The 62,275-nt window shown below is 35.0% G+C and overlaps 1 protein-coding gene across 6 annotated transcripts; it reads right to left on the bottom strand.

Annotated features, from left to right (window-relative positions):
- Positions 1-2,153: 2,153 nt before the first annotated feature.
- LOC123551258 (70 kDa neurofilament protein-like) lies at positions 2,154-46,910 on the bottom strand. 6 transcript variants are annotated; one of them, XM_053525025.1, is made up of 14 exons: positions 46,842-46,910; positions 45,912-46,504; positions 31,761-31,947; positions 27,331-27,426; positions 22,644-22,805; positions 21,702-21,827; positions 20,413-20,633; positions 13,934-14,031; positions 13,622-13,654; positions 11,314-11,465; positions 10,789-10,818; positions 9,199-9,303; positions 5,902-6,018; positions 2,154-5,449 (listed from the first exon to the last, which is right to left on the bottom strand). In XM_053525025.1, exons 2-14 carry the CDS (start codon positions 46,463-46,465, stop codon positions 5,411-5,413), a joined length of 1,920 nt encoding a protein of 639 aa, XP_053381000.1. In that variant the 5' UTR covers positions 46,466-46,504; positions 46,842-46,910; the 3' UTR covers positions 2,154-5,410. The 6 variants fall into 6 exon arrangements, with proteins under 6 accessions (XP_053381000.1, XP_053380999.1, XP_053381001.1 ...); XM_053525024.1 differs by lacking the exon at positions 46,842-46,910 and adding an exon at positions 46,668-46,811; XM_053525026.1 differs by lacking the exons at positions 13,622-13,654; positions 46,842-46,910 and having other exon boundaries at positions 45,912-46,600.
- Between the last annotated feature and the right edge of the window lie 15,365 nt (positions 46,911-62,275).

Genomic DNA, 62,275 nt, shown 5'->3' with positions numbered 1-62,275 from the left:
CAGCCTGCACATCTGTGCAGTCTGATCATGGTCTGCACTGTTCGCTTTTCAGTCAGTAAATTTTCAGTGAACACCCCTTTAAATAGTGGTACTGCCAAAATTTCTATGCAGTTTCTCACTAGCAGTAGCAAAAACATGAAATGGGCAGTAGCAGTATGGATATTTTGTTGGGAAACCTTACAGCCATATTAGAGTTTTTATTTCCTTCTAAAATAGAAATGAATCACAATGCACCAGTTATATCAGTAGACCTAGACTGTCTTCCGTCGTGAACGTAAAATATATCGTTGACTAATATTTCTTAACCTTTACCTTGCTGAATTTCTAAAATGGACTCATCCATCATACAGTATGGGCAGTACCACTTATTATTCGAAAGGGTGTTCCCTGAAAATTTACTGACTGAATAGCGAACAGAGCAGACCATGATCAGACTGCACGGATGTGCAGGCTGATCTTGGTCTGCACTGGTCGCAAAGGCAGAATAACTTGCCGCCAGCAGGCTAAAGATTAAGGAAAAAGCAGTATACTTTACTCCTGTCAAGATGAATATCTGAACAACATTAAACTTATTTTGTCCGAGAGAAAAACGTGCATTAACACCTGAATTAAAGCTTAAATATTTAGTGGCATGATTTTGAAATTGCCTTTCATATCTGGTATTAAACGATCGGATTTATAAAAAAAACGACATAAAACGCTATAATTATAACCAAAGAAGCTTTTAGGATGATGGGTTTTGTTCGACATGATTTGAGTAAAATTTTAAGATATAAACCACACAAGGGTATTATAATTGGGAGGGGCTTTTCAGATATGGTATTAATTGAAGTGTCATGTTTCAAAAAACATAAAGTTCTATATTTGTAATCCCAGAAGAATTGAACATCGTGAGCTTCATTTAACATGGTTTTGTTTCAGAAATAATATATCTCGAACAGTATTCTGTCGTTGACTAAAATCATTGTTTGGTGTTCTGATGTGAAGGAATTATATTACCAGGGCCCAGTTGTTCGAAACTTTAACTGGCCGTTAAACTAACAGCCTGCTAAATTTTGATTCAAAATATTAGGCATGACGGGAACCACTTGTATGATGTTTTAATTTTACTGTAAAGATGTTTAAGTATTTATATTTGTTAAATTATAATATGTTTTACTAAGTCTTCTAAAATGTCAAAATGTAACTATAAAAGTTAATCGACTGTTAGCTTAATCAACTGTTAAAGTTTCGAACAACTGGGCCCAGGGCACTAGCAGTGTAAATCTCTTGTTTATGCCGTATAATACTTGTATTACAAAAGTTGTTGACAAAATGAATATATAATTATAATGTCCCAAAATTGCAGAGGTCGGAAACTTCATACAAAAAATTGTCCCAAAAAACATTGGAGCCAGTGTTTTCAAGGATGCAGACTCCAAATAATTTAGTGTTAATCTATGGTAAAAACGTATATTTGGATGTTGCCGTATTCGTCAACGTAGTGTGAAACTATATATCAGTCCCTATGTTTTAAACTGGAACAACTTTACTAGACCTTCCTGTTTAAACGAAGAAAAAACATTCGCATGCTATTTTAGGGACGATTTGTTATTTTTTGTTTGTACCTGTGCGTAATACTGTTATTCCTTTAGCTATTTTGTTGGGTTTATGACACGTCACACCGTCACAATTATAGGACACATGCTATTTTCCAATTTTTGACGGTAGAGGAAGCCCATGTGCCCCCGTGCAGTATTAGAGACACGGGCTCGTAAGCCAGCTAGAAGGCTTTCTCACATGATAGAATCCTAACCCAAATAGAGGTTTCGCACCCATGGCGCACTATATTAAGAACTTGAATTTTCATGACGACGATCCTGACTAAAAGATGCAAGGTTTACCGTACTGACCACATCCACTGGTCAAATCAAGGATTAATGAAAGGTCATTTTAAAAAGATATGTTTACTGACCGTTCTATTTTGAAATGTCTCGTCGACATTTTATGGTGCGCCTTAAAAATTGTACGGCGTGAGAAAAAGAAAGAACACCATTTGACTGGCCATTTCGTGTTGCCCTGTCAAGTTAAGTACATACTAGGGCTTCTAGGATTCTAGTAATAGGGCCTGATATTGTGATAATATAATAATATATCCGAAAAACAACACATGATAACATTTAAAGCATTTATTACCGTAAGAATTAGGGAAAAAAAGTTATAAGAAAGTGTCAAATTAGTCCAAGTTATCAGCAAACAGCAGTCAAAGATACAGGCAGATAAAACGTTTTAGAATGTGAAACATAAAAAGTCTTAAGTACTTGTAGTTAAAATGACATACTTCTATCACTTTGACAAAGTTATTATAAAAACAAACTGTTATAGTTACAAATAAAACATGTCGACATTTTTTTTAAAAACATGTTTATTTCCCTTTGTTGATATAGCAGTGTCTGAAATTCTAGCATACTTTACTTCTTCGGAATCTGCGTTGTTGAAGTCGTCTTTGAATTGCTTTTAAATCAGTTGGCGGTTTTGATATCCACATATATATATATATGTATATATATATATATACTGTTGCTCAAAATTCTATACTACTAGTATACTGTTTCAATTTCAAAGGCCAAATTTACTCCTGTTTTGTTGCAAGAAACATTTTTTTGTATATATTGAAATAGATAGATAGATGTGCTTGTAGAAAATCGCAGTGCAAACTACTACTACTACGAGTAAGAGGCGTGATCTACACCACGTAGGAAATATTCAAAATGTTCATTTTGGGCATCTGCGTTTCAAGCTTTATAAGCCGAACAACCCGAAAACCCTTTTAAAACAACCCAAATATATCCTTTATGGTCAAGTCTACAATTTAACAACGTAATATCAATACATCTACTACACAACGTTGGCGAATAGACACTTATAAATGTCAACAGCAACATTAAAACAAGTTTGAACAGTACATTAAGCATGTTTAAATTGTAAGCGAATTTTGCATAAGTATACACAACATCACTATTGGTTTATCACATGAAAAATCCGTGCTCTAAATCTGTTATCACACAGTTAGATGTTTATATAAATAACCGTCTTTTTGTGTTCCAACGACGTGCTGTTCTCTATCCACTGTAAAACAATACTAGGCAAAACTCTGAATATTAAAACGTTATTTTCACTTCTATAAAAATGTCAGCATTTGAGGTAAAATAAAGTCTATTGTGGTCAATTTCTAACATGAATATCATTAAAATTATGTATGAAATACATCTGTAATTTGAATATCCTAAATTTGTCAAGTGAAATACTAAAGAGTATGTACACGATCTAAACAACATGTACATAATATGGCAAGAAGTGAGTATTATATTATAAAATATTTCATATACTTAATTTGAGTTTATTATATGTGATATGTAAAACTAGAAAGATGATTGGTCATTATTTAAAGTTTATAATATGATGACGTGTATAATAACATGGTGACGTTCGCATCATCTCTGAAATACTGCTGTTTACCCCGAAAGCGAAAGAGATCGAAATACAACATGCACGAGATAAATGAGTAGCATAAACGTTACCATGACAACAGTACATTAGTTTACGGGTAGTGAAATGTAACCGTACACTGAGCATCTGAAATTAAACAGAATTTTGATTTTTAATTTATAGACATACAATCAATCCTGCTACTGCCTTCTTGAAATCGGAGTCGTAATTTTGGAACTACCGTAATTTTGAGTCGGTCGTACGTTTGGACAGCATTTTCTTTTGCATTTACTTTTCACGGATTATGGAAAGCTTGAAAGAAACAAACATGAAACTCACTTTTATTGATCGTCTCGATACCATTTCTTCTAACTGAAATATATTATCACTAGATAAAACACGTTTTGAATGTAAATACTTAAAATAGAATCTACTTTTCTACGATCACCAAAGCCTTTCCATTTTTTGGAATGGTATTATGGTCAGTGCACGGTTAGAGACAATCAAGATAATGTTTATGGTATATTTCAATTATCTCGTGTATATCTATACAATGTCAAAGGTCATAAGCTATTTTTAGAACGGTGCTAGACGACAGGAAGCGACGAGATTTTAAAAAATAAAATTAAACATAAATATTAATAAGCAAAGCCAACAATAAATAAACTATAAAATACGAAAAAATGATATAGATGTATGTGAAAATGAATAAAAATAAAGCATATGTCTGTCCAAAATATACTCTTGTGCAAAGCCAATCACAACCAGTGTTAATGTCTAACAAATACTGGGATATCAGCATAGATTTATAATGCACGGATACTCTTCCATAACATTTTCATACCTGTACTATGGATCACCGATTTCAATACATTTTCTCTTTTAGCATATTATCTCCCTTTACACAGGGCCTACTTCATATTTACTTAAAATACTGCTTCATATACCTTTTGGTATATTTTTCTACAGTTTTGTTTGGTGAAGGGATTGACTCAAATGGAGTTCTTTCTGAGCGTTTAAAATAGTCTTTGTGTTTGTGTGACCAAGTGAAAATCTATTTATCTTCTTAACTTACGTTACACTTGGACAAATGTATGAAACTTACGTAACGTAATATCCGTGCATTACTATTCTACTACCGTCCAGTTTCGTTGCCATACTCTCAATGAATAACATGAACATATGGATAAATGCGTAAACTGTTGTATATTTCCACCCCATATTTTCATAACTATAACAAATAACAAACAAATATTTTCTTCTACTCTACTCTAGTTTTAACGTGTGGGTATTACCGGTTAAATACACTGTTAGCAAATATTATATTTAAAGTTTATGAATGAAAATAATCCACCCATCAACTATTTTCCTTTCTAAAATACGTTTAACAAATGACTCTAATCTGTACATCTACAACTTGTGTATTTTATGATAAATACCTTTGCAATATCACATATCTATATCAAGCATATAATACCCAAGTTATCAAGCCACGTGTTATAATTAACTTATCACAATCAAAACTTGTGTAATAGTTAATTTATCACATACATAAACTAGCATGATAATCTCACACGGTGTAGTAAATATGTATATACAATGCGTGCACCTTTTGATAAATAAATTGTTTGATTAATACATGTATAGTAGAGTAAAAACACATGATGTCCTCATTTTTGTAGAGTGACTATTTTTTCTCCTTCCCTAAATTTTAGTTTAATTTTACTGACATCATTGTCTTCCTTTCCGTTTTCCGTCAAGTTTTGGCTTTAAATTTCCAGTTTTCATGTACTTTCTCTTATACGTTGGATGTTTTTATCAATATAGATGAGTTATATTCTTTGGTAACGTAAATGTAACGTATGTTACATTATTTTCATAAATGCTGTACACGATGAAGAATAGTTACTATGGCAACTGTCAAAAATTTGGTTGGACGTGTTTAGTTGTACAATGTCTTCTGGACATGGCTAGCTTTATCCTGAAAGAAAGAAAAGAAAACGATGTAAATTAAAGAAGTATTAAAAGAAACACTGACGAAAATGCTAAGGCTTTAGAACAGCAAAGTTTATAAAACAGAAACAAAAATGATAATGATCTTTTTGCAATTGCTTTATAATCAAATTTATTCTTAAATACTGTGAAAACATGAAACATGTAAGAATGAACATGTGGAATGAAACTGTCGAAATATATTTTCATGTTCTGAATTGTTACATGCGGGTTGCGGGTAACGTAAATAACATCTAACTTACACTCTGTAATAACATATATTTTACAAGTAAATTTTAGAAATATAAATACATATCAAAGAAAGTTACAGGATATTTAAATGTTTTAGCTATTTAATTCTTTGTTCTTTATTTCACTGACTGCGCAAGAATACGGGATTTTTTTTTTTTGTAGTTTGATATCATTGGAAAAGTGAAGCACCTCGTCCTTGTCATTGATCAAGCATGTTGTTACTTGTGAACCCACGCCCCAGTTGTCCTCCTCTCTGAACACAAGGTCATTAAGTCCAGCCTCGGATGCCGATCCGCGTGCCAAAATCTGAAAAATTCAACCGAGAATAAAATTCATTGTGTGGTACACATTCGAATATATATAATATTTGTTTAGAAACTGACATGATCACAAACCTGCCATACGGGATTAGTAATTGCTTTTCAAGAGATATTGGTTCATTATTGTTAGTTATGTTACAACTGCCCTTGAGATTAACGTGCGTTTCAAATATTTTTGTATCATCTTGGGGCATCATTAAATGTCATTTATGTAACACCAACTAATATATAGAAGATGTCTTTATGATAATATTCTGACAGGAAACAGAGATTTCGGGCTTCGGACTCATATTGTGAGGTGTGGGCTTCGGACTCATATTTGTGAGGTGTAGGCTTCGGATTCATATTGTGAGGTGTGGACCTCGGACTCATATTGTGAGGTGTGGGCCTCGGACACATATTGTGAGGTGTGGGCCTCAGACTCATAGTGTGAGGTGTGGGCTTCGGACTTGTTTTCTGGTTGTAAAGCTTGAGCATTTCACCCTATCGGATGGCGGATGATAAAGTTGTAGTCTCCGCACCAGTAATTCAAACTGGGACAACAACAAAATAACAACAAGAGGGCCATGATGGCCCTATATCGCTCACCTGTTATCACTGCACTTGAGGACAAGAAGGTCCTCAGAAAAAATATCTAAGTTCAAAGGACAGGAACAACAAAGGAGAGAAATCTAACCAAAAAGAAAAAACAATCTTACAGGGTACAGATATGTCAAAATACACCTAAAACTTGGAGGTACCATCCATGTTGTACCATAGAAAAGTGGTCTCGATTTTTCCCTACGGCCAATAGTAAAAAAGTTACTAAAATAAGCTATTTATATTAACGTAAAAGGGAAGTAATTAAAAGAAAATTATTGTAAGTGATCAAAAGAAGAAACTGCCAAATAAATCTGTTGACATAAATGAAATTTCAGATCAGTATCTCCATTAGTTACGGAGATATACCCATTTTAATTTGAAATTAAGGGAGGTAATTTGACATAAAATCAGTCCATAGCTATCTACTTTGATTGGCTCAGTCCAACTAATGACAACAATAAAATTTCAAATAAGTCCTATAAGTACTTACTGATATAAATCCATTTTGACTACAATCAGGGGAGGTAATCAGATATAAAATAACTCTGGAACCTACGATTGGATCTAATTTGTCATGGAATCCAAGATTTATTGTTGTTGAAGATGTTTTAGAAGTTTGTATCAAATAAAACCATAAATGAAGACTCTATATGGCTGCAAAAGCCAAAATAGCCAATTTTGGACCTTTAAGGGGCCATAACTCTGGAACCCATGACGGAATCTGGCCAGTTCAAGAAAGGAATCAAGATCTTGTGGTGATACAAGTTGTGTGCAAGTTTGGTTAAAATCAAATCATAAATGAAATTGCTATTGTACAAACAAGGTCAAAATAGCTAATTTTGGCCCTTTCAGGGGACATAACTCTGGAACCCATTATGGGATCTGGCCAGTTCAAGAAAGGAACCAAGATCTTATGGTGATACAAGTTGTGTGCCAGTTTGGTAAAATTCAAATCATAAATAAAGCTGCTATTGTGCAGACAAGGTCAAAATAGCTGATTCTGGCCCTTTCAGGAGCCATAACTCTGGAACCCATAATGGGACCTGACCAGTTCAACAAAGGAACCGGGATCTTATGGTGATACAAGTTGTGTGTCAGTTCGGTAAAAATCAAATCATAAATAAAGCTGCTATTGTGCAGACAAGGACAAAATAGCTGATTTTGGCCCTTTTAGGGGCCATAACTCTGGAACCCATTATGGGATCTGGGCAGTTCAAGAAAGGAACCAAGATCTTATGGTGATACAAGTTGTGTGCAATTTTGGTTAAAATATAATCATAAATGAAGCTGCTATTGTGCAGACAAGTTCAAAATAGCTAATTCTGGCCCTTTCAGGGGCCATAACTCTGGAACCCATAACGGGATCTGGCCAGTTCAAAAAAGGAACCAAGATCTTATGGTGATACAAGATGTGTGCCAGTTTGGTAAAAATCAAATCATAAATAAAGCTGCTATTGTGCAGACAAGGTCAAAATAGCTGATTTTGGCCCTTTTAGGGGCCATAACTCTGGAACCCATAATGGGATCTGGCCAGTTCAATAGAGGAACCGGGATCTTATGGTGATACAAGTTGTGTGCAAGTTTGGTTAAAATAAAATCATAAATGAAACCACTATCGTGCAGACAAGAAATTGTTGACGGACGGACGCACGGACGGACGGACGACGGACGAAGGGTGATCACAAAAGCTCACCTTGTCACTATGTGACAGGTCAGCTAAAAGGCCTATTATAAGGTTGTGTACCTTTAGATATGAACGCGATCTCCTTGGGTTTGTTTTTAAATGTCACAATATGAACCAACAACATTTACATGTATTTTTATTTTTTAGGGATGGATGGAAAAGTGACCAAGATTTACAACCGGCATTTCATAGTTTAAAAATACCCTGTCTCTATTTTTTTGCATATCAACGAAAATGTTGTTTTATCTAATTAAATTGATTCTACGCGAATATTTGACCCTTTGATGTGGAGGAATGAAAGACTCCCAGAATAAAGGAAACCCACAAACTCAGAGCATGTGGGCGAAACTTCTAAATGTCACAGAAAATAAATATCCGAGTGCAAATGATCTCGGTAAATCACCCGACGGTTAAGCGTGCATCTGGCGCCTAAAATGTACAGACAAACAAAGAGGCCTGCCATGTCATAGATACCGAGACTCGCAAAAAAGTAAGAGATACAGTAACTATTATGTGAAAGCCATATGTAAGCTGAAAGTGCCAGAACGGTGTTTTGTTCGGAAACGGTCTAAAAAGTTTAATTACGTCAACATAATGTGGTTTGATATAAATTTTATATCATTTAACTTTGAGTTTATATACTATTAATTAGCAAAAGTGGACAATTTTGGAAAATACAAAACAGATAGCTTTTTAGACGTTACTTTGTTCAAATAGCATGCCAAGGATTCTTATTTAAATTGTTCTTCTAAAGTTCAAATTAAGTTTCCGTTGCCTGGCTATTTGATGATTTGACACATTTTTATTCGCTTTGATATCGGGTTCAGAAACGCCAATCTCGGCAGTTTTCTTTTTGTTTGTTTGTTGTTGTTTTGTTTTTTTGTTTTTTTTCATACATACCTTTACTTTCTTGCCAGCCTTCAGTGTGAAGTTACGGAAGTTGTATGTGTAATCACGCTTGCCATCAACCGTACGTCTTAACTTCCAGCCATCCAAGTTAACGTCCTGAAAAAATAAACAACAATATTTTTTTATTAACCGCGTTTTGTTCACAGATCAATACATTTTGTTTGATTCACTGTCGAGGAATTGATGCATTCCTCAAGCGTGATAGAGGCTGGACACAAATAATGATATGATTTGATTCGTTCAAAAGTGGAGGACTGAAGCCTTGGCCGACAATGTGAAAATATACATCAGCGTTATAGGTATTTTAATACTACTAGAGTTTAGAATTTTAAATTAGACTTTCCTATTCTGATGTCAGAAAATCTATCTCTTATTTCACGCAACTGTGCTTCGAGTTCATATATACTTAATGTATTTAATAAAAAGCCATACGGCAAACGCAGGAAACACCATTCATCCCGGGTTCAATTTAAAAAGAAAAATACATTTCATTTCAAAAGGCACGAAAACATGTCGTAATTGGGAATTATTTGTGTGTCCCAAGGCACCTGTATATCTGGTAAATGAATATTTTAGGCGAAGTTTTGCTATCTCGTCGAAAATGAAATAGATCACTAATTTTATTTTCTCTCCGACGTTTAATCAATATTAATACAACAGAAAACTGCCATTCCATAGGTTAGTTCAAATAAGCCGATAAAACATTGTAAAAGTCAGTCAAGTATACTTAATGTATTTAATAAAAAGCCATACGGCAAACGCAGGAAACACCTTTCATCCAGGGTTCAATTTAAAAATAAAAATACGTTTCATTTCAAAAGGCACGAAAACATGTCGTAATTGGGAATTATTTGTGTGTCCCAAGACACCTGTATATCTGGTACATGAATATTTTAAGCGAAGTTTTGCTATCATGTCGAAAATGAAATAGATCACTAATTTTGTTTTCTCTCCGACGTTTAATCAATATTAATACAACAGAAAACTGCCATTCCATAGGTTAGTTCAAATAAGCCGATAAAACATTGTAAAAGTCAGTCAAGTATTGATGAGGTGGAAATGCTGATTTAGCATATTTTATCAAAGGCGTAGGAGGAACTGAAAGTTCTCTTTCTCCAAAAAAGAGCATATATCAAGAGTGGCACAGGCTATGAGGGGGCGCTCATGATGTGTGCCCAATAAAGCTGGCAAAATTAGTTCCTCGCAATGTAAAGAAGTATTCAAACGTACAAAGTCCCTGAGACACACTCCTAAACAGAAGTTCTACCACTGCAGTAATGAATACAATTTTTCTCTATTTTCTGGTTCGAATCCTGGAAAATAAACTTATGACCAAGACAAACCCAGCCATTTAAATGCACTCTTTATTGTAAAAAGCGATTCTGCTATTGTTTCAGTAACATATTGAATGGAACGTCTGTCCGTATTCACTCTACGCCCATGATGTCATAGTTCCATGATTGAAATTAGTATACACATGTGTTTTTGTTATGATATTAATTTACATATTTATACAAAAATTGTAAGCATTAGATGTGCAATTGTTTTAGACGGTTTACTCAGTGCATACAATCTGCTCACCACGCCTTCAGTTTTTCTCCCTTTAGAATCCTATAATAACAAGTACATGAAAGTATTCTCTTCTATTTGCATGGCATACAAGATACACTTCCACAACATTTGTCTTGAGCTTGCTGTATCCAGCAGTGAGACATTAACGTACTAATCATGGAGGACAAAATGTCGGTTGAACAGATCAATATAAATAGGTTTTTGTTTTATATCGTATTATACTTATAACTTATTGGTTCAACCATAACAGAATAATAAACGAATTTATAGTGATCATTTCGAATGAAATGTTACCCTTAATTATGAATATTTGTTCTGGTCATGTCAAATACACAAGGTAACACCAGTGTCTGTAGACCAGAAGCTGGACCTGTATGACTTCACTGTACTTAACCTTCGAGATCTAAATTATTACTATAGGAGAAGGATTGTCCAAAAATTGTTCGAAATATTCAACATTCTACTTCTTAGACATAGCTCATCTCTTATAGGTTGTGTTTATATATAGTGTATGTAAAATCCAGTTTAACATACCCTTCTATTTGGTCCGGATGATGTGTTCTCCAACATGATGAATTTGCCCTCGGGGCTGACCTCGCTGATGGCAATGGGGCCAGTGGATGTCCTCTGGTAAGTGGTTTTGGCTGAAACTTCTCCTCTCATCATTTTCATGCTAATTTGGGAATCTATAAATACATATTGGAATCTATAAATACATATTGGAATCTATAAATAACTATTACATCTTTTAAATTATAGAAAATATCCAAACTTTTTTTTTTAAATTTACAAATGAAAGTAAATCATTTCTCTTATTTATGCGCGTCTTTAAAAAACAGTACCCATTTCAGTTGCTGAAGGAGAAATGGAGACAGCGAATAAAAACAAACTGACGAATGTCTTACACGATTAGTACAAAAATATCATTATGGCATAAAAAAAAGCGAAAGAAGACTAGAACCACTTGATTCTAAGTCTTGATTCTAAGTAGATAAATGCAGTTATATCATTAAGCATCTGTTAAAGTCATAATCTGTGTTTTTCCTATCAATACATTAATGTAACATTGGAAGATGATGCAAAAATTAATACATCATTATTATTTTATATCAGTATTAATAGATATACGTTATTGTATTATACCATAACATAGAGCAAATTAAAGAATATAATTCACAAAATGGTTAATATAATGATATATACCCATCAGTCATAGATATTTCAAAATGTATTTTAAACGTTCCTGTGACGCCGGTGCGGCCATATACTCTTACAACCATGAAAGATGCACATTACTAGTGACTTTTTTCTGTTTTTATGTATATATATCATATTATCGCATGCAAATATTAATTTTCACAAATTTTAAAAAAAGTCAGACATTGGTATAAGTAATTAGTATTAAGTTGTTATATAAAATATTATTTCCACAACCATAGAGAGGAAGTTGTCGTGAGAACAATATATTCAATAAACACATGCCTTGAAACATATTACTTTCCAAAATATAAGCTGTCCATTGTTATTAGAAAACTTATATTACTTTCCAAAAATAAGTTGTTCGTTATTAGGAAACTTACATCAATTTACAAAATCAGCTGTTCAGTGTTATTACTGTATAGGAAACTTATATTACTTTCCAAAAATAAGTTGTTCGTTATTAGGAAACTTACATCAATTTACAAAATCAGCTGTTTTTCCACACAAAAATTTTAATAAATAGAATAAAGTAAAAATCAGCCGTCCATTCATAGGAAACTTACATTACTTTCCAAAAACAAATATGTTGCTCATTTTTAGGATTTTTATATTTCTTTTCAAAATTAGCAGTTCGTTGTTATGAAACTTATATTATTTTTCAAAAAATCTGCAAATCAATTACTCATAAGCAGGGAACCTCTTTTACATTCCAAAATCAGCTGTCCATTGTTAGGAAACTTATATCAAAAAGTTGTGAAATATCAAGTGAACACATGTCTTAATTAGTTTTTGTTTTTATTATGCTCTGAATATGTTTACCTTCAAAGGGTTTTTTGTTAAATTCTTAAGACTTCAAGATTAAAGTTATAGAGAAATTTGTCTCCAAATGCTAGACCTATATTCAAAGGTGAAATAAAAAGAGAAAAGGTCGGTCTTCCAATACGACTAATTCTTTTTCCAAAGGGAGACAGTCGCTTTGAATAGTATCGAGTGTAACGCATTTTATTTGTTACAACATATGCGTAATCCCGAGGGATGGGTTGCCGACCAAGCCAATTATGGTCAGGATATAGACGCATTCCAAGGTATTATGCAGATGCTACAACAGGAGACAAATCTGCGTTAACGCTATTCTAGCATAAAATATAGAAAAAGTTTAAGTAGCCTAAATGTATGAAATTGATCATCTTCTAAGAGCGCGGATTCTGTCAGACAAAATTGACGTCAATTCCATTACGACCCTTTTGAATTATGTGCGTTCTTTGCGGCCATAATAAACATTTGCGCCTCGGTCATATTAATCGAGCTAGTGAGACCACGTAGAACAATCTCCCAAGATATTTTTTAAAAGATGTGCGTCAATACTTTATCATCATTTATATGATAATACTATTTGATTTGAACAAAATAAGCGCATTGTTGGATTCGCCGTTGAACGCGCATAAGTAAAAGGGTATTTTAATAGCATACGAGTACGATAAATTCTGTGAACACGCGTTTATTTCCCTAAAAAGGCACCTAATGTTGTCGACAAAGCAATAATTTTATGCTAGAATAAGGGTAAACATATTCAAGGTGAGATTTTTCAAAAGCATGTTAATTTTGTAAAAATGTCATGACAGTGAATCGAGTTGTGCCCTACCAGGTTTTGGCGCCGGTGGCTCTACGTGTACATCTGTAAATATCATATTCATTTTAATCAAATGATCTTTTGAATCTAAATAAGAAGTTATTTGTAAAAAGCCACAAATATTGCAAAAATATAACATGTTAAACCATGTACATATGTATATATAAAACGTCACAAAAGGCAACATGCTGATGCAACACAATGGGTTCAACCAAACAAAATGCATATGTTATGAAAATGTAATATGATTAATATCTAATAACTATGTTCTTTTCCGGAGTATATGAAATAATGACGTATATAATGACGTCATATTGTACGCACCCCCTCGGCTCTCGTAACCACTGACAACCTCAGAGAGCATTTCTCCGCCGGAACTTTGAGTATTGACAACTTGTTCTACAACTTTCTTCAACCCAACCCTGTATGAATTATGGAAGAGAAAGAAAACAAGCAAAAATAAATAAAACAAACACAAACAAACTAACAAACAAACAAACAAAAGAGAAACTTGTTGTTGAGCTAGTAAAGCTTACTGTATGAGTCTCTGTTTTCAGTCTGATTTTTGACCAGCTTATAATCCAGTTTGACACATGGAAGTGTAGACAAGACATTAATTTAAGCTGAACTTTGGTCTTAAGAATGTCTACAGTTCATATTAAAAGCAGAACGCTTTAAAGGTCTATTATCTAGATTTTATTCAATATCTAAACCGAACCGGTTCAAAGAATCAAACAGTAGCTAGATCTCTATTTTGCGCCAGCAAACAAACAAACGAAAGATCTGAAAAAATGTTTTAAAAATCGCAAACTGTAGGCTACGAGACAAAATATATAGGAACTGAAAAGATCGCTTGAAATGTATTGCGAGGTGACTTTTAATTTCCAGTGTTTTTCAATTGCTTAGCTTCCTGGCTATGTGGCAGAAATGACAATAGTTAATGTAAGCATCTTAACAGCACGCATACGCAGAAAAAAATACATGTCATCTTTGCTAGCAGCTGCCCTTTGATTGCACAATGCTTTAAAAAGCTAACTGATATAGTTTTCTTAATTCCGATTTTTGCTGTAGCATTTTAACGAAATCAGTTAGTAATTTATATGGGAAGGTGACAGTTCAAACTGAAAACAAAACTAAAAACACAAATTACCATACTATCTAATAAAAGTTATGCAACATAATAATTTAAACAAAAAGATGACGAGGAAAAGCTAAATGTTACTGGCTACGATTTGCTTCTTAAGCAGTGTTAATTCATAGTTTTCGGGCCTCTGACGCTATTTCTATTTACAAATTAACAAACGTGGTATATTCAGCTAATACAGGTATATTCAGCTAATACAAACAATTTTTTTTTGCAAAGAAACAAATCGTAATGGTGTAATTGATTTCTCACGAGTGTTTTCGGGAGTTGCACGATATTTATACAATAAAGTGAAAAGAAAAGAAATTAAAAGATGACAAAAAACAACAAAATATAACAAAACATTGAAAGATTTATTGTAATATATACAGTGCGGTTTTACTGTTTACCCGTAAACAAAAATACAATAATGTAAACATTCAGCCATTCTCACATTGACAATATTGCAAGGAGAACATTATCTTTAAGCAACACAACATCGACACGACATCAAACAATACTGACACGTACCATCTCCATTTAATAGTGCTTTCTCTATTTTCTCAGTTGATGCTTTCTTAGAGTTAGCGTCTGTGTCCTCTTCCACGCCATTGATCTTTGGCTCATCGGTCTGCTTTGATTCAACCTGACCGCCTACAACTTCAATCGCGGATTTTGTTTCCGGTACACCTTCAGCAGATGTTTCTGCTGATTCACCATTCACTAACTTTGAGCTTTCCGGTTTAGATTCTTTGGTTTGTTCACTGTCAATTATTTCACTTTCAATTTTTTTATCTGCCATTTCATTTTCTTCACGCACATCTGATTTACTTTCAGTCTGTTTGTTCTCTTCTGACACATTTTCTGGTTCAGATTTTATATCTTGTTTAGCCTCAGTATCACTTTCTTTTGGTTTTGATTCAGACTGTTCAGATTTTACGGGAGAATCAATTTTTGACTCGTCAGATTTTGAACTAGTTTCCGTTTTATCTACTGACACATCAGATGTTGTTTGTTCAGTTTGTTGTTTTGGTTTTTCTTCGGCTGTTACATCTGCATCATCTACATTATCAACAGTATCTGTTTTCACAGTTTCTAATTCACTTTCTTTTGGTTTTGATTCAGTTTGTTCAGACTTTATGGGAGAATCAATTTTTGACTCTTCGACTTTTGAACTAGTTTCCGTTTTATCTACTGACACATCAGGTGTTGTTTGTTCAATTTGTTGTTTTGGTTTTTCTTCGGCCGTTACATTAGCATCATCTACATTATCAACAGTATCTGTTTTCACAGTTTCTAATTCACTTTCTTTTGGTTTTGATTCAGTTTGTTCAGACTTTATGGGAGAATCAATTTTTGACTCTTCGGATTTTGAACTAGTTTCCGTTTTATCTACTGACACATCAGATGTTGCTTGTTCAGTTTGTTGTTTTGGTTTTTCTTCGGTTGTTACTTTTGCATTATCTACATTATCAACAGTATCTGTTTTCACAGTTTCTAATTCACTTTCAGCTGATATTGAATCAGTTTTTTCAGACTTTATGGGGGAATCAATTTTTGGCCCTACTGATTTTGAACTACTTACAGACAAATCAGATGTTGTTGGTTCAGTTTGTTGTTTTGGTAGCACTTCGGCCGTTGCTTCTGCTTCTGCATTATCTATTTGATTAATAGTGTCTGTCTTAACAGTTTCTGCTTCAGATTGCTTAGAAGAAACTTCTTCAGAAACGACCTTAGTTTCTTTTTCTGGAGATTTGCTTTCGTCCATTTCGGTTTCAGTTTTTGTTTGTATGTCACTTGATTCTACCTTTTCTGCGGTTTCACTGACAACTGATTCTGTTTTGCTTGATTCACTAGCCTTAATTTCAGGTTCAGCTGGTTTACTAATTGTTTCACCTTCAGTCTCTCCACTTACTGGTTGCTCGACAGGCTGTGCATCTTTTGTGTCGAATATGGTCTGTATTTCCTCCTTCGTCACTTCCTTTTCTGTGTGACTCTGTTCTTCGGCAGGGTGATCTAAAGGGCTTTGGGGTTTGCTTTCTGGTTGTTCGCCAGCTGTTTTTTCTTGTAAGTTCTCCTCTTTTTGCTCTACAAGCTGTGCATCTCCTGTGTCGGGTGACTTCTGTGGAGCTTCTGGAACCGTGTCGGAGGAACTTTTTTCCTCCGATCCTACGCCTAAAGGGGTATCCTGTGACGTTTTGGCATTTTCAGATATTGATTCAGATTCATGTTTCGATTTCTCAGGTTCACTTTTTGTACTTTCCACTGTTACTGTTTCACTATCGTCTTTCTGTACCGAAGCATCGGTTTCGGTTATGGGCTTATCTGGAAGTTCCTTAGTAGGCGATGTTTCAACAACAGCAACATCGGTTTTATCTGATTTTTCAATTACCTCGGATTTAACAACAGTTTCCAGAAGTTTATCTTCCGTTTTATCAGTAACAGTTTCAGTTTTTTCAATATTAAGAGCAATATCAGTAGGCGTTTTAACTTTTTCCTCGACTGGTTTTGATCCATTGTCAGTCTTTGAATCAGTGCTTGTAACAAGTGGTTCAATGGTTTTTTCATCTTGCGTCGGGGTCAGTTCCTTTCCTTGTGATGTTTCTGGAGACGTCTTAACATTCTCTTCTGTAGTGACTTCTTGGGCGGGTGATTTAACAGCTGTTTCGGATGTTTCTTTTGCCTCTTTTTCGTCTTTCTTGTCCTCAGATGCAGGAATAGACTCAGAAACGCTTTGAGTGTCTTTTACTACAGTCTCAGTTACCTCCGGTTCATCGCTTTTAGTTGGTTCAGTGGTTATAACAGTTGAAATTTCCTTCTTTTCTACTTCTTCTTCTGGTGCAATATCCGATTTCTCAATTTCAGAAATATCTTTAGGCTTTTCAGAAACTACAGTTTCTTGAGGTGTGTCAGATACAGATTTTTCATCAAGTTTCAAGTCTTTTGTCTCTTCTTCAATTTTCTGTGTTTTGTCTGGTTTTGTATCAGCTTCAGCATCTTTGCTGTCTGTAATATCATCTTTTCCTGTACTCAATGCCTCGGGTTCTTTATCTTCTATCAAACTGGCAGATTCAGGTGTTGTTGTCTTTTTGGACACGATAATTTGTTCTTCAATTACATTTATCTGCTCTTCACTTTTCGATTCAGCTTCTGATTTTACTGGTTTGCTCTCAACATCTTCGACTTTTGTTTCAATTTCGGGTTCAGAGGTTATACCTTTACTTTCTAATGGTGACTTTGCATCATCACTCTTACCTTTAGTATCATCAAGTTCAGATTGTTTTTCATCTGCAGCTGAAAGTGATGTATCTTTAATGGGAGACTTTACATCATCTTCTGGTGATTTAACAACACTATCAGTTTGATCAATGGCCTTACTTTCAATTTTCTTAATTTCTTCTTTAACAATAACTACATGATCAATTGGGGGTTCAGTATCAGTTTTATTAGTGTCAGATTCTGTTTCCTGTCCCTTGTTATCATCTACTGTTTCGCTACTTTCTACCGATTTAACTTTATCAGTCTCGGATTCAATTTTAGTGTCATTAGTATCAGGTTTAGTATCAGAAGTAACTATATTTTCGCTATCTCCCGCAACCTCAGTAGGAACTTCACCTTTAGGCGAACCGTGATCAGACATTGTTATAGAACTGGCAGCGTCGGTATCAGGACTAGCATCTCGAGGTTCACTAGACACCGGTAGAACTGGTTCACATGACGTAACTGGTGCTTCCGTTTTAGAGACGACTTCCTCTTTAGGTTTTTCTGATTTGTCCTGTTCTGTTCGTCCATACGAAGGTCTGAATGCATCTCGGTACATTATCAAGCTTGCACGAGATCTCCAATCGACCCTGTTAACAAACATCTGACTTTTGTTTTTAACACTAAATTATTTTGATAAACTAAATATTGTGTGAGTCTGTGTGTACATATTGAGATCATGTCGTAAGAATCGTCCGATAATACTCCGATTTTATGCTTCTGACGTAATCTTAAGACATTTTTTAATGAGGAAACATTTTCATTTTTCTGTTTTCAAAACATAAAGATTGTACATTTTTTTTCATGTGAGACTATCATGTGTTTAACTTAAAATCTACGATATGCTACGAAGTATAATGAACAATCCATGTAGACCAAACTAGTTGTTTTAACAAAAACGGATCAGAGAGATAAATGTGTCACATATAGTTGTATAGAATACATTTTTCTAAACAATTCAAAATTTCAAAGTTAAGAAAGTCTACATGGTTTCTCCTATGGCACAACATAATGTGTTCTGAACAGAGTTTAAGACCTAAATTTGGCTTTACATTTCTTCCCTGTTTACATAAACAGGAAAAATCTTCCGATACAGTAAAACTATACTAGAAAAAATAAATGTCTTTTGGTACAAAGCAAAAGGCATCCGATTCAGGATTTGACACTTTATCTTTTATTTTGAGCAGCTAAAAATCTTTTGATATAATCCAAGTATATCTTAAAGAACAATGTTTTTGACAAAAGCCAAAAGTAGGTCTTATATAAAATTTCAATTTATTTAAATCCTGAAAGAAAGAGTGGAAACATTTTCATATACATGTATTAAGAGCTGATCGTGCTAACCTGAAAGTAACTTTAAAATGCATTAAGTTCGACTTTAAAGAAGTCAGACTAAGTCCAGAAGAGAAAAAAGCTAGACAAGAGCGGACAAAAGAGAAAAAAAAAACATAAAATGCTAACTACATTTACTATTTACTACGTTATGAAGTAGTGCGATTCGGGGTTTTTGCAGTGTAGTATGGCGAAATTCATTTGGTGTTCTGACGCCATGGATAATGACTTTTATAATTGTCCGAGAGCAATATGATAGTTATTTGATAAGTTGACAGCACATTTACAACATAGAAGACACAATGGACCGCGGCTATATCACATTTACTGGAAACAATATACCAAAATCGATCTTGATATGGACAGAATGTGTAAAAATCTATTACCGGATATTGTAATTGAGTTAATAAATAGCCTTTGAGAGCACCAGTATTAGCTTTTCCTACATTTGTCTTCTTTGAAATGAGATGATATAAGAACAATTTTATCTAAAAGGGGGATTTGTTTTCTTTGTACAGTAGGCTCCCTCAAAAGAAACAGTTTATAAACAAGTTCTAATTAACAAGTTGGAAACTGCCTATTTTACAATGTTTTTTTTTAATTTGTTTTCCTTTTACAGACATAAAAATCGATTTGAATGCTAGATATTAAAACAAAAGCTTACTATATTAAGAATAATTTACCTTGACAGACTATGGTCAATATCTGATTTACATTCAAATATACGATTTTGGTAAACTGTTACCCGTTTAACAGGCATTAAACCTTTGCCATGAAAACACATACAAATTACTGGCACATATACTTATGTATTATTTACCACGAATTTCAGTGTATTTCAAGGACAAGGGTAATTATTGCGGATGAAAGCGCACAAATTGGAAAATTTGAAGAGCCTAACAAAAATTACAATAAAAGACCTATCTGGCTTTCTAATTATTTCGCATCTTTTGCGGGTTCATCCGATTCCTTTTTAGGGTTATCTTTAGATTCTTTACTATCATCTTTAGCGGGTTCCTTAGCCGTATCTTTAATTTCTACAGGATTACCGCGTGGTACGGACTTTTCGTCAATTCTTCGAACCGACCTGTTTTCTTCGCCTTCCAATAACTTCCTGTATGCGCAGATCTCGAGTTCCAACGACAGTTTTGCGTCCATGAGAGTCTGGAGCTCGGTAAGGATTCCCTCCATCTCTGTACGGAGTTTGGAGATCTCCTCTCTAAGTTGGGTGCATTCCATCATATGGTCTGTTTCCTTGGATTCAAGCTCGCGCAATACTTCACTGTATTGCTTCTCTAGCTGTGCATTCTGGGTAAAAAAATGAATTAAACTGACTTAGGACATTATCTACCAGATGTTCGAATCTATTTATAGATTTAGACTCAAAATGAATTTCAGAAAGTACGGGAAGAATTTTCTGCACGAAACACAGACGTCTAAATCAATTTTCTGAAATGTCTTTAATCCATTAAGGAATCGATGAGTTACAAATGCTCTATGCAGACGACAGCTTTAGGTAGCATTTCATGGTAGTATATAGTTATCATATAAAATAACTATGATTCTGTTCCCGTTATAGAACGAAATGCCAGATCTGTTCTCTAATCAATTTACTGCAAAGTGATACTTGTCACAGGCTAAGAAGTTATTTGCTTTCCTTAATGTTTGCCTGCTGAATAATGGCATCATACTGTAATGGAATTTTGTTATTTTATAATCACATTGTCTGTTAGTGACATAAACACTGATTGTCGGCTTTTTGAATTCAGCTGGAACTCTGTCATTGCCATTAAAATAGTCATAATGTTGTTTGAAACCAGACTTCAACTTCCTTCAGCCTGCTAAATTTCTAAAATGGACTGGTCCATCATATAATTTTGACAGTATCATTTATTATCTGAAGGGGTGTTTACTGAATGTGCAGGCTGATCTTGGTCTGCACTGGACGCAAAGGAAAAATCACTTGCTGCCAGCAGGCTAAAGGATAGAAGTAATTTACTGTACCAAAATATTGAATCCAGGAATCTTTTTAGTTTAAAAATGAAGTTTACTGTACTTTGTATAAATATTTACAACTTCAATTAATGTAATCTCCTGACATTGTGGAATTAACAAATACCTATTTAATAATCTGAGCAAATGGTAATCAGAGTTGCTTTCTCAATTCAAGCAAATGATTTTACTTTTCTTAGAAAATTACGTTCAAATCAGACATCTACTTTCATGGCTTGCTATGAGCTAAAGACCCAGTTGGTCTTCTTTGTGTAACAGGACTTTCATTTTACAATGTTTAAGATCTCCTCTTTAACTTAAATCCCTAAACTATCACCCCAGCCGCCACAGTGACCATGAATCCAACAAAACAGGATTACTTACTCTAGCCTCGAGGTCTGCAAATTTTCCTCGCATGTCCGACATCTGCTTGGTCAGCTTCTTGTTCTCCTCCCGCACGTGTGTCACTTCCATGTTCTGTTTTGTGGCCCCAGTTCTGAACTCTTGGATCTATTTCATAAAGAAACATAAAGGATAATTATTCAACTGGTTATTAACTGCTATTGTCTATTAACGTAATTCCCAGTATTATCAATTCTATATCTGAATTCTGAATTCATCTTTTGTAAAAACCGCCATCAATTTATTTCTAAGAAACCTGAGCAACATACCAAATTTAAATGCCAGATATTACCATAGCAACAGAAGAAAAAAAAATGAAAACCCCAAGCAAATATATTCGTCTTCGTAATTCTTCCAATAGCTTTCGAGAGATATACGGGCTGATTACAGAGTTACTTTAATTTAAATTGCAAAGGGGGATTACATATAATTTTCAGATAGAAATTAAACTTGAATTATTTAAATGCACTGTGGCAATATCAAAAGAAGTAGAATAATTTTCGCTTCTATCAGTAAACTCGTCTATATGATAGGTATGCCTGTTATCGTAATAATATTTGTTAAAGCTGATAGAGTGATAACTTGCGCACCAATTTATTTCTAAGTAATGTTACTGTAATTATCAGTTTTGTTAATATGCGCCGCCGTTACATTAACAACAAAAGAGTATTAAAGTAAATATTTGAGTCAATATATTTCTGTATGACAGGTACGTTACGAGTCAGATTCAAGTTGATTTTTATGTAAGTAAAATTAGACAATTCCACTGCTTTACCTTCATTTTCAAAAAGCATAGAACTGCGTATGGAAAAAAGAGAAAAGTCCCGAAACATTTATTTATTCAAGATTGTGCTTTGAAAGAATCTGTTATATTCAGGGGTTTCCAGTCTGAGCTCTAAAGCCTGTTTAAAGAATTACATATACCTTGAGATTGTAGAAACCTTCCATGTCGCCTCTCAGTTGATCCACCTTGGAGTCGTATTCTTGTTGAATGTCGCGGATAGCCTGGGCAAGCTCACTCTTCCAGAACTCGCGGTTCTCAGCGGTGGTGTCGCGGTATGCCAGGGCTGCAAGTTCCTTCAGTTCCTGTAAAAGGTAAGATAGAAAGAGCGTAAGTTTTAATCAACAAGGCGTTCCTTTAAAATAAATCCTTAAACTGTCACCCGAGTCATCACTACTGTGGCCATATACCAAACAAAACAGAATTATTTAGCCCAGAGGTTTTCAGGTTTTAACCACTGCAGCATCATAAACGCGTCTCGACGCTTATCCCTATATAGTCCAACTCGTGATGTAATAATCAATTGGAAGGTAGCTAATGTCAGATTTGGTCTAATCCCTAAATTAAATATGTTGGATCAACATGATCAAATGAAATTCAGGTATGTTTCTAGGGAAAATATTCCACGCCGTATGTACGAAGCAACCATTTATAATACAAATATCTCTCATGCATGATGTTTTTTAATTTTCTATTATTATTTCTCATAACGAATATCACAGACATTTCGACTCATTATGATTATGTATTTTTGGTTTCCATTAAATGTTTTAAAACACTGGTCTCAAATGACTCGTGCCATTATATCAATTAAAAAAAACTAAATTGCACATATTGTCTATTCAATGATTTATGTGATTTTGCAATTCTACTGCGCAATTATTACTTCTCTGAGGAAATAAAACTTACATTTCTGTTTATGGCGGTGATTTTGATAATGCGATAAATTGCATGCAGAAACGTTTATTGCAAGCGGCGGTTAACAAAATCGTATTTCTGAACAAGTATTACTATAAATCTTAACAGCATTTTTGCAAGATTTGCAGCTAAGATTTCTACAATTTTACACCGGTATAGGATGTTTCGTCTGCAAATAATTTTCAAAATAGTGCCTTTCAACGACTTTCCTTATTTAGACGAACATACATTAATTGTCTCAATATACATTACAGCTATTGCATGCAAAAACAATTTTCAGTTCTATTGCGCAACCATTATTTATTTCTCCTGTAGGAAATAAAAGTTACAATTTTGATTACATTGATTGTACTACCGAGATAAACCGTTTGCAAAATAAATCTCAATCAATCGTCGGCAATTGCAAAATAAATCTCAATTAATCCGTCGGCTAAATTATATTTTGAAATTAACTGTATGTTTTCATTAGTATTTTTCTCCGGCACTGCAAAGATTGTTAATCTGTTTGTAATAGATATAGACTGGAAGGGATTGTCGTCTGCTGTTTCATATTTAAGCAGCAGACACTCCTCTGTCATCTCAAAATAGTTCGTATTATGAGATATTATCAGACGTACTCTAAAAGCTAATGTTGTCACATTCAGGGATATTAGAACTAATTTCCATAAAAGAAATGTTGGCAGATTTGAAAACGTCAGTAGATAATTACTAAAATGATACACTGTCTGTATGAATTATAAATATAGCTTTAATTTTTTCCCTTTAAGGTGGAATGCGCCTAATTTGAAGTTCTTGGGTTCCGTTTCGAAATGTTACTTAATATAAAATTCAGCATATTCCTCATAGAATTGCATACTGAGAATTATTCTGTTACAATTTACCGAGCAATCGGTCATTGTCGGGTAAAAAGTGTATAACGTCGTTGTATTCAAATATTGGGACAGAATGTTTATACACTAAAGACGCTAGCATATCTCATATAATTATATGTATCTCATACAGTTGCAGTTCCTCCCATCCATAATGCTATATTATTTTTTTAGAAATGACTATCGACTTAATTTTGCAACGTGTTCAATTTCAGTTTTTATTGCAAAATATAAAAGATATTTACTTTAAATATTCATTAGACCTTGGCATCAGTAGTTTTAATTCTTCTAAGTGCGTGTGAGGATGTATCAATAGCTGGCTTCATAGTTTAGAAGGCTGTAAAAAGTTTCAAGCAGACACTACATCGATATTTGAATTAATATTGCAGACGTGGGTACGTTGTATTACTTTTACTTCTTTGTGATCGCCAACTGTTATACTCAAGACACGCACAACAGCAATATGAAATGTCCCGATGGATTATTCATTAATTAAGAATGCGTTATGCAACGAACCGTTTTTTTTTCTTCTCGTGGAACATCCTCTCATAAAGAGTTATCGTTTTTAACCGGAAATTTAAGAACAACTACCCTGTGTGGAAGAGCTGCACATGCGCATTTAGCTTTTCAGTCACTTGCACATGCTGTGAACCAAGATATATTTTAGTTTTGTCTTGTTGCTTAAGATCAAACAAATGTATTACGTTTAGCGTAAATAAATGACCATATTTTTCAGTTTGTGTTTTGCAATAAATTACAAAAGCCATGTATCATGGTGATAAATATCCGTCAATTCTAGCGAGTTTTTCTTTGGAATAAATTATTTCCAAACATCAAACGCAAGTTTATTGCCAATCTATTTAGTTGCCGCTCTGCAGTTTGTCTGACGTGTGTGTTTTATTTGCAGTCTGACAAAATTAAAAGACAATAATTCTTTCCTGCACACTGCATACACACGTCCAAATTGGCATTAAAGATAAACAATTGTTCCTGATGAAGAAAATAAATATTTTACAGTGGAAGATATATCTATACAGGGGGCCCTTCCGATTCAATAAAACACTGATGGAGCTCATAACAAAGCGTCAAATTCAATTGCATCTTATTCTACGGAGCGACAGACTTAATTTCTACAAGAAATGTGGTGGTAGCCGCCAGTATCACTCACAGTCACGGAAAATGTCGATTCTGAACGAATAACGACGACGTTATACGGAATATGCTATTATTGCACGACCATGTCGGGGTGTTTTTTCTTAAGTAGTGCGACTTCTTATATTCAGAGAACTAATCTTCTAACAAACGTGACTTATAAACAGCAATCCCAGAAGATCTTGGCGATGATGTTTATGGCAGCTAATTAGCACCTTCGACATAAGACACATTTAACATTACACTATTTTCTTATACTGATGGCATTTTCGTCTGCCTCTTAATTCGTCTAACATGAGGTCTCGCGAGAATCAATATGGCGCTGACGTTATTAGCTCTGCTAATAAAATTGTTAGTCTTATCGAATACAAACAAATGCGGTTCATTTAAGAATACGACACACATAAATAGTAGATAGAACAGGCTTCTGCGAATTGACAATAAAAGATTCGTTCTGCTATCTGTTCTCCATAATGCCAGACAAATTCTGTAATAAAACTGTCTGGAAATCGGTCCATCAATGTCGCAAATAGGACATGTAACTCGTGTTCTGTGGTCGTTCATATGTTGGCGTCTGACACTTGGAACAGAAATGCCCACTTAGGAAGTATCTCCAGCTAATGCGTGTGTTCTAATGAAGTCGTTTTCTGTTATCTAAGAAACTAATAAAATCATAGAACAATCCCGCATGCGCACTTCATGTTCTATTTGCAGTCAGTATTTACAAGCTTCTGAAAGCATAACATTTCAACCTTTATAGCAAATCGTGTTGCAATATTACAATTTCAAAGTATACATGTACGTGTGTCATACAGCAGTTAACTTAAAGATGTAAAATTGGAAAGCGGCATTCCATGTGAATCACCGGAAGAAGAAAACTGACAAAGTAATGAAGTCAACATTACGCTTATTCTAGAATTTCAAAATCTTCTTTGGTCTCAATTTTATACATTATTAAAACAACATCCGGGTACATGCGTTGAGCACGCTTCATACCTGCAGCTGTAAAATCAATCAGCGAGTTCCCTGTGAATCATACAACGTTTGCAGCATTGAGCAGACGAAATGTCACGGAACAAATAAAATGGTGACATAGCTACACACATATACACGTCTATTGACAACCGCCTGATTGCTGGGCAAATCAATAGTAAAACTACGGCGAAGAAACATTCAACATGTTGTCTACATAATCCAACACCTCCCACTGGGCTTTCTATTGGCTTACATCTAATATAAAACGGCCGATGAACTGTGATTCGGATACAAGTACTTTTACAAGCTTCAATCAGTAGACGGTGTTACGTTGTGAAATAATCAAGTTGCCTTTCACACACATACAGTCTAGGAAAGAAATTCCAAAACAAAAAAGGAGAAAAAAAACAACGACTAGCCTGTCGCCATATCTGCATTAGAGAAATTTTTGTCAAGTGAATTTCGAACATTTATTGCATCCGGATAATTGAGGTGATGGATGATTCTTACCGTAGTCGCCAACGAGGCTTCTTAGTCAATCCAGAAGATTAACTTGTCTAACTTCTTTATAAAACATGGAATCTTACAACCGGCGCCGTGAATTTTTGCCGCCAAACGATTGCCCATCTTAAAGCATGTAAATGACTTTGGAAGATTACCGTGCGAATTAATATCGTTCGGGTTATCGTCAGGGAGCAGCAAGCTTTAGTTCATCAGGTTTAATATAAGAATCAATGGACACATCTTATACAAAATTGCTTTAAATTATAGAACTTAAAGTAACTGCTTACGTGATAATCGTTCATTCCGGCAGACGGCGGCATACACCATCATCGGTCACGTGACGAGCATAACTGATCACAGTTCTGTTACTATATATAGTAACATATGTTACCAAATAATATGAATGACCCACCTGTTCGTGGACCTTCTTCATGAATTCCATCTCTTCTTCTAGGGTCTGTCTGCGATTCTCGGCGTCAAGATGAGCCAATGTTTCATTGTTCAAGTCCTGAAATGTAAAAATAGATAGAATTGAAAACTTCGTCAGATCATCCAAGTCGCGCAAAATAATGCTAAGCAATATGCGAAAAAAAAAAAAAAAAAAAAGAAGAAAATAAAACTTTGTTGACATCTGCAATTCTCTTTATGAGCTCGAAATTACTTCCGCCAAGTCCATAGCTCCGCTGTCTATCTTTATGGCTTATTTACTGAAGGCAATTATGGCAAAAGATAAGTTGCAAATATGCGCATAATTGTGCAATTCTCTTGCTGCGCAATTTGACAGCTGAATAATAATCATAATGGTTGGCTAAAAGAGCAGTTTATTTTGATTTTCGCTGCGGGCATATAAATCAAATGAGCCGTGCCATGAGAAAACCAACATAGTGGCTTTGCGACCAGCATGGATCCAGACCAGCCTGTGCATCCGCGCAGTCTGGTCAGGATCCATGCTGTTCGCTTTCAAAGCCTATTGCAATTAGAGAAGCTGTTAGCGAACAGCATGGATCCTGACCAGACTGCGCGGATGCGCAGGCTGGTCTGGATCCATGCTGGTCGCAAACCCACTATGTTGGTTTTCCCATGGCACGGCTCAAATATTCTTTACTTCAGTGACCAAGCATCGCAAGATAATTTCTTTTCCGGAACTACTTGTGTATCTTTCCGCTAGTAATAGACAAATATTGAGAGAAAACATTGACTGTCTACCACTCCTTGTTTGTCTGGTGGAAAAATTGCAGAATTGCTTAACACTGCTTGCAGATGCAGGGGAACAGAGGCTAGCGAGAAAACTCGAAAGGCTAACGAGAAAACTCCTTAAGAATACACGTAATATTCATTTGAACTTCTCTGTGATGTATAAGTAGCATTTAATTGTTTTGCCATTACGTAAACATCTGAAGATAACTCAAGGAGAAAAAAGTCTCAAATCGATTTCTCCCTGATCAATTAGACTCATTAATATTCCAATTAGGCTTTTAAGTTTGATTTTCCACCAATTAAGTAGACCGGTCAATCAATTAAGCGCATTAGGACGCGCTTTGTTATTTAAAGAGAACAAACCAGGAGTAAACACTGATTAATACTTGTTCTTTTTTTAAGACTGAAGATGAGAAAAAGTGTTTGTACAATAGAAAAAAGCCACGTCATCGTATTGGTATTGGTATTGGTATTGGTATTGGTATTTCAGGGAATTGTAACTATATAAGATATTTAGTGTTTTAAGCCTGATATATCATTAGATGATTTTACTTGTAATGTTCCTTTATCTTCTTAAAGACCTCATGTCATGGCTTAACAATGTCCACTTTCTTGTCTGCCTTAAGAACCCTCCAACAGGATCAGGTCAAATTTCTATTGTAATTTCCTCTTAGTATTACATACAAGACCCCGGAATAGTTCTGTGTTTTTGTTTAATATAAATTTCTGCTTAAGTCAGCTAATAAGTAAACAAACAAATTGCAGTATAGATGTAACAGGTAAATTAAGTTTACAAACAAAGCACATGTAATATGTTCGATTTTATACTGTCGTTACAAGTTACACACTGTCAGAATCATTTAAGAGGTTTATGTAAATACCTGGCCTTCAGATATCTTACATTTTATTACCCCCATATTATTATTCTATCCTGCAAAACTGATTTTATAATTTCAACATTATTGCAAATATGCTAGAATAACACCACGAATATTCTTCATTTTTGGTTGATGTTCACTTCCTCTACGGAGCCTAAAATCAAGCCAAATTTTTTCCGGAACACTGAAATCAAAAGCATTGTTGGACTTTTAACAAAGTTCAGCAATCAAGGGGATTTGGGACATTTCGAGACCATCGCGCCAGACAGAAATATTAAAAGCCGTATATAATAATTTGCAAGTCAAACTACCATATCGCCTGATGGACTATTTTGGTTCGGTAATCTCCTGAATAACGACTAGAATTGTGTTTCTGTGAGAGCATGAGGGCTCTCGAGACCAGATATATGGAAAAATATTGTTTAATATTCTAAAGCTCTACAACTGACCTAAATTGCTGCGCTAAGTTATCTAAAAAGCGCGGAAAGAATATTATTCTTTTAACACATTTTATGTTAGAGATTGATCTCAAGCGTTACTGAAAAAGGCATCTTTCAAGCGTTCCAGCTATTTAATAACACTTGTTCATGGTTTGGCTCGACTTCCGCTCTTTTGTCGTCTGCAGAAGGAAAAAAAAAACAAAAAAAAACTAAATCTGCTGTTTTCTTCAACTTCATTTTAACTAATATGGAATAAATGAAGCGTTTTCAAGACTGCTGAATAATGTAAGAACTCCGGAAATGTTCAAAGACATGCATCCAGCGGAAGTTTGATGCTGGAAGTCGGCTCTTTCCAGATATGAAGATCATTTCCATATTGTTTATTATTTCTTGGTAACAATCCAAAAGGAAATAGAATGAAAACAGTTATGTAACTAATCCATCAAATATTAACCATGGATTTCTCGTGGTAATCACGACGACATAATAGAAATGTTGGTATGCAACAACGCGAACGCATGACCTAATGGAAATGTTGGTATGCAATAATGCGAACGCTGGTACCTATGAAAATAGAAGCTCTGAAGTATTTAGTTGATATATATACGAACCTAAACACATTTAAAAGTTATCGCTATCGTCATTTTCATTTTTTTTTTTTTTTTTGCCGGAAACAATGACATTTCTTTAACTGATACTAAGTTTCTTAACCCTTACCCTGCTAAATTTCTATAATGAACTTGTTCATCTTTCAATTTGGACAGTACCATTAACTGTTAAAAGGGGTTCATACCAAAATGTACTGACCAAAAGGCGAAAAGTGCAGATCATGATCAGACTGCACGGATGGTCTACACCGGTCTCGCAAAGGCAAAATCACTTGCCGCCAGTAGACTCGAGGTTAAGCAAGATAATATCACGTAAAAGGAAATATGAAAAGATTCCATATGTTTCTGTTTATTTTACGCCGTAACCTGCGATATCTCACCTCCACGGTAATTAATCATAACAGTAATCTCTCAAAAAAGTTATCTTTTAAGAGCAAGCTACCAGGATACAATGTAATTCACCTTGACAATGCAACGTTTAAGGTGCATGCGATCGATTTGTGCATCACGTCTCGTGAGAGTGCATCATCTTCTAATGGTCTTATTGATTCAGAGGGAAATGAGAAGTTTCAAGAGAATCGATCTTGGAAGCAGTTCTAGACGTCTGTGTATGCACAGGCATAAATCACCTTGCAGACCCTGCAAAACCTTAGAGTCACTTTAGATGAAATGTTAATTTACATCGACTGGCGTCTGAAGGCTTGCTTAATGGTCTGCTGTGTCTAAAAGTTATTGTTGCCAGAATATTGCCAACCATTATCTGTCTGAAGGCTGAATTACTGATATTATTAACTGATAAATTATGCAAAGTCTCCGTTAGAATATAAGACTTGAACTGGAAACAGATTGTATATGGCTTGATAGCGGTGATTAACAATATGCATATGGCGATAAAATACGTGATGTACGTGCAAAATGTCATTTGTAGTTGAAGTATCATATGGCAGAAATTATTAAACCACTTTCTGTTTAGTTATCAGCTAATAGATATATCTCTATATTAACAAATTGCGCTCAAATATGATTTTTTTTGTATCACTATGTAACTGAAGAAAAAAAAAATGCCAATTTTCTTGAGTCTTCGTTTATCTACAAATGTATAAGATTGAAACACCACTTGTTACGGTGTATCAGTTGGAACAAAATTGGTTTCCCTGTTATCTCAGCGTACTGAAATTGAATTTAGTAGAAACGCGTGATCCATGAATCATTTCACATTTCATATTAAACTAGCCTTTTTTCAGTACACATATAAATTCCTTCAATCATTATATCTAAACATAGAAGACATCTATTAATCTGAAATGAATTGAATGCGCAAAAATATCTATAAAATCATGTGTAGTGGCATATCAAAATCATTTAATTAACATACGCATCTATACGGAAATTCCTTGACAATAATTGCCAAACAAAGTACTTAAGCTGGCGATCAAGACCTTTCCGAAAGAACAAAAGAAATGACTCTGATATATAAACAACATGGCTGACAAATAGTCCGGGAACATAGTCACGTATCGATTTTCAAGATGATAAAAATTTAAAACAAGCGTAGCTGGAAAACATCGCTCTGTCACGCTTTGGCGAACACAGTCATTGGTTTTATAATCAGTTAAAAACATTGCAACTTGCTAGAAAGCAGTCTGTGTCATCTGTATAACACGTTTTAGTGAAATTAGTCAGGTGACTATTTATAAGAACCAATGATTTCGTACTTACAATTCTAAGTTTATCCACTTCCTGTTGGAGTCTGTTAATGGTAGTCTTGTCTCTCTGTCTCTCAGTTTCCAGGGATTCCATAGATCGGCGAAGCATGCTGCACTCGCTTTCAAGGTCGGCGATCTGTTGGTTGAGTTTGTTGATCGTATCACGATCGAGCTGACGGTACTTCTTGGACTCATCGAGTCTGAAAAGAGACAAGAATAGAAAATTAAGTCTGGGGTTAAGTGCGAGGTTGGCTTGTCATAAATCGTTCTAAATTCTAGTGGCCCTCAATTTTTCAGGCTACAAGTGTGTTTGGGATGCACCTACTTTGAACTGCATTTGCTCTCGTTAAACAGTGTTTATTGTTGCATACTTGTTGTGTCAACTACCATATTGATTTTATGTAAATAATATGCATGTATATTCTTCATGGTATGTGTTGCTGTACATAACAAGGACAGCTTCAAATGCCCAGGTACTAGATCGACTGTGTGTTTGCGATATGGAAATTGCTAACTTATTTTTGTATCTACATGTAGATGGTTTCCTTAAAGTTTTCATTATCTAACATTGAAATGCCACTTCATGTAATTTTGACCAATTTTACGGAAAGATTCTGCGTCGTTCTATTACATGTGCCTTGTAATTTATATTTAATGTTTTGCCTGAAAGACGAAATTGGAATCCTTAATATTCTATGAAACAATCTATTTCCCATCGTAATCATGACTTTGCAGAAATATTGCATTTTCATCTTCTGAAATAATCACCGATTTCTTCCTGAAGGTCGTTGCATTAAATGTTGCTAGATACGTGTATGCTTGATTTCGTAGGCATAAAATTGAGGGCGTGTCTGTCAATAAAGGGCGAGGCAGTCATCGTCTGGGCGGAGGGGGTGGCTGATGCAAAGTATTAATGCAACTTCCGTTCTAGTACATGTTCTAGAATATGATTTCATTTTCTTGGTAGCATAGACCGCCAACGCACATACATATTAAGGCTCTTTTCCGAAACTTTAACCTGGGGACTGCTCAGTACAATAATATTTGATGTACATGAACTAGCAAGCAATACCGTAACCAAATTAATACTATGGACTAATCTGCCATACAACTAAACAGTGGTAAATTAGCCTCGATTTATTTTTATTTATTGTGTATTTAAGATGATTGTGTTGTCTTCTTTCGAACGTGCGTAAATTAAAAGACACATCGCCGTTGCTAGACAAAATAAAAGATACATATGCCGAATTTGTTTGTTTGTTTTGGGTTTAACGCCGTTTTTCAACAGTATTTCAGTTATGTAACGGCGAGCAGTTAACCTAACCAGTGTTCCTGGATTCTGTACCAGTACAAACCTGTTCTCCGCAAGTAACTGCCAACTTCCCCACATGATTCAGAGGTTAGGGTTAATGTCTTCTATCAAATCGTCACGGAGAACATACGCCTCGCCCAGGGCTCGAACTCACGAACCCGAGATCAGTGGATCTGCGCTCTCCCCATTGAGCTAAGCGGGCGAATAACTGCATAAGTGTGGTAATGTTTTGAAGACTGGTAAAACATAACTTTGAGCAACATATTTATATAGCATCTAGAAGTCCGATGTCCTACACATAGGAGATACCTCCATGTACTTCCATGTAAATCGCATGGAAATTGAGAAAACTCGCAACATGCCTGCATGTAATATGAAAGACACCCAAGATTTTACCGTTGTCATTCGTGGTCCAGTTTTTACACTAGAGAATGATTTGAGGCGTATACAAAAGGCACTACTGAGACTTCAAATAATTGCATTCGTCCATAGGAACTCTAGACTCCTAATCAGGTAAATAATTTTCTTGGCGCAATTTCTTAAAGTAACATTTTATTTGTGCCCACGTGTTGCAACAATGGAATTACGGACAAACAATAATTAATAACGTAATGAAATTGTATCGTGAAAATAGATTTTCAAGCAACAAGATCAATGCCCATAGGAATTGTAATATTGTTTCTATGGAAAATGGACCAATGAAAATTATCGTCTGCTAACTAAAGTTGGCAGACGACTTTAGCAGCAGAAATTGCTGTCAAAAGAAATCAACCAGCCAGACAATTTTATACAGTGCACTGTTAAAAAAGAAGACAATGCTATCTCGAATTTCATATTTCGGCCAAAATTGCATGCAAATGGATTTCGCCAGACAACTTAGGCATGCGCATTGATATTCAAAGATGCATTATGGGAGTTAATGTCGGTTCATACAGTTTGTGGCCAAAAGGTCTACCGATCTCTTGGCGTTACGGGAAATAAGTGTATTGATTACAGACTGTACGAAATATCAACCTAACGTCTCCGAATATAACTTTTTACAGCTTTTTACAGCCTCGAAATCTAGAAAGAGGTAAAGAACATATATTTCCTATAATAGACTTTTTGCACAGAATATATTAAAGCTGCAACCGTACCGAAAAAGTCAGCTGGCTGCTGATAGACGTTGTAACATAAAATCTTCAGTCTACAATTTATATGCCATTTGTAACGCTTTTTACTGCCTTCATTTTTTACCGAATTTTCTGCTTTCAAACAGAAAAATCCCAATGGTGAAAAAATTAGCATATATGTCAATACAGTTAATACACTGTCTGTCTGCATGTAATTCATAGCCCGTTCATCGGACAGAAAGGAATTCGTTACTTTCATTTAGTAGTCTGGATGCACATAATAAATAGCCAAATGTCAGTACAAAACACCGTCCTATTAATGTATTAAGATTTGACTTTCACGTTAGAGTCCCTTTTTTAAAAAGTTTACCCCCTCTTTCTTTAGCAAATTTTTATTTTTTATTTTTCAAACAAAAATGTAAACCAGCATTTGACATGTATATCGACAAATATACTGTGTGATCGCGTGTGGTAGGTAACATGGTCTTAAAGTGAGTTAGTTACGGTATATCAGATGACGAGAATTGTCTGCTTCATTTACCCGATATATTTGTCTGACCGACTCTTAAACCATCTTGCCAATCATGGGTTATAATACGGTTAACTAAAATGGAATAACGTATGACCTCATTAGTTCAATTTACTTCGGTTCATTTTAGTAACCAATTACAAGAAAGTACACGTGTACTATTATTTTGGACTGAGAGGAATTAAAAATGCTTGTTATATTTTTGTTTGGTTTTATGTCGCACCGACACAGATTTTGTCTTATCGCAACTTTTCGAACTTTTAATGATAGAGAAAACCTAAGGTGCGCATACGGACATTATTTCATCACGGGCAGCCACCTAGGAACAACCACCGACCTTCCGTAAGCAACCTCACATGAAGAATTCTACACCCCCAGCAAAGGTTTCAAACCCACATCAGTAGAGGAAAGGTTATCTAAAGTCAGCGACCCGAACCACTCGTCCACAGACTGTATCAATTCCTTGAGTGTTGCGACAGCTTGAGACCACAACCAGTTTGAATATAAATAAATACACGGATATATCTGTGTGTTTAATCTTAACAAAATACCGGTGTGATCCCGTTCAAATTGCTCTTCTACTGTAAACAGATGTGAACATGACACGATAACCTGACCCGAAACCTTCGACCATAAAATACTCAAATTTGCAAACAAAGGCATTCTGTTATTTCAACCGTTTTTATTGTGGTCAAATTAAATATCTCTTCGATAAAATGTAAATAAATCACAAAATGCGAGCTAAGTTAAACAAAATGTAACGTGTGTTTGATTTAATCGAAGTTTTCTTATCGAGTTTCTAAATATGTTTACATTTTACACACATCATTAGCCTTATAAAGTTATATGGTATTTTACGATAATCATACATACGAGTCATTGAGGAATTAACGCACAGTTCCTAAAAGATTATTTTAATCCAGTTTAGTGCAATTGTAACTGCATTTTATAGTATCTCGGGCGAAAACATGTGGATCCGGGCATTTTACGACCACGTATGTCAACTACACCATGTATATTTATGAGGATGAAAATTTAGTTCGCACAAAAGGAAGCACCGTCGTAAAAATCTGAAGTGGTAAAAACTATTGGAACATATTCTCATTGAAATGTCAGTTCTTCAAAAGCAAAAACCACTAGTTTAATACCCACAGGAAAAATGTATTTGCTTCCAAGATTAGATTTTGCAGACAGTGGTGAGAAATGGCATATTGCGATGTTTGTTAAGAACAAATGAATATACAGTAAATTAGCCACGATTTTCATTTTCCTGGAATCTTAAGGAAAAAAATGGCTTATTTTAATATGCCTTGCTTGGGTCTTATAATTTTACCAGGGTTTTATACTGCCAGTTAATTATTTCTGCAGACGGCCTGTCTTAGACAGGCTTTGATTGGGTAATCTTGTTTGCCTGATGTATAATCAGTCACGACATTTACGATCCAGGTTTTACTTCCAAGAAAAGTACACATAGAAACCAGCTCTGATGTTTGCTATAGTAGTACATGTGCTTAAACATCACATGACATTGCAATCTAAAGAAAAACGCAGCCGAGTATCGGTGAAAAAAAAAACAGACATGCGCAGTGGAAAGAAGGCGTTGCACGTGGAGAACTACAAGAAGCCCCAAATACAACGGAACTTGCTTATAAAACATAGGACTGCTTCCGCTTTATATTAGTCAGAACAGCGTTAAAATACTGCTATTTCGTTTGGAAGAAAAGGTTTCGTTTTCATAATCAATGACTTTATGTTTTACAGTCCTATTGATTGCAATACAATCATGTTCGCTAACATGATGAGCTTATGCATTAATGGTGATTTATTTAAACAATTTATTACCAGTTTATATGAATATTTGATAGTAATTATCTGTATGCATGGCAAAAATCATCGAAAATGTATTTCATCTTTCACAGGCTATGAAACGAAATATGATAACTAGAAAGGTTGGTTAAACAGAGGAGGTCTGGACGGTAAAAGCATTAAAACTGCCTTAAATATATCTAGATCGAAAATGCACTTGTTTAAATGTTATATATATTTATGTATAATCGAGTATGTTAGTTTTTAAACTATCTTCTTGTGGCCTACATACATATGTATGTGTAAGAAAGTGAAAAGGAAGCTAGGCTTTTAACATTCCAGTAACTTCTTTCAATTTACAAACCGTCACTTCACGAGGTTTTGCATAATGTTAAAATTGAAATGCTTGTTAAGTCTGAACTAAATTGTTTTTTTTTTTTTTTTTTTTTTTTTTGTCATTTACATATTCATGTTAAACATTTGTGATCATTTTAAGCCGTACCAATGTCTTTTTTAATTAAAGTTTACGTAAACAGGATTATCTTAATGAAAATGAGAGTTTCAAAAACGGGTTTTAAAGCTGGTGCAACATTTGTACTTTTGAAGGACGCTTAACAGATGTATAGCCGTTAAGATCCGCATAGGTTCACTCTCAAACTGCTACTAATGATTTGTCAAATTGTTAACACAAATCAACTTTAATTTGAAGACAGCTGAAAAGATATAAAGAAACAATCTCTTAAAATGCTAACATAGTTTTTTTGAAGTTTCTAAGGAATTACTTCGCAAGAAGACCAAAAAAAAAAATAATAATTCTGAGAGATGGGAAACAATTTTCTTGACATTCATTTACACAGAGTGTAATTAAGCCCGGGTCTCTTTAATCACACTGAAAGTGGAGTCACGGCATGTAATCGATTAAAAAATCTTAAAAATTAAATTGCCACAAAATCAAACGGCGCCACCAACAAAAAATCGCTTACATACACAACAAAATAAAATTGTTTAGAAAAGGAGAGATATCGTCATGGTCTCTAACAATATCGGTTTATCCATCTGGTTTATCAATATACTCCGAAGGATATTGGAAAAGTTCCAACAGGAAAGAAAAAAACTGCTGAATTGCGAATTCTTATAATTTCCAGGCGTGCTTGTTTATTATACGGAAAGGGTTCGTTTGCGAACGTCTGAGAGATGCTTAGGATTATGAAATTACATCAATAAAATGGAGGCAAGACAATTCACATTTACATAACAGTCGCAACGCGAATAGTAATTTAATTTCTAAATAAAAATAACAAAAATGATGGCACACTGTTTTAACCAATTTTGCCAGAAGATCTCTCACAGCTAGCGATATTTATGATTGAACGAAAAAATAAACATCCTTTGAGAATGAAATACTCTTCAAGTCGACTAGAAATGAAATTGATACAGAAAGAATCAATACTTTGAGAGAGAAGCTCTTTCCCAAAACAACATTTGCAGTTCATGGCGCCAGATTAAAGTGTATTTGTTTCTAAATAAGGAAAGCGCTGCATTATACATCACTATATCTTCTGGATATCAAAGAATGAACTTTTGCAAAACGTTATTAAAAGATTAACCTAAGTGTAGGACCATTCTAGTGGTTCGAACCTTTCATAATGGCTACTAAAGACCTGACATTGACCACTTATTTTAGATCCACGAGATAAATGTTCTCCTTGACGACTTGGAAAAGGATCGCCCATTACTCGTATAATACTGTACAAACAGTGACATGATACATTTATCAAGGTACTGACGCTAGTGGGCATAATTGATATGTTGATGAAATTTAAATAAAAAAATGAAAAGTGATTAAAATGTCCTAAACAATCCCGTAGGTTTCCTTGAGAAGAATATATTACATGCATGAAAATTCATGTTGGCAGTTTTAATATATATCTTGTAATATTTTGGAGCAGTCATACTTGCATTCAGCGTTACGGAGTGGGTGCCACCATTTTAAACACACTGCAACTTTACGATCTGAATCAGGATAATTTAAATACGGTAAACAGTTGTATTTCTTAACAAGATTAAGAATGGCTGAAAAGTGCCCGTTTATATAAAAACTGCTGATAAATGCCTGTTCAGAATGCTTGACACAATGCGCATATCACCTGGGAGATAAATGAGTGACTATCCTCACTTAACTGCCTCAAGATAGTTTTAAAACAATAAAAACAGTTTAGTAATTCCTCGACAAATGTCTGTCGCCATTAAAATGAATGACTGCTTAAGTAAGAATGTGCCTGTATATTTCTCAAGCTAGTCGTTGCCACAAAGCTGGTCAAGACACAGATCCTTGGTTTATCTACACTTCATTACTCAGCCAATCGAAGGAAATAGAAAGAGGCTGTTTTACTGAATTAAGTCTTACTATAATAGACACTATGTAAAGTCGCGAACTATAATAGACACTATGTAAAGTCGCGAAAACATGTGACAAATTGTCCGATCAATAATGTGAACATGAAACTTTAATTATCTTAGCTTGTCCATAGTAAAAATTAATTACATTGAAAAAGGAGAGAGAAATATGACATTTCCTACCAATTTGATGTGTTTTCCTATGCTGGCATACAAAGGTCTTGTTTGAAAATATAATGAAAATTGCGCATTATATGTCGTCAAAGAAAGAGCCGCAATCCGATCTGTTTTAATTAAGCATTTCAGTAAATTATGTGAAATATCGATGCCACTATAATTAAAAGGATTTTTATTTTTCATCCACTAGTCCGCCTGTATACCCTCTAATCTCGAAGCAGCGAATGGTAAAAATCAGTACCCATGGCCATTAGTACAACTATGCACATACTATTTAAAGGTCAAGGTGTGAAGTATAAATCGGGGTATTGAGGCAGCGCATGCGCATGACTTGGGCTAAGGCTTTTAAGTTTTAAGGCACCATTTCCCCTTAATCTATAGTGGATGTGAATACAGATCATTTCCTATTTTCGTTATTAATTCACACATAATATCACATACTACCCGAGAAAGAAGAGCGACCTAAAGTCTGTTATTTAAAACACAATGTTATATTGGGAGTGGAATTGCCACATTTCTTCTTCCGTTACAATTCAAAAATACGTTTTATACAAAAAAAAGAGAAGAAAAACAACTAGGATCCGTCAAACGTGGTTAATGTATCAGACACAACGCCCAAAAAGTAACAAATTGAAATGACTGGCTTGACTGCTGAGTTAGCCTGCGGTCATTGTGTGGAGGTTGTCCACCATTTGAAGGTTACATACAACGCCTTAATGAGGTCCAAGATTAATGACCTTGAAATGACTTGGAGCAAAATGATGGTGAAAAAGTTACATGTACAGCGGCATGGTGCTCATTTATTTACGTCAACGAAATAAGTTTGGTAATTCATGACTGTCGAAATGGCGTTAGTGATTTTTTTTTGCAGCAAACATTTTTGCAACGTAAACAAATTTATATAGTCACTGTAATTTTTTCCTTTATGCATGATAAGAAATGTCACGTATGGTGTACAAACGAATTGATAAAAATGTATAACTGATTATGGCAGCTTTTTATTTGTTTTTCTTGTCCATAACATTCAACGAAACAAGACTTATTAGAATGCAAATGCACGGGCACGTGTGCACGACTGAGCACGTGCATGCAGTTATATAGTTTACATGTAAAAGCAGACACCAGTTTGACAACTGACTGATTGCGGAGTTATTTTTTCGAACTTTCTGCACGTAAACATGTTCAAATGCACGCCGTCCGATGCGTCACCACCCATGCTTTCACTGTGCAAAAAGTGGCATTTCTGTGTACATTTTAAATAAATTATCACTTATTACTTATATACAAAACACCTCACTGACGTACAAGTATTCAGTGGTGTCGAGCTCGGCCATTTTTCTACAGTGTACAAAAATAAGGCTACTTAATTCTTTAGGTAGTTTGGAATATTTACTTACATTTAAATGGTACTCTGTCAAAAGTTGCGCAACGTTTTAAGTAATTTGTCAAACTGACGTTTTGTGTGTGTATTTAAATTAGGCCATTAAGCCTATGCTCAGATTTGTCAAGTTTAAAATCAATTAATCTGAGCAGATCAACAAAGGTCAAAACAATTTATTTCAACTTCTTATTGATGTAAGACAACCTACTTACTTGAATAGGCCACAATGGTCATTAGGTTGACAGCAATGTGGTGTTTTGGTTCAATGACTGTTTGTATTATCTTTGTCATGTACATATCTGTTATACTGACATATCTTATTACAGATCAATCGGTGTTATCAAAGGATTCAAATATTGCAGGCAAATTATGGAGTTGATATTTTAACATGTTAATTTTTATATACCTTGATACTGCGCTATTTAATTTTAGCTAAGAAATTTGCACAATGTATCCTTCGGGCAAATATAATTCTTTTGGATAGACTGTCACATTTCTCTATTTAATTGTATCTTTATTAGTATTTTAAACATACCAGATACTTTAAAATGCTGCAATATTTGAAAACTAATGTCATGAAATATTTTGCCATGAAACCAGTTAGCTATTGAAACGCGTTATAACAAAATTAGAAGTATCTGGCTTAACAAAAACGAACATGTATACTGTTGATGACATTACAAATGGACCAGTAAATCTCGATTTTATATCTATGTTGTTGTTTCTTTTTTCTTGTGTTTCAATGTAGGTCTTTACCACAGTGAAAAGATGGATGGACTGATAATACTTAAACAATTTCACTTTAAGTGACATATAAAATGTCAAAACGACCATCAATGCATATCAAAGCAATATTAGTATGCTAGAAGGTATGAATATACCTGTAGACGTTTTGTCATTTTATTTTATAATAACACACTGTAGTATTTTTGTGAAAGGACCCGTGACTTACTGCGGATGAGAAGTGAATTTACATGTTTCGATTTCAGCATGAATCAAGTAGTTATTTTACACGAGTGTATTCAATTAAATATTTTCCAAATTTGAGAGTAACCTAGTTGTTATTATGATCTATTTGAAATGAAAGAGGAGTACAAATGCGACACGAGAATGCGCACAGACATATAGTGCCGAACAGTACAACAATAACCAGGTCCAAGTGATACGGTGTACGGAATCGTTACGGCAGTAACAGAAAAAAGCTTAGCCATAGGAGGACGTCTGCTGTCAAAAACCGATTCCGAATAAATTTATTCCAAAAAAATCGCAGAACTTCGGATTTGAAGTAATGAAGATGTAAGAGGCAGTTACTCATTTTTTTCTTTTGGCATGATGCACTGATATCCTTTCCCTCAAATGTCAATGCATGTACGATGATTAAATGCGTTTTAGTCGTATAATGTGCACAATGTTCCTTTAAATAAGATAATTTATATATGGTACCATGGAAACGTAAACTGACGTAACTCAAAATATGCAATCCCAGCTTTTCTTGCGTGTTTTGCACCGGAATGATAAACGTTTTTATATACGAACTGCATATATTTTTTTTTCATTTCTCATATTACTTGCTTTATATCGGCAGTCAAGACATATATCAAGCTCTTTGGAGACAGTGCGCAGAACTTTGCAAATGGGAAACGCCTACTGCATTACACTTATATATTTCAATTTTGAGGGTAAAAATGTTAAGGATATATAATGTACGTATATCAGAGGAAGGGCCCAGAAATTCACTAAGCAGACGTTTATTGCTAAATTTCTGGCATTTTCAATAACCTTGGGACTAGAGGTGTCATTATGGCATTTACGAGCCTTCATTTTCAGACTATTTCCAAATGTAACAGCCAAAAACCATCACAAGTGACGAAATAATTTCTGGGAAACAAAACTGTATTATATGGAAGAGGGTGCAACATAAAAGTATATTATGGCACCTTTTGAGAGGATATTTGAAAACAAAGTTTACTTTTATACCGGACGTTAAAAAGCAGCTGCATGAACCGGTATTTTTTGTTTCCATTGAAAGCATTGCTTAATGTGAGACTACTTGGTCTATAATTAATTACAATGACGTTTTAACCTTTATTCTGCTGTCGGAAAGTGATTCTGCCTTTGCGACCAGTGCAGACCAAGATCAGCCTGCACATCTGTGCAGTCTGATCATGGTCTGCACTGTTCGCTATTCAGTCAGTACATTATCAGTGAACACCCCTTCAAATAATAAATGGTATTGCCAAAATTGAATGATGGACCAGTCCATTTTAGAAATTTAGCAGGGTAAAGGGTAATAGCAAACTAGGAATGACCATCTAGACATTTTAACGTCTGATTTTGATGGTTACATGTTGTAAGATCAGATACCGGTAACAATTTTTGATCTGACATATATCTTAAAGGTCATAACTAAATCTGGAGTGTATCGGAATAACAGACAAATATCTGAACAAGTTGTTTTGTTATATTTCTTTTCGTCAGTCTCCGCCGCTTTAAATGCAAACTTATTCGCTATCTATGAACTAGGCCTCAGTAACCGTAATAGTAAGGAAATAATCTTATCATTAATAATCGATACAAGCCACTGAATAAAGATCGTTCACGATGTATTCTATTTTACTTCCATATACGAGTTTTCTTTCTTATAACATACCTTGTAGATATGCAAATTCAGTCCAGTCTATTAATGTCAACGGTTTCCGGTAGCTGTATGAACTCGATCCGTGACAAATACGTATTATCATTATTCTCCTAAATACGTTATTATTTATTTATTTCCATTCATTAAGGCCTGGTATATCTTAGCACTGGATCAATAACAAGATTTTTATGATCACAGTAGTGATTGTTACGTACAACCATGACAGGCGGATTCACATGTATAGTATTATAAGTAAACAGAACATATATATGGTGGTGTTTTATGCCCTGTAACCAGAGACCAAATCCACTTGATCAAGATAATGATTGAAAGTGATGGTAACACTGCGATAAAGTGGCTTTTTGTAAAAATATTGCTTATCTCCAGCATAGGCGAGGAAGAATAATTTTTGAAAACGCAAATCGAAATTTTCTAATCAAAGTCACAGACAGTTCCGTTTAAAAACATCACATAATGAAAGTCACGAACAAACCTACGTCTGAAAGTCCGCTAGGCTTATTATCTTTCCTTAGAAAATTATTTCTGACGTGATATTTGACTAATGCTTTCTCCGATTTCAAAAGGCAGTTGTGCTCGAGGGACTCCGACTATTACAAAAAACATTTTGATCGCAGCGTTGTTTCTTCGTTTTGGTGTGATATTCCTTCTGTTCGTTATTTTTTTTAAAGCAGAGTAACTGAGCTGTACAGAAGATCAAAGATTTAATCTATTGATCAACTTGTTACAAGCCTTTATTGCATCACGTTTATGGAAGCTGAACAGTATTATGGGATTGATGTTGTAAATGCGTTCTTCATACACGAATGATGAAAAAGTGGAAAGTCTGGAATCGATCGCGGCTCGATTGATTAGTGAGCGTCGCAACATTTATTATTCAGAACTGCGGACACCAGTTGCGCCGTCGAAGTCTGTGTTTCTCTCCAAATATTTCCTGTATATTAAATCTAGATGTAACTTAGTGTATATCTCATGGTAAGTCATTGCAACTCTGATAGATTAAGTGTCAAACTGGTATCGCCTAAGTGCTTATTGTAACCGATAGTAATTGATATCAATTCTGAATATCGGGGTTCCATACTTGGTAAGCTTCCAGCAAAATTGTAATTTATAGTTATAACGGGTTCCTGGTTCCCAAGAGAGAACTAATATAAATTAGCTGGTTGTGTAACGATGCATATGTAATTATTATTTATAAGTTTCTTTAATTTGATAATTACTTCAGCGACTCATTTTGAATGCCAATAAAATGGACCCAGAACATAAAATATCTAAAGCAGGAATAATGTTTAATCAAGTTAAAGCTTAAATTTAACCTTTAGCCTGCTGGCGACAAGTTCGCCTTTTGCGACCAGTGCAGACGAAGATCACATCCGTGCAGGCTGATCATGGTCTGCGGTCAGTAAATTTTCAGTGAACACACCTTTAAATAATAAGTGGTACTGCCCAAATTGAATGAAAGACCAGTCCATTTTGGTTAAGAGATTATACGTTTGATACCTCTAGGAAACAGCGAAGTAATAAAAATCATATTCAACTTTAGTACAATAATTAGGGATATATAACCTTAAAATAAATATAGCTGACTTGAACGTTGCAGAACTACGCTTCACTTTCATAATGAAGTAATTTGGACCTTTTTGTCGGGCAATTTGAAATAATCAACATGAAATACAATAACATTTTAGAAATCGTGAACTTATAAATGACAGTATATTTTATGAATAGAAAGCTTTATAATGAAGTTTGAAGAGTCTAATAATGACATAGATCAGTTTGTTTGTATTGCAGTGTAAACTAATTTCTTTCAGACAAATAAAAGGGTGGCAAGTAAGCAATTTATCTTTTTTTTCTATTTGTGTAGTCTACAAAAGGCTTTTTATCATTTTGTTTTGCTTCGAAATCGAGTCAGTGCAATCATGCATGATCAATTAGACATAAACCTTGCCGATACTAGGTCTATAATATGCATGTAGATAAGATTTTTAAGCGACTTGATAAAAGATAGGGCAAAAAACAAAAAAGAAAAAAAAACCTTTACAGAAATAGTACTGACGCGTTATGCCCGGCTGCGGTTATTTATAAACAAAATGCGGGACCCAAGTATTCATTAAGGAGCTTATTGTCTGCATTCAAATATTTGCTGACAGTACTATTATATTTCCCTGTGGTCGACTTCATCAGAGAATAAATAATATGAATATCGAACAAAATACATATATTTCCTAATCAGATGCAAATTTTAAACTGGGTGCAGTCAGTTGTGCATTACATAAAAGGATTGCACTGCATATTTTTAAACAGGTGCATTATTTATTATGAATTAAGTGGTGGGTTTGCAAATCTAGCATGAACAGTGACAACCTAATCCCACGCGATATACTAACCTTCGAGACGTAGGTTAAACCCTGATAGAAATCACCTCTTAATGCAAATGTATTCCTCGGGTTAAAATAGCTTAATACATGTATCCTGTGTAGCGTGTTTCTATCATCTTATCTATCAAATTGGATTGCTTTCTAGGGCATAAAGGAAAATAAGATTTTTTTTTTGTAAACAATGAAAGTGTATGCAGTTCGATGCATTCGGTATTCAAAACCTAGCCTTTTTACTTATTATAGCCATTATGTTAAGATGCATTAAACTTGTGCATGAGGCATATAAGCAGACCGAGGTTACTGAATGAACTTAACGAGAATTACGTATTCGGTAATGTTATATGTACTACACAGTAGCTTTAACGCAACACTTAATTCATAAAATATTCATGAAATATATATGTATATGCACTTACTGTCTATTAAGGTCTGCATTCTGTTCAGAGATGCTGCTCAGTTTGATCTCTAGGGCTGCCTTGTCCTTGCTCAGGTCATCTATGAGTCGTCGGGCTTCTGTCAATTCTGCTTCGTACATTTGCTTGATATGGCTTGTCTCCTTGCCCCATTTTGACCTCAATTCGTCCAGCTCTGAACCCAGTTTCCTATTCTGAGCCTCAAGGAATCTCACTTTTTCAATATAGTTCGCAAATCTTTCGTTTAGATCCTGTAAGTCCCTTTTTTCTTTTTCTCTATTGGTCTTCACAGATGAAACGCCCGTGTTAGAGACATTTGCAAACCCGCCTGGTCCGATTCCTCCCAAGTGGGACCCATATCCGTACTCTACAGTGCGCACGACAGAACTGCCACCGCTGCTGGATCGGAGAGGCAAGGATGATCGGCTAATGATGTTAGAGGCTCGAGTCCCAAAGTTCGACTTATATGGAATATCCTCCAGGGACTCGTACCCACCACCGCCACTCGAGCTCGAACTTATAACTGTCCTTTTTTCCGTAATTGTTGATTGAGACATTGCGGATGTTTAAGACTCCGGTCTGCGAAAATATAAGCACTGAAAAAATAAAGTCCAAAACTGGTTAAATTAAACAGAAATCCAAACGTAACGAATTCAATAAACTTTCACAGCAGGTAGTGTATACTTCTTACTTGTAATTCGAGCTATAAAATTTACTACTGATATCAGGTTGTAAAACTGAAAGTAAAGTAAAGATTACCTTTAAGAAAGCTTAAGAAAAATACATAAACAACGCGCTGTAGCTTAACAAACTAGAGTCCATATATGGTTTAACAACGTTATTTTCCGATAGAAGCTTGCTTTACACTGTAAATGTATCAAATACGCATGCAAATTTACAAAATAAATATTTTGTGGTTTAATAGAACCCTACCTTCGATAAGTGTGTAAAACACAACCTCAAACACACTATATATACTTTATACGGAGGCCAATTAATGACATTTCAACCGTAGCGCTCCTATTGGCTTTCGTAGTCACGTGACCCCGATAGTTCATGATTCAACAGGCGGACTGGTAGTATTGGACAGACTGCCATAAATTAAGAAATAATTAGTTTGACAAATATTTCTGTCTTAGTAACTTATCTTTGCCAAACAATCCTCTTAGGTAGCCGAAACGTTCACAAGAAAAATAACGTGTTTGTGAATTCTATTATTATTGAGTCATTTAGATGGGGTGCATTAATTTTGCAACACCGTCTATATTGCCGCCCTTGACACAGACGGTATGACAATTCATTAAACAGCAAAAAACAAAAAAAATGAATAGTTTTCTTAAAAAATGAGCGGATAGGCATTTAACTGTTTTGAAAGTTCCTTCTGAATTCATTACTTTAAAATCGCATGCAGATATTAAGCGTACAGTCCCGGGAACGCGCTAATTAGGAAAATATTTTTAATATATTTAAAGATTTACTTACAATTATACAATTTCGAAAACAATACGCTATTTTTTTCACTGGGTTCAAGCCGTCATCAAACTTAAATAACACCTCTAAAGGAACGGCATTTTCGTCTGAAAAGGGACATATATAGACTTACAAAGTCTGTTGAGATCAAATAATCTGTAATAATATAAATTTCTTCATACTGACACATATTTTTTTCAGAAAAACATTTTCTCTCTAGGCTCATCTCAACAGTTAGAGACAGAGGCAAGAGATATTGTATTTTTTTTCCCGAAAGTGGTATCAGAGAGGATTGATTTTTATGGCCAGGTGCTTTACATTTAATGACTCTAACGACTGATGCCAGTCTAGGACATATATGAAGAAGGCCAATATCAGGAGGCCAACACATATCACCATGTTCGTACTAAGCCCAAAGAATTCAGTGATATATACAAAGGGTGTGGCAGTATAAAGCTACGAGTATATGAAACAAAAGGTATGATAAAAAGACAAGCAAGTTCTCAATTGTATGTAGCATATCAATCATAAAGGTGGGCTAAATTTCAATTTTGTACTGAGTTACATCTGCAGACAGGGTTACCGGCGACGGGACAGGTCATTCGTGTTGACGTTACGTATTATTTTAAGGGTTTACACGTCAAACTGTGTACGGTATGATTCGTGTAAATCGCTTAATCTAACCGATCAGTAGACAATTTAAAAAGTTAAATATAAGATTTCCTTTTCTAAGTTTGTTAAATATTCCTCCACAGACATTTTACCCTTAGGAGCAATATTCAGAAAAAAAGCTTAGATTTGAAACTATATTTGATTTTGATTTCTAATGTTTATATCCAAATTACAAGTTCGTCAGCATGGTTGGCTTTGCGGCAAAATATACCACAGTTAAAATACCCTCGGTCGTTTTTTTTTCTTTTACATCTTTTTCAGAATACAGAAAAAGCAACATGACAGTGATGTTAAGTATCGTATTTAGTAAGCTAAAAATATAATAAAAAGTGTCAGAGCGATCAATATTGTATGCTGACAATCAATATATTACACGTGCGAACCCGATTTTATCATCTTTAAGGCAGTGGACCCGTAATGACACTCGGCAATTTCCGTGTGCTTACGTATTCTCGTTAGACCATTCGGCATTCTTCGGACATAAACCTTAAAGGTTACAACACACTAAATAGCTGTTTTTCTTTATTCTATATAAAATTGACATACTTCCAATGGCTGCAGCACACGTTAGGACCCATTTTAAATGTCTGTAACTTGCATTTTTTTTGAAGAATATTGTCAGTGCTGAATAAAACAGAAAAGAAAAGTTGGGGTCATGTTTGATGCAAGAAAAATATCTTCAGTCAAACACACAAACTGCAAAATCAGCTACAAAAATGAGACCCTAAATTGTAGTGGTGGTGTATGATCTAAGTATCCATGACAAATTCTGTCATGTTATTAATTCATTATGAAAATTCTACCTACATGTCAAGCATAGATCTGTCATAGAATTTCAGCAAAAAATATGCAAAGAAAATAGAGAAAATAGCTCTACAGAGCAAAAAAAAAAAAAACCACCCCAAAACTGAAGACTATTTAAATCCTACATTATGCGGTTGTATGTCTGTCTTTAGTGTCTGTATGCCTATAATACAGAGATTATGAAATTTGCCGATTGTCACCTTAAAATCTGCTTTTAAGAAAAGTTCTGATTCATATATGATACGACAACAATTGAAATAAACCTGCAGAATCAATTTTTAATTCATTGCATAAGCGTAGTTTTACAGCATGCTGGAAATAATTGAGAAGAGATTGGTTTATGTAAGTGCTTCATTTTAGTCTTCAAACGCCGAAGATGCAATTTGGTATCCACGAGAAGTCTCTTAAAGACATATATATCTACATTTATGCGTGTTTGACAGTTGCTTTGTTTTCAAGTAAAACTGAAATAAGACATTCGCTGACTGTTTAAAACACGGCGTAAGCTTTTTTTTTCAAATGTCTTTTCATCATAAAAAATTATGGAGCTGAATTAACTCGGCGGTCTTAAAATTACCATACTACACCTTTCCCTCGTGATGATGCTTATAGATATATGACTACATTGCGTGACATGGAATATCCTTATAGAGTTTGCAGACATCACTTTCCTAAGTAATCTGTCTGAAAAAAGTAATCCAGACATATATCTAACTCAGATACAAAGCAGACCCCTATCATTTTTTGCAATTTCTGAAATTTCTACACCGTAATGCCAAAAGATGTCCTATGTAATTTCAAAGTATAGACAGGTTTTATTCACTAATTCGTTCCGTAACATCTGACGAGGTTATAAATTGGTTCAAGTTCTCCTTTTAAGTATGGTGGCCGATGTCTGCCTTTTCGTTCTGGCGTGTTTGCGCGTTTAAAGAGTGCCAACACACTAGCGCGTCAGAACGTCAGATATCATATTTGTCGTGTCGGTGCGCAAATTTGTCGAATTGGCATGTTGGCGCGTTTGAAGGGCGGGAACACGCAAACCTGACAGAACGACAAATTTGGCAATCAATATGACACTTACCTTATTTGTCATACCCTACCTATCGTATTGGCGCGCTTATTTGACATTCTGGCGTGGTTGCGCCAACTCTTTAAATGCACCAATATGCCAGGACGGTAAAAAAAAAAAGAAATTAGCCACCATATTTTAAGTCTATATCTGTGTGCCCGTTTGATGTTACAAATAAATCATTGTTACTAATACTGTGATCATCTGATGCACTTATCGTCACCTCGTTTGCAAAAACGCATAAACGCTTCTTTATTTCAATGCACTTTTCAACTTTTTTTGCGCTGCGGTGAAGATATATTCATTTCGTGAAATAGTTTCATTGTGTTTGCCCAGATATGCCTTTGAAATTTAATTTTAATTTCACAATTATATCATCTGAATATTCGCTCAAAATGAAGTGCGCTATGAAACTATTTCATCATCGCTCTTTTCATCACATAAGCAAAAACATATAACAGTAAACTCTATATGTTTGTGGCTTTTTTACATGCAGTGATTACTTAAACTGTTCATTTTATAAAAGACGTTAAAATGTTACACACTTATCTAATGGCTTGCTGTCAATAGTTTTGGCTATTGACCGGTAATAAGCCATTCAATAGGTGTTTTATTATATCAGAAATACATCTTTTAAATATTTTTTCTCCAACATTTAGCTTTACCCAGCAAAACTTAGTATTGAGCTATAAACTGGTCAATAGCACAAAATATTGACCGGAAATAAGCAGACTTGTAATGATAAACGCTTATTGAATTGCTTACCGGTCCATAGTCAAAACTATTGCCCGAGGTTTGAAGGACCAAGTGTCAATTGTATTTGTGTTTGCTATAGACAGCAAAGCCATTCGATAAGTGTTTTATTGCATGACATGAGAAATTAATTTGCATAATTTTATTTCTTTTTTTAATGGAACCTGATATAACAGTGTCCAAGTCCATCGTACCTACCATAAAATGTTCCTGACATAGTAGTGTTCAAACGAAATGGGAACATAGAGTCAATCGTACCAGACATAACAGGGCATAGTGAACATGGGATCACAGAGTTTATCGTATCTGACATTTCAGTTTCCAAGAGACATAATACGTTTGAATCTATTGTACCTGACATAACAGTTTCCCAAATACATGGAAGCATAATATTGATCAAACCCGACCTAACAGAGCCTAAATACATTGAAGCGTAGAATCCATCACATATAACAGTGTCTAAAAGTTATGAGTGCAGAGTCCATCTCTAAGAGACTTGATGGGACAGAGTACATCATACCTGATACAACAATATTCAAGAGACAATAGAGCGTGGAATCCATCGTACCTGACATAACAGTGTCTTAGAGAAATGAGGGCAGTTCCCGTCATAACTGATAACGCAGTGTATAAGATACATGGCAGCACAGAGAAGTCCATGATACCTGACATAACAATGTTCAAGAGACACGGTTGTACAGAGTCCATCACACCTGACATACAGTGTCGAAGAGACAAAGGAGCATCTTGTCTAGCATACCTGACAACAGTGTCAAAGACATATGTTAGCCAAACGTTCATCATACATGACATAACAGTGTCAAAGAGACATGGAGGCAAAGAGTCCATTATACCTGAAATAACCGTATTTAAGAGACATGAAAGCACAGAGTTCATCGTACTTGACATAACAGTGTCTAAGGTCTTACACACATTAACATAGAGTCCATCGTACCAGACATATCGGTGTCCAAGAGACATGTAAGCATAGTATCTTTAATGCTTGACATGAAAATGTCTACAACAAAGGTAGCATAGAGTCTATCGTACGTGATAAGTCAGTGGCCTAGATAGATGGTAACATAGAGTCCATGATACTTGACATAACAGGGTCTTAAATGCAGGGTAGCAAAAAGTCCATCATACTTGACATAATTTTGTGTAAGAAACATGATACCATTTAGACCGCCGAACCTGATAACTCACTGCCTCAGACGGATGGTATCATAGAATACATCGTACCTGACATAACGTGGTCTTAGTTACATGGGGGCAAAGATGCAATCGTACTGGCATAACAGTGTCCAAGAGACAAGAGAACATAGAATCCATTGAACCTGATATAACAGTGTCCAAGAGAAATCTAAGAAAAGAGTGCATCGAAAATGAAATAACAATGTCTACGAGACATGTGAGCACGAGTCCATCGTATCTGACACTCAGTGCCTAAGAGACATTAAAGTAAAGAACAAATCGTTTCCTACCTAAGAGGCATATGCGCAAACAGTCAATCGTATCTAATAACTCAGTGTCTAAGAGACATGTGAGCATAAGTCTATCGTACCTGATAATTCAGTGTCCAAGAGATATGATATGACATTCGTCACTCTGAAGCACATAGGTGTTTAAAGATCATCGCAAAGACTCCAAAATGGCAATGAAACGAAAAGCATGGGGTCAGTCAGACCAGATGACACAGTGCCTAAAGCTTATTGAAACATGGTGTTCTTTGTACAAGATAACAGTGTTCGACACACAAGAAAACATGGAGTTTAATAATTCTAACTTGCAAATGACCAGCAAACATGGAAGCACTAAGGCTATCATGCCCGACAACACATTAAGGGAACAAACTAACTCACTTCCAGTGTACATTAAAACAATGTCAACAAAATCAACAAATGAGACAATGCCAAAGAGAAATGGATGCATAAACTAATACCACAGTATCAAAGAGTCATGCGTGTGTATACTAATAACGCAGTATCAAAGAGTCACGTATGTGAATACCAATAACCCAGTATCAAAGAGTCATGCATGTGTATACTAATAACGCAGTATCAAAGAGTCATGCTTGTGTATACCAATAACGCAGTATCAAAGTGTCATATATGTGTATACCAATAACGCAGTATCAAAGGGTCATGTATGTACATACCAATAACGCAGTATCTAAGAGTCATGTATGTGTATACCAATAACGCAGTATCAAAGAGTCTTGTGTGTGTGTACCAATAACGCAGTACCAAAGAGTCATGCGTGTGTATACCAATAACGCAGTATCAAAGAGTCATGCATGTGTATACCAATAACACAATATCAAAGAGTCATGCAAATGTATACCAATAACGCAGTATCAAAGAGTCATGCGTGTGTATACCAATAACGCAGTATCAAAGGATCATGCATGTGTCTACCAATAACGCAGTATCAAAGAGTCATGCAAATGTACACCAATAACGCAGTATCAAAGAGTCATGCATGTGTATACCAATAACGCAGTATCAAAGGATCATGCATGTGTCTACCAATAACGCAGTACCAAAGGATCATGCATGTGTCTACCAATAACGCAGTATCAAAGAGTCATGCATGTGTATACCAATAACACAGTATCAAAAAGGAATGAATGGGTACATTAATTACGCAGTATAAAATGGACATGGATGAGTACACTAATAACACAGTATCAAAGACACGTGTACATGCATTCTTATCACACAGTATCAAAGCGACATGAATGCGTGCCCTAATAATACAGTATCAAAAAGACATGAATGCGTGTCCTATAATAACACATTATCAAAGAGACATGAAGGCGTGTCCTAATAACACAGTATCAAAGAGACATGAATGCGTGCCCTACTAACACAGTATCAAAGAGGCATGAATGCGTGTCCTAATAACACATTATCAAGGCGACATGAATGCGTGTCCTAATAACACAGTATCAAAGAGACATGAATGCGTGTCTTAATAACAAATTATCAAAGAGACAAGAATGCGTGTCCTAGTAACACAGTATCAAAGAGACATGAATGCGTGTCCTAATAACACAGTATCAAAGAGACATGAATGCGTGTCCTATAATAACACAGTATCAAAGAGACATGAATGCGTGTCCTAATAACACAGTATCAAAGAGACAAGAATGCGTGTCCTAATGAATTCGTGTCCTATATTAACACAGTATCAAAGAGACATGAATGCGTGTCCTAATAACACAGTATCAAAGAGACAAGAATGCGTGTCCTTATAACACAGTATCAAAGAGATGGATGTTTAGACTAATATCACCGTATAAAAAGAGTCACGGAAACACACACTCATAAACAGTGTCAAAAAGACATTGATCCGCACATATATGTACATATATATGTTTATATATGTATAACAATTCTCCTAACGCTGTCTCAATCGATACACAGTTCCTTGGCTGCAATATATTCTGTTGGAAGCCGACCTCAATCAATCGATAATATCGTACTTTATGAAAGCTTCAATTAATCGTCTGCTTTTTCCAACCGCGACTTTTATTCTTCTGTATAGATTATTCATGAGTTAAGTTGAAACCTTGAAATTTATCGAACGGGCATTGTTCTGATACTGTATGCTTCAATATAAACTGAACAGATCTAATGTACATTGAAGGATTAGGTACATGCCAATACACGTGCAATTAAGGTATTCTAATTACAATTACAGTTACAATGAGGACAACACGGCTAGCTTAGTCCAACTCGTGGCTTAATTATCACTTTCATTTCATATCAGTCTGATATTGTGCACGGGCAGTCAGGGGAGGTAATTAGAGTCACAGATCAGGACTACGGCTAGCTGTACAGTATCATTGTAATCACGGATTGGACAATAAAATTAAAAATAGTTAATGAGAGATTGGTTAGGGATGTTTTTAGTTCTCAAGATGTAATTGCATTTCCGGTCAATGCAATCTGGTGTAATACAGCAGAAGTCCTGTCTTTCTTCAGAATAGCCTAATAATCCCTTATAAATAAGATAACAAATGCATACAAGTGTACGTCTGCTACCATATCTCTTATTTACCATATTTATATATTCGTATTATGCTGGCGATTTATTGTATTCTAAAGCAGGCACCGAAGGTTGTTGATTCTATCCAGGCTGACACCCCTGTCTGCATAAGGGCCACAGGGGCTGTGATTTCGCCATAATCATCAAAACTTGGAAGTCAACACTGTGTCAGTATGATTCACAACCAAATTAAAACAAATTTTACTTACCATAGTATTTGCTGTGAAATCATTTTTATTTGCGTAGGACGAATTTTCGCGTATTTCGCGCTAGGACCGATGCGCGAATTCAAGACCGCGCTATTATTATTATTTTTTTTTTTAATTTTATTTTTTCATTTATAAATTGAAAATGCGCGAATTAAAGCCCGCGCGAAACAGTCCTTTTTCATGCCAGCGAATTTAAATGATTTCACATCTTTTGGTGATTAAGTGCTCCAAATGGACCATCTCGTTATCAAAATATTTGTACTAAAAATCTACTTCTGTGTGGTAAATGATGCTGAATTATTGCATTAACTGGTGGTATATCGGGTCGGAAATATTAATTGGGAAATATGTGGACATTTGGTTACACACAAAGGCAATGTTGTCAAATGCTACATGATTTCATCCCATAATGGTCAGTCTAAGTTGTATAATCGAGTATTATATTAGACAATTTGTTGCTCGTATTGCAAAAATAGAGCTTAATACATGATTTCATAATGGACAAGAATGCTATATATTCGAGTAATTTGCTAATTGTGTCGACCGCATCGTACAATATCTTTATGTTATCAAATACCGATAGTGCACTTGACACATCCACTAATGCAGCACTTTAAATCAAAGTTAATAAAAGTGCATATTAACTCGAGCAACATGACTTTTATATTTTTCACAGCAACACATCTAACATACAAATTGTACCATAACAATAGAGTGCTCCTGCGCTATCAAGTATGTACCAGAGAGATGAACAACTTGCTCAAATGTTAATGCGTATTGTACGGAGTCCTACTTTGTGCTCATCCATTCATCATACCGGCTGAATGTTATGATGATAGGATAATGATGATCATCCTAAAATCGTCATCCTATCATCCTAGCATCCTGGCATCGTAGCATCATAGCATAGCGTCATAACATCCTTTCATCGCTATCACCCCAGCATCACCCCTGGGATCATATGGAAGGGAATCTCCGCCAGGACATGCATGCTGCTAAATGACATTGCTATGTTATTTACTTACATATGCGTTCTGCAACATTGCAACTGCATTTTAGTTTCTTACATTTGCCTTACAAGAAATTCATCTTTAATGCTTCTTAATGCTAAGAAAACAGTCCTTTCATGAGTATCGGTTATTCTTGCATGTAATTGACAAGTGCGTTCAACCTTTTTGTTTGCTTACTGCAATATTGAAATGTATACCCATGCTATTACTAACTGTATTCTATGTTTTCTTACGCGTATTTGACTTTGTTGGTACTGAATGTAACGAGCTATTAACAACGTTGTGACTTGTGAATATTCCGAAATTTTCATAACTTGATTGTTACTGCTTTTTGGATTTAACATTAGTGATGTTTGCAACCACTTGGTTCTTGTTTATATTACAGTTTCCCGGCAAAAATAATATACTAAAACACATGGCTTTAATAAATATTTAAACTTGCAGTACAACAAAAATTTAAGCACGGTAGTGCATTACAACATTACAGGGAACCAACAAAAAGCAAAAAATTTAGCGCAAATTAGTATACACGGGAGACCACTCTCGACAGCAAATTCACGTGTTCGGTAGTTTCCGTGGCTTAAACGGTGAGAGAGTCTAAACTTACCCGTGTACTTGTGTTGGTTTCGGTGTTATCGGCAATGAAAATATTTCTATTCCTGACAAGTTCTTAACAGTATTGTCACAATCAAATTGTATGCTTTTTGAACAGAGAGCCAGCTGAAATCCTTTACCTAAATACTGGCTTCAACAGACATTGAATTGTGTGTGTGTGTGCAGATCGTATTCCACTTTTCTTTGTTGTAGCGATGACCGCTTCTGTGCTCAAGGGCGTAGGAGCTGGGGCGGCAGGACGGCACCGCCGCCCCAATAATTCCAGGAGCGGTGAAATGCCGAACTCGTGTTTTTTTGAAAATGAGAATAATACAGCGGCATTCCCTTGTCAATTTATCATGAAATGCATCGGCGACTGATATGTACACAGAGTCTTGTATCGCTGACACTTTGCTAGATCACCATGGTGACAGTGTATTGTACCAAAGTTGCTGTATTTTCACACCCCGCAGACTCGGGTTATAGGCGATACATTAATTAATGAAAGTCAATCGTATTTAATTGCATACTGCCGAACAGATTATAGACACTTGCAATTAATGTTGTGTCTCAAATTCTGCCGACGGAGTAAAACACAAACGCAAATCGGCATCTTTAGATGTCTTTTCATAAAATTTATAAAATTAAATATTTTGGACACTTAAACAATTTGTTTGAAATATCAAAGAAACCAGTCATAATGAATCTACGCATCAAATGTAGAAAAATCCTCATTGATTTTACAGATCTAGTTACATTAACAAGTATTACAGCTTCAATATAAAAACGGAAAAACCCAATTAACCACACCATTTTGCGTTTCCAAAGCGATCATTCGGTAAAAAGAACCCTGAACTCCATTTATTCAACCCTCAATTGTTTCAGCATATTTCCATGGATTCACTATGATATGAGTCTTCTGCTCGATCCCCTACTTAGACAGTATTGGTTCTACCCTGGCAATACATTGTCCGTATCTGACATAGTACCGCCATTTCAGTGTTTGAACACAGTAAACTGAAAATAGGGGTGAAAACTCGAAAAGAAACGAATATGTTCAACAGCTACTGAGCAGTCCAAGAAGTCGCCAGATTGCACTATTTATTCTAGTTATATGCAACATTTTCACAGGGCCAACTGTGACCCCGTTCATTGGAGGGAGATGGGAGGGGTACCCCCCTCCCAAACCCACCCACCCACCTCCGCCGCCCCAATGCTCAAATCGTCCCAACGCCCCTGGTGCTGTATCGTTGTCATCTCTGGTTACTGTTACTCTTATTGTGCTTATTCTCTGTTGCTTTATACAAAAATGTCTTCTAGTATTTTGACTTAATTTTAATTTGAGGGAAGTTGTTCAATTTACATTAATCAAATCTCCCTGAATCTGTTATGTATTTACTGAAAGCTTTGACCAGTACGGTTTTTTGGAGGCAAATTCGTTGGGTACTTTTTTTACTAAAACACCGTTCATGGTTCACTGATTTTACGGAAACTGCCGGAAATTCTGGTTCCCAGCTTTCTACGAATTTCATATTACAAATGTTAAGTCGCATTTGATTAACTTCGTGCTGCTTAGTGCTTACTTAGCTCTGTTTTCGCCTTGCATAAATTTCAATCATTGCAATATTTAGAATCCGTGAATTTAAAGTAGGGACCTACATAGAAAAGGTCTACAACAGTGACCTATATATCAAAAACAAAAAACAACGGGCAACAACTAAATGTTAACATGCATGTGTTAGTTTTATATAATGGAGGAACGATTTAATCAATTTCAGAAAGTAAAACGTACAAAACACTTAGAACGTGTTCACATAAACATTTTAATATGCCACAGAATGGAAGCATATGCCATTTACACGCACGAATATGCGTTTTACATACATGCAGTGACGAAAGATGCAAGGTATGTGCCACTAACGGATGGAAGGTAACACAAAGACGCATGGATGTTGCATTTAGTTTAAAACGAATAACTCAAGGCAACATGCATTTGTCATTTAGCAGCATGCATGTCCTGGCGGAGATCCCCTAAAATGCAGTTGCAATGTTGCAGAACGCATATGTAAGTAAATAACATAGCAATTTCATTTAGCAGCATGCATGTCCTGGCGGAGATTCCCTTCCATAGGATCAATGCCACGATTCCTTAGTATTGTGTTAAAGTGATCAACATGTTCAAGAAATTACATGCAGGGAAGTATCAATTTAGGACCCCACGCAGAAAATGACTGCACATTACGTCTCCTTTTCATCCATATATTTTTCTTTGGTAAGCAAAGTGTACAGTACTGTAGTATTTAAAACCTTTACATTACATTTTTTTTTCTGGTGAAACATAAAGAAAAAGGAGTGAATAAAAAAAGAGAGAATATTCCTTAGTTGCAGAAAGTGATTTGGGACTTTACTCACAAGTAATTAGAGTTTGTAATATCTGATAGCATTTTTGTAGACGATTATAATTATACACAAATAGATCTAATGTTTTTCAAGTTCCGACCACTTGCATGATTGGTAGACCATATTTTAGCAGGAACTACATATTTTGAAACGCGTTGTCTGTATTCTGTTGTCACATCAACCTTTGCATTTATATGATTATTTGAATGTTGTAAAAAGAACACAAATACCAATTTTGTAAATAAATGTCAAAAAGATAAGCAATATAACTTCTTGCCAGGGTTGACCTTATTTATAATTTTCTTGTCATTATAACTGGTATTTTACTGTAATTAAGCTTTGTCCGAGCAGAGGTATGATTATATCGCGGTACTCTCTCAAATTGTTTTGTAGACAATACAAGAACTTCTGTAAGGCAGCGTTTTCCCTACTGTACTCAACAGACACAGTGGGAATGACAGGGAAACTTTATGTTAGGGTTTCAATGCGCTTGGATATGACAGCTTAATAACCATATTGTTAAGGTTTCCTTTGAAAATTTGATATCTTGGAAAACAATGTATTAAGAATCGACTTGAAGGGACTTATGAGCTGAAACGTTATTTTAGCAAAAATCAAAATCATTCTAAGACATAAAAAAGGTACATTTTTGTACATAAAATAACTGTCTTGTGTTTCTTGAAATTATACTCCATAATTAAGACCTACCAAATACTTGTATAAGAATTTCGTGGAATTCAGCTTTGGCTTAACACATCTATTATTGAATTACTGATTAATTGAATAATGACATTCCTTATTTTAACGATAAGCATGATGTTCTTTGCTACGTATTTGCATTTTTTTTTGGCTATTGCACATTTATTTATTTCTACAAAAAGATAATTCCATCTGATAAGACGTCTTAAGAATAGCTCAATATAATGAAATCTGAAATATCATCTTTAATTTGCAATTTTAGAAACGCCAGCAGATTCTCTCGGTCCCAAGGGTATATTGGTCGAATCTATTTTTGCGACTTTGTAACGTGCTCTCGATCTCGAATGATCTCATGTAAAGACTCTATCTATTTGTATAGTGGAAGTTGATAGCTCTACCCAAATGATGACCCATATCTTAAAATATACCAGGAGGAGCATATTAGAGGTCATCACCCAAGATGAAAAGTCACCATATTACCTAACTACTGTGTCAATATGATTCAGAACGTTTTAATGTTATACATATAAATGCATTTCATCTGTAAGAGTACTCCCCACTAATTATTCGCTGCGAACTTTCTGTATAAATTTCTTGTTTTTCAAGGATATCATAAGCTTAAAGCGTTCCGCCATCATCATTATATATCCTTAGCATTCGCTGTCATCAACGTGAACAATATCAATTTTATATTTTCCCAAAGCAGGTAATGCAGCATTTACGTGCACCGTCATGATCTATAATGTACCAGAAAGGCGTTCAAATTGCTGAAAGAATAATGCGCATTGCGTAAGAATTCTTGTCAAAAAGTAATGAACATGTGCCAAGACACAAAACTGATAAAGTGTACCACTGCAGGAAATAGCTGCAGCTGCAACTTTGTGTCATTATCAATAGCATTGTTTCATTTATTACTACACTTCGCAAATTTGCATTTTGAAAGCAAAGCCCATATGGCCAATAAAATGTAAACAGCTTTAGAATGATGTTATACCAAGGAGCAAAAGGTTGTTTCTGAAATGGGGTTTAATACGTAAATTGGATTCCACGTTGTGCATTTTATACACTAGAGGAAACACTGCAATATCTGATAGCACCGTTCAAGACATTTACTATATTTTACAGTGTCTAAATTCTCCATTATTGCGTATTACCCGTGTATTTTGGAACATGCTTTTGATAAAAGATAACCCCAGACAATTTATGTTTCTGTAAAAAGGGTACATTTAGACAGTAACTTTTACATTTTCTGTGTTTTAGTAAAGCATGAACATGAACGTTGATTCAGCAAAATTGAAAATGATAAAGACTATATTAAGAAAAAAAAAGCGCATAAATATACATACATTTTATGTGAATAAAGTGACCTTCGTATCCCCTAATACCAATCACTATAAACCTGTTGGCATATTTTGACCTTATTTATAATTTCTGGGGCATAATTCGTGTAATTTAGCTTCGTAGGGAGATACAATTATATCATGCATTTAAGTGCACAAAGTATCTTGAGTATGTGCTGAACAAATGGAGTATCACATGACTAAATTATTTATACTACTACGCTATTTCAGTGGCAGTTGAATAATATATTATGCATAAAACGTTACATATAGACCTGATCGGGAATTCTAGCATAAAACTGCTGTTATTTTCACTTTTCGGGGCTGTTTTAACAAGAGAGAAAACGTGTGTTAACAGAGAGATTCTCGCGCTCACGTGCTGTTATAACACCTTTTTATGCGCGTTCCGTGGCAAAGCGTAAACGTATTACGGCCCCAAAATGGATAATTCAAATTGAAATGACGTCAATGCGAAAAAAACAACTCAGATATTCCCGCGCATTTCTTCAGGGAAATTTAATGACGTTGAATGAAAATGTATTCATTTATTAGTTTTCTTTCGCGTTTTATGCTAGAATAGCGTTAGCGCATGTTCCTTTCGTGTTATAACATCTTCAGAATCCCTCGGGATACGTTGGTACCCTAGCCCTACGGGCTCGGGCACCAACCAACCCCTCGGAATTCTGAAGACGTTATAACACGAAAAAACATGCGTTATCCCTACATTGGTAGGAAGATGGCTTTTAAATAGGGACGTGCCTATACATGCTGTCAGATGCAAGCAAGCTCATTTTATAATATACTTTTGATCAACATAGATGATACTTCATTTGTGCATTTTTATAACAATCGCTTGCAAGCAAAAATACTAGTAGAGACAACTATACAAAAGCCATCTTTGTTCACAATTTTTGAGCGATAAATGTTGTATATATCGTAAAAATAGTTTGATGTTCTTAAAAGCTGACAGTGTACTCAACAAATATGCTCATGCAGCATTTGATCCATTGCCATTACCATCAAAGTTACTAAAAGAACATACAAAATCTATACATAGTCATTAAAACATCGAACAAAGCTATCATACTTTTTTTCTAAATGGTCACTAAAATGTAAACACTTATATCTATCACAAAGCAGTTTTTATATTGCAATTGGCGGCGCCTTGTGAAAAGTATTCTCCTACTTGGAGTGATAGTTGTTTTAATTTGTTTGGTCCAATGGGATCATAAAGTCAATTCAGTATATCTGCATATAAAGGAGAATTCCGCTAAAGTCAGTGCTGGGATAGGGG

The sequence above is a fragment of the Mercenaria mercenaria genome, chromosome 15 (genome assembly GCF_021730395.1).
Source record: "Mercenaria mercenaria strain notata chromosome 15, MADL_Memer_1, whole genome shotgun sequence".
Lineage (NCBI taxonomy): Eukaryota > Metazoa > Mollusca > Bivalvia > Venerida > Veneridae > Mercenaria > Mercenaria mercenaria.
This window is presented reverse-complemented; position numbering and strand designations above follow the sequence as displayed.

Coding starts and splice junctions, on each gene's coding strand:
- LOC123551258 (XM_053525022.1), bottom strand. CDS start 18,597: ATGTTTGTTAACAGGGTCGATTGGAGATCTCGTGCAAGCTTGATAATG. Junction 10,819..11,313: donor CATCCGGACCAAATAGAAGG/GTATGTTAAACT, acceptor TTGTTATTATAG/GATTCTAAAGGGAGAAAAAC. Junction 5,450..5,901: donor TGATCAATGACAAGGACGAG/GTGCTTCACTTT, acceptor TCTTTCTTTCAG/GATAAAGCTAGCCATGTCCA.